We start from the raw sequence: 72,089 nt of genomic DNA, 5'->3' as shown, positions 1-72,089 counted from the left end.
ATTTCAGGCCAAAAGCGAATCTCTTGAGTTCATAGAGAAACCCTCTGAGGTAAATATAATATTCATGTTATTTAAGGAGGCAGTGTCTTGTTTCTTATGCTTTAAAGAGTATTAGGTGCATTGAATCTGTCGATATTCGTAGATTATCAATTCTGAATTCTCATGACTTCAAGACTTGGTTTTTCCATATCTTTAAATTCTTTCTTTTTCGAGAATCTATCTTATTTTTGGTTGGTTCTCTTTCCTTATTATCTTTGTCCTAGTTGCCAGCATGATTCTTAAAATATCTCTCAAACCACCCTCTTGACTTGTGATCCCATGATTGTGCCTGTTGATAGCATTAATGCAACTCAGCAGTTCTTTGTCATCAGCCACAATCTATCAGCCATAATCACAATGGCAATTACCATCGAAGTTGTAAGGTGTATGTACTGCAGCAGCCATTTGCTTTACATAGTAGGTCTAGACAGGATTCTCCAACGATGACCTTTCCTACACAATCCAAGTTCAACCTAAAGATAAGAAAGAAAGAAAACCGTAATTTGTAGGGTCAAACCCCTTACATCTTCGAAATTCTTCATGTTCTAGTAAAAGAAGAATATGCCAGAATTTAGGCCCAACCTATCTTTGGAGTTCCTGGAGAGAGAGAGAGAGAGAGAGAGAGAGAGAGAGAGAGAGAGAGAGAGAGAGAGAGAGAGAGAGAGAGAGGGGGGGGGGGGGGTGGACCTACCTGAGATTTGTTGATCGAGAGAGGGAGATGAGAAAGATATAGAACTTATTTTTCTAATGCATGGTAAAAGAAAAATTAAGAGAGATCGTTGAAGTTGAACAAGATCAACATCAACCTTCTTATGTTTCATTTTCTTTTGATACTCTCTCCATGATGGGGTTAACTTATGAATGATGCTCCCACGTGCAAAGCCTTACTCAACTCTACTCTGTAGCCTTTACGTTCACTTATGATGAGCTGTAACTCTTATACTTAACTGAATATAGGTTTATTTTCAGTGAATTTAGAGTCAAGGTAATTGGAAATAAAAAATCTTTGGCTACTTGACTCTTTAGTCTTATATTTGATATCCAACTCGTCTCATATTTCTTTTGATGTGGACAAAGATGTGTCGTTTGCATATTAAATCATCCTTCATCCACTTATGGTGAAGTTTGGACTTCTCTCGTTGTTGCGCTTGTTCCATCTTCTCTCTTTCCACTGGTAATGGTTCCTGTGGCATAGGTTCCGTGAGGACATACACCAATTTGAGCATGGTCAACAAGCATAGGAGCTTTTGTTGCCACCTCTGGAAGTTTGATCCATCAAAACGGTCTAAGTTCATAGCTTTAAAGGACTCCATCGTTTCACCCAAAATAGTGTCTTGATATATTGGAAATGGTGGGTAATACTAGGAAAAAGGATACATTGGAGTAGAGGATTGCTGATATTATCTTGCCAATACAAATTCACAGGTATTGTAAGATCTGGAGCATTGGAGTTGCCTTTATTCTAGAGAGAGAGTGAAGGACAGAAAACTTGGTAGGTAATTTTGTTATGTAAATGAAAGGAACATGTCCGTTTTTATAGAGAGATAAGGTGGCTTTTCACCTACTACACGTGATTGTAGAAGTACCCAAAAGTCAAGATTTGCCAGTCAAGATTTGCGTCTCATGAAATCTCCACCGTCAGAATGGTGCATATGCTGCAATTATGTGCAACAAGATATCCTACAGTTATGTGGTGATTCTTGGTTCTAGAAAGCTAACCGCTGCAATATCCACATGTGTGCCCACAATTACACAATGTCTAATGGGTTTCGGTAAAGTAATCATCAAGCACTATGTACGTGTCTTCACTGGTAGAACATAAGCACCAATCCACTGGAGTCGCTCATCTTCAGGAAAGGGGCATAATACTTCGGAGTGCAATATCCACCAGAACCATCCGTTGGGGCACAATTCACCAGAGTGCAACATTCCACCGGAACTAATTCAAGTTCAATAGAGAGGCACATTATTGGGACGCCATATAAGCTACTAGTGGTTTGTCAATTGCAGCAAAAAGATAGATGAGCCACGACCCCAACCCGTAAACGTGCTCGGGGGAGGGGCACCACACTTGCTCGGGCGAGGGGCGTCTCATGCGCCGATGCGAGCGTGCAAACAAAGTGCGCTATCAAGCTTCCTTGCGCCCTCGCACATGCACGTGCGCGTGCTCTGCATGGGCTTTCTCTCCCTTTAGTTCTTAGAATACAAGTGAAGAAGATGTCCACGTATTTAAACAAGGCTTCCCTCATCCACATCTTCAATGTGCGATAATTAACCCATCACTTCTCTCTCTAGATATAAAACAAAATACCATTTCCAAGGTTTTACACTTTCCAAAACACTATAAAACAAAAAGGGATATTATTTTAAAATAACATATGGGTTTTTTTCCAAAGTGAAATACAAGAAGTACCGATCATCGTTTTTGGCCCTGTCTGGATGATGCCATAATATCAGATTCAGGGCACCTATGATTGGCAGAATGGGAGCTTTAACAAATGTCACTAGAGAGTTGGTGCATAGGTACCTTGATCCTTATTAACAATCATGCTAAATACCATTGCCAAATAATAACTCCTAGAATATCATGATAAAATAATTTTTTCACAATAATTTAGGTTCTCTCATTATTATCATGATAAAAACATTTCTCCTTAATGGCATGTATGTGGGATGAAGACAAAATTAGCAATTTAAGTTTGAAAAGGGACATTTCATTTACCTAACAATAACTCTAAAAATCTCACTAAAGAAAATAGGGAGCAATTTGGAAGTAACTAATGATGGATATGTAATTAAAACTGTGAAGTTGGATAATGAGTTTTTATATTTTAATTTCGACTTACATTAGAAATTATTTTCGACTTTGTCATTTAGAAACTTCTTAACATACTTCTTTTGTTTATTATGTATAATTTGAATTCAGTTTCGTCCCATAACAATCGAAATAATTTCATACTAAATAGTATATTTACTTTAATATATTAAAGTCCAATAATTATTTGATATATTTCTGAGTAAAAAGACACAGGTAATTATATCTCAATAAAGCTCTCCACCAATAATTCTCCAATAGTGATAATTGTCACCAAGCCCTATTCATCCTCTTTGGTTGGCAGCTTGGAGAGGATCCATGTAGGCAATGCGATTCCACAAGTCACTTGATCGTGTTCCCATAATATGTAGGGAATGCCATCCACAAGTCCTGGGATCGTGTTCCCATTAGTGGAATAGTGTTCCTTTTATGTGACTTTTGAATTTCAAGGTCAGATAAATACTTGCTTAAAAGTATCACTTGGCTAAATAGATGGAGATTTGAATGTAGTGCCTATTAGATGGAATTTGAATATATTGCTGGAATAGAAGATTTTAATGCATTGCCTAAATATGAGGAGAGTATCACTTGCCTAAACAGAGAGTTTTTAATGTATTGGTGGGTGACTATGGCTGGAAATCTTGTTGTGTTATTGTCAGTGGTTTTTATTTTATATTAGGAATTTATTGGATTTTACTATTTTAAATTATTTTGTATATTATAAAGGCACATAAATTTCAATTACATAAAACAGTGTATAACAAAAGCGTATATTACTAAGAATATATACATTATATAGTATATATTTTGTACGATACTATATTATGTACGAATAATATATAGTATATACAATATATATTATATTATTGTATGTATTGCATATATAGTGTATATATACAATACGTACATTGTTTATAGTACGTACAACAAAGTATAATATAGTAAATTGTAGTACAATAAATATGCAATATTATATATATTGTATATAGCATACAATATTGTAAACAGTGCTGTATACAATATAGTATTGTATGTATACAATATATTAAGGGAAACGTTTATATACAGCTGAGGCTCTAAACAATCAAATTAGAGCCTACCTCAAAAATTTCATTAGAAGAGGTTGTTTTGATGCCCAAATATCCTCAAATTGATCATCTTGACATCGAGATGCATGGACAAGAGAAAAAAATAGATTTCAAGTTTTGGAAATAGGGTATTTTGTAACACATTTTTGGACCGTCAATTTTTAAGTTTTCATAGATCAGTCGATCTACAATATTTTTGAAGCTTTAAACTTTATAAATAAAGATGAAAATATATTTTAAGGTTGTCACAAAGGTTGTCATAGATCAGTCGATCTACACTATTTGAAAGTAGCTCTAATTTGATTGTTTAGAGCCTGGGCTCTATACAAACCGCACCCATATATAAAATGTAGTATATGTATTGTATATAATACATATATACACATTAATTTCAATTACATAAAACAGTGTTTAACAAAAGTATATGTTAGTAAGGATATGATGCCATGATATGTATGAAGATTACATTTTCTAATGTTTGCTTAGGAAATGGAAATGAAACGATACATCTCATGAAGCAAGCCTCTTAGTTCTCAATGCTAGTTTCATAGTTTTTTGGTTTCTATGGACGGCAAATAGTATATATATATATATATATATATATATATATATATATATATATATATATATACATCTCATGAAGCAAGCCTCTTAGTCCTCAATGCTAGTGTCATAGTTTTTTGGTTTCTATGGACGGAGCAAGCCTCTTAGTCCTCAATGCTAGTGTCATAGTTTTTTGGTTTCTATGGACGGCAAATAGTATATATATATATATATATATATATATATATATATATATATATGGAAAAATCTTCCCAACGCTTATAGGCGAAAATGAACAGTGATTTTGCCTACCTTCATCACCGTCCAAAGTTCATCGCACGGTCACGATTGTCCATTATAGTGGGGATTTTGGCCAAAATTTTGTCAAAACAACTTAGATCTTGCTAATTTCAGCAATTTTTATTGATTATTTGCCTAGGTTTGTGATTTCGGTGAACCCATGGAAAGAGGTCGTAGAATGGGGATTTTCGTAGATCCACTTTGTGATCCCTTAGATGACAGAATTGAGGAACTTGAAAGGCAAGTTCGCGAGCCTCAATAATGGGCAAGACAGATCTTTTAGCCCCAAAGGATCTCGAGTACAAGCCTTTTCATTTTCGCGCTCCGTGTGTGGAGTCTGGTGATGAGGATAGTGACAGAAGACCTAGATGTGGGAAACATCACTCTAGGGTTTTCGAATTGAAGGATAGTATTTTTTATTTTGAGACAAATTGCATGGAAAGTCAACATATACTCATATGAAGAACAAGATTTCTTAGGAGATCCGATCTATGATAGGGATCAAAATGAACCTGAAGATATTTTGGAAGAGGGGAAGAATATAGAGAGAAGGCAGGAGGAGGACTGATCAAAATTTCTATCTCCATCAGAAACCAAGTATATATTCAAACTTCATTGCAAACGCTTTCATTGCAATCTCAACATTACAAACTCAAAATTAAAAACAATCACTGCACCCCTTACCGAAACTCCTCTTATCGATAGCGCTGATTGGATACCCACCTTTGCTCCAACTTGGGAAGCAACAAGAAGAACCCCCAATTCATACAAATCACTCTCCAAGGGGGTGAGATGGTATATGAGAAGTGCCTGTAAAAGCTCCTACAAGGGTGTGCTCAAACTAAAAGAGATGGTGCTCAAGACTTTATAGAAACTAGTTCACAACTAGGACATAAGGGAGAGCTCAAGGGGGTTCACAATGGAAATTAACAAGCAACCAAGAGTGAATGAAATTTGGCAGGAAGAGGCTAGTTCTAGTCAAGAGAGGGTGTCGTGGATGTCCATTGAGCTGCATAAGCCAAACCTAAAGTGGGCAAGGAGTGACGATGTAGATGTTTAGTATGAAATAGATGAACCAAGGTTCAACAACACACCATACCATGACCTAGCTTGGAGAGGAAAAGTTCTCATGGGCATAATGTAGAGGCTGAAGTAATATTATTTCTCTATTTTGGCAGCATTATATTACAATAGAGAGGTCAAGACATGGTGTTCCCAGGGCCCCTATGTTTAGACGAATTGGGGTTTAGTGGAAGTCATGTTCTTGACTTGGAGCAATGCGACGCATTAATCATGGAGATCTTTGAAGTGAAGAGAGGTTTCATCCAAGCCTTCAACCCATGGTGAGCTTTCATCAAACAAGGGCTAAGATTCACATCGTATCCCCTAGCCATCCAAACCCTAATTTCTCTTTAGCGTAAACTTATACTCAACACTCCGGTTTAATTTCCATTCAACCATTAGAAATAACTTTTCAACCATTAAGATAGAATCTAGAATAACTACATTCGAGGGAACTTTGAGATGGCTTCAGTAGGCGATAAGATGATAGAAGTAGACTTAGGTGGTTTGGCCCTATGCCGTGTCGACCTAGAATACCATCAGTTAGGAGGGGCGATTTGGTTCAAATGGAAATCTCTAAAAGGGCAAGGGAAATGCCCAAAAGGACATGGTTGAAATTAGTGAGAAGAGATGTGGTGACATATGGTCTAGCTGGGGGTATAGCCGAGTATAATGGTGGAATAAGATTCATGTAGCCAACCCTAGGTAGTTGGAACGAGGATGATGTTGATGATGAACCATTAGAAATAACTTTCAACTCATTTTAATTCCAACCAAGTACACAAAATATGAGTGGCAAAATTTAGAGAGAGAGAGAGTGGCATGTCATCCAAGTTAGGCTTATCTCTCTCCTTTCACATGAGATATAAGAGATGGAATCTATTTTGGACTTCTATCTCTCTTACTTTAACCAACTCAACATGTGTCGTCCTTAGATATGTGACATGTGTCCCAATTAAATTTGCACATGGAGAGGGGATCTATCTCATGTATTCTTCTTTGGACTATTTACACAATCGCCCTTTAACGATTAGTACAAATGACCATGGTGTGCCCTGTCTACACACTCCATATGCACAATGACTAGTATTACACAAGTCCTCAACACAATTACAAGTATCCCAAAATGGTTGAAAGGATGACGTCATTACCATGGGGTGCATATGTGGGTCCCTATGGGCCCATGTGAGAGGCTCATTATCCATTTTGGGCCAATGGCCTCACATGTGCCAATGAATCACATGTTGTGTCCTTTAGAATTTCTAGAGGTCTTCTTTATTTTCACCATTCCTCCTTCTAAATTTTTCAAAAATTCCTTAAATCATTTTCAACCTTATTTATGAAAATGACTTGGTTTAGGCTTGCAAAACAAAACACTAACTGGAAATTAGGTGCCTTGGGTTCAGATCCACAAATCTAGGGCATCCAACTCAGTTTACCCCAAAACTCTCAACCACTTTCTCAAATCGACCCAATGAAATCCATGACCCACAGTCTTATGCAAGGATTCATGATTGGCCCATCAAAGCTGACCACTAGGCGATGAGTTCCAAAGTCTAGTGGACTATAGGTGCAACCTTAAGGACAAGTGCACCGGCACCACACAAGCAAGGGGTCCTCCCTTATACACATGCATGTCCTTCACTGGTTGCTTTCTCGGGAAGGCGGCTTCCCATAATCGCAATTCTCATATGCACATTCTGTGAAAAGGTCGTGTTGAGGATTTGACCCTTGTCCTCACAGGCCACATCCTTACGTGGAAGTACACTCCTACCTCCCAGCAGCTACCATGGGCATCCACCAACCTTGACTGGGGGAGATTACCCAAAAACCCTCACAATTCCGGGCTAACTGCCCCAAACGCCATGGTCAAAGGGTTTCGTGACTCTAAGACACCTCTTATGGGCCTCAGGCCTTCTAGGCCTGGTGACTGACTACAGGCAGGCAAGCCACTCGTATCGAATGAGCCGAAGCTTCATTCCATTCTGTCCCTATTGGAGCCAACAAATCATGATATGGATGTGAATTACATGGATGTCAAGGGCTTGAAAGGCCACATAAATCTAATAGGAAGCTGACCCCAAAGTTTCCTCATCATATCCTGGGTCCCTGACTATGGGCGGGCAAGCCATTCGTGTCAAATGAGCCGAAGTTCCATCCCATTCTGTCCCTATTGGAGCCAACAAATCATGATATGGGTGTGAATTACATGGATGTCAAGGGCTTGAAAGGCCACATAAATCTAATAGGTAGCTGACCCCAAAGTTTCCTCATCATATCCTAGGTCAAGCACTCACCAAGGAAGATCTCTTTTATTCTAGGATCAACCTACTACTCACTAGCATCATCTATGGCTTTCATTGCAATGGGATTCCTCTTGTCACGATCATAAAATGCTCCTTTATCCTCAGATTATATTATGAGGCAATGAGTTTCTCTTGCTTAAGGCTATTCCTTTTCTTCTTAGTAGGCGCTGGGGGAAAAATGCATGAGCTAGAATTTAAAGAACTAGAGTAATAATGCAATAGCCTACTTATAAAACTATAGATTCAAGTACAGTTATAAATAAGACATGAGTTTCATGAACTTATAAATTTATAATTATAATTTATAGCATATTTACCTTCTCAAATGAACTCAAATTGCTATCTCAACGAGATTAAATACATGTGACTTCATTTATGTAGATGGTCATCTTTTGTAAGTTGGGAGCACTACTTCTATTTTGGCTTCACCACCACCCCACAATTACGTTGTAAAATTGTTTAAATTTAAAATTGTAACTTATAAAGTTCTTAAGTTGTAACTAATAAAAATCAAGTATATATTCACTATATAACATATGGAATTATGCAAGTTTTAAGAAATTACTCAAATTGGATAGATTACCTCGATTGGGTTTAATCTTTTGTCTCACCACACTTTCTTGCCAAACGATCTTAGCGCACATTTATATAAGATCAACTTTTGAGCAGATATCTTACCCTTTTTGCCCTTACTAGGAATAAGCCTCTCAAATATTCATTGAAGCCATCCATAGCTGCATCCTTCCTCTTAATATCCAAGTTTGCATAAAAAGAAATTTGGATTCCAATGCTACCTAGCTGAATACAGCCGATGAACCTGCTTATCCCACTTTCTATCTACAGTCTCCCATATGAGGTCATACATGGTCTCATGTCACCATCATTTCTTAGTGCCTCAACTATCTCTCTATTAGCTTCCTTTATTGCATCATATATAAAGCCCATAGCAGGCTTAGCCTCATTATCGACCAAGTGCAAAAACATTGACCAAGGATAGGCATTCTGTAAGCACACTGCCCCACTTAGGGAAAATAATATCTTATAGTCTCTTACCTTGAGTGTGCTTGGACTAACTTGCATCTAGACTGATCCTCTAAGTCTGAGGTGAGCAACAATTGCAATTGGCTTCTCTTATTCACTATGCTTTGTAAACTTATGAAAGACGTGGCAAATCTCATGACCCCATGCTTCACTATATCCCTCTTTTCATTGAACTTTGCATCATGCTAAGGGTAAGGTTTGACTATAGATTTATATTTCATTGCATGTTCCCTCTTTGCATTGAACTTCGCGTCATGCTAAGGGTAAGGTGTGACTATAGTTTAATATTTCATGGCCTGAGCCTTTTAGGAGTCCCCTTAACCCTGGGCATTTTGCTTTTAGAGGCAATGTTATTGAGATCTATTGATGCACATGCTGATATCCATGTTGCAGAACGTATCTTTTCTTTGGTTGAAAAGTGCATTGAGGAGGTTGGAGAGGAGCATGTTATGTAGGAGTAGGAGTGTGAAGAATTAGATGGTGTCAAGTTTGAAACCCCATAATTCACCAATGCATCCCCGTTGGTCAAAGGGTATTCCTTTGTGAGTTGTACCTTCTTTTATGGCAATGGCTCCCTAAGCTCATAAGGAGTTGGGCCCTTCAACCCTGACCCATATTGACCTGTTACCTCCAACACTGTAAAACATCTTTTAGATGAGGAACATTGAAAGCCATGCCTACTTGATGTGTCCACCGAGCAATATATTCACATACTCAAGCTCAGTCTTCCTTCTTAAATCCATTTCAGTTCTAACTTGCTTCTTCCCTTTCTCTAAGTTTCCCTAGGGGTTGGCAGGGAAAGACATCCATGGGCCTCTTCATAAGAGGCTTCTTAACATTGATACCTTTCTTCGTACTTCAAGAGGCACACACTTGAGTGTCCTCTTCATCGTCATCACCAAATACAGTCACCCTAGCCTTCATCTCTGCCTTTGATTCCTCCTTTACTGCATTTTTTTTCTTTTTTTCAGCATCCAAATCTTCAATCATCTCCTTCTTAATATCTGTCAGGACATTCTTACATGAGAAATCATCTCACCAATACCCGCAAGTTGTTTTTTGAATCTAATAAGCCCCATATTCGTAGCTTGTTCACATTAATTTTGTTACTTTGTTTCAATATTTTTATCTGGGCAATAACTACTAAGTGGTTCCTCACTGCTACAAGAACTTGAAAAAGATAGTTTGAAAGAATATAGTATCTCAAATATAGAGAAGTTTGACTATCAAGCTCAATCCTCATTGTCTTGGATGAATATCGAACTCTAATCATGCAAAATATCCTCTTGTAACCTCTCTTGATAGTTCACAATGAATCCTATAAAAAAATAGGATTTGAGAATATTTCTTGAAGTTTCTTAGATTTTTTTTTCAATCTAAAAAAAATTCAATGATCTTCAAGATTTGTTGTTTTATTTTCAAAAAATATGCCTAAGAAGGATTTTTAGCGTTAGAATAATCCGCCTAGGTCCTGGCTGTCTAGGAGTGCTTCCTTGTCATGGATGACGCACCTAGGCACTATCCAGGCAGCGAGGGTCGCAGCGTTTTCCTGCAATCTCCTTAAGTGCCCCAATCCTACCACAAAACTCCTTGAACACATCGATGAGATCTTCTTGATGCACCCTCCAAACTTTTGATATTAAGATAGTTGAACCCGTTATTAACTTCATTCTATGATACGCATTGCTTCTACTAGTGCCTTGAAGGATGGACTTTAAAATATAGTGTCTCTTGCCTCCTGTAGATATTGTTTCATCTAGAGGTTAGAAACATGGACTCAGTTTTCTGTAGTGTCCTGATCCATGTCAATTAGGCAGTATAAGTTGGTTGAGTCTAAAAAGACTCAGCCATGTCTAATAAAAAATGTATGAAAATAGTGAAGTCATCCAAGTTCATAGATACTTGAGTGAGAGTCATTACCAAGGTGATTTGACTGAGGTGAGTCCTGAGTCCATTTAGCTACTTTTAAAATCCAGGTTTGATCTGCTCATCTGCAATGCTCCTAGTTGCTGCCTCAAGTTTTCATGGCGGTCTTAGGCTGGAACATATTAAACTGCTGTTAGAGAAGCTCGTGATCACTCCTTTGATGTTTTAATATTTGCTGAGGGGGCACCGTCCACCTTTAGAGAGAGTATGATAGTTCACAGTCAGTGAAATGAATCTATTATTCTCGTTTCTTCTTTGCAATTTTACCTCGATATTTTGCTAATCCCCTAGTGCCTTATAGCTTGAAGTTTATTACGTTGTTGCATATACTCTAATGGGACTACACATTCCTCTTTGGATCGATCCCACAATAATGTTTAATTCTATCCTTTGGTCATGTCAAACACTTTTTGGAGCTCCGCATTGTGTAGCAAGGTTCAAAAACAAAATTTGATTCCCAACTCAGACCATTCCAAAACTTAGTCAACTTGCTTACCAATATAGTCAACTTGGAAATTAGAGGACTACATATTCCTCTTTGGATCGAACCCACAATAATGCTTAATTCCATCCTTTGACGCCATCAAACACTTTTCGGAGCTCCTCATTACATAGCAATATTCAAAAACAAAACTTGATTCCCAACTCAGACCATTCCAAAACTTAGTCAACTTGCTGATCAATATAGTCGCCTTCCAAAAATACCCCTGTGAACAGTATGTGTGACTAGTAACTGTGAACAGTAAGCATGAACGGTAACTGTGAGCAGTTTCATGAATAGTACTTGTGAATAGTAAATAAAGACAATATAAGAAAACCCTAGAATTCTAAAGAAAAGCTTAAAATCTTAAGAATAAATCCTAAAACTAAAATGAAAATATACATCCTTTAAAATTGAATAAAAATTAAGAATAAGTATAATTTTGCCTTCCATCATTCTCCCTTGGTTGGAGAAAACTCGTCATCGATTTTTGAAATGTGTTAAAATGAATTCACATCCATCATTCTCCCTTGGTGGGAGAAAACTCGCCCTCGAGTTTTGAAATGTGCTAAGATGAATTCAGCATCAAAACTGCATTTTTTAACCTTTTTTTTCTTTGTTGACTCAAATACTATTTGTGGTTAGAATAATTTCTCAAGAAATGGATCACAATATCAAGGTTTCAAAAAACGCTAGGCGGCCTGCCTGGCGCCCAGCATCCAATGCCTAGGCGGGCGCCTAGAACCTCGGGTGCCCTGCGGTGCAAATTCTTAGTTTTTTTTATATATTTGCTATCCAAGTGCACATATATGCATATATTTGTATCAATTTTTGTAATTTATTCCATTTGAAATTGAAAATATCGCAAGTTCGCAACATATGTTTTTATATACAAACATATCACATGTATCAGCCTCTCAGATAATCAAGTTGAGAATAAATTTATTCAAAATTTCAAACCAAACAAAACATTTGAGTCTAATAGGCTATTGTAAGGTCTCCAACTCTCATATTCTCCATATTCCATATCCATAAAATAGACCATAATAACATCCAAGTCTGCAACTCTCCAAGTCATCAACAAACTGACTTCCAAAACCATAAAAAAAACCAGTAAACCACACAACGAAATAGTTCAAAAAGGCAAAAAAATTACAAACCACATAACTAAATAAAAATCGTTCAAACTCCAAATGTGTAAAGCCCAAACCAAGATGGTGCAATAAAATATATTAAAATTACTTCAAAAGAGGAGAGAAGACAATCAAGACATCAATAAGAATCAGAATCATCATCTTCATTGCTTTCATCTGCATCAAAATTGAGGCCGTCATCATCAGAATCATCACCCTCTTCAACATTTTCCTCTTCTTCTAGAGATTCTTCTAAATCTTCCTCCTCTTCCTCTATCCCCCTCCGTGAAGTACCAGCAGAAGAAGTTGCTCGAGTGGCCCTCCTTGGATTAAAAGCTTGCCCCAAAGCCTCCTCGACCATTTCCCATGTCAAACCCTCCCTAGGGCAGACCTCCTCAGTACAGGGTCACTAACTAGCCAATCTGAAGCATTCTCCATGTCTTTTGAAGAGATAGGGTCCTTCTTTGGCTGATTTTTCTTCTCCTTGAGCCTTTGATTCTCTTTAACAAAAACCAAGTCATGGAGCTTCCTTTGCTCAAACCTATTTCTTCTCTTTGTATGCACCTATAAGGAAAAATAATGCATAAGTAACTACTATGGGTCTATGATCTTCTTACCTTTTATGAATCTATATTACAAAATGAACTTATAAACAAAAAAAGCATGTAAAATTGTAAAATAGTAAATAGTAAAATAGTAAAATACCATCTCAAACGAACTCCAATTGCGCTCACAACCAGAAGAGGTAGTTGTCAAACTCAAGATCCGCATAGCCATCTTCTGGAAGTTTGGAGCGCTACTCTCATGTTGTCTCCACCATTGGGCTGCAATATTTGGGCAACCTTTATAATTAATTTAGGTATTTAACATTATTAGAACTTGAAAGAAAATTATAAATTTATATTTTATAAAACAAAATTTCTTATAAGTCAAAAGAATATTACCTGGTTAGTCTTTGTTTCTCTGCCTTAATGCCATATCTTTCCCAAATGACATCAAAGAACACTTGTACGAAATCAGCTCTTCAGTTGATATCTTATCTTGGATATTTGGATCACGAACTAATTTCTCAAGGCACTCATTAAAACCATCCATAATTCTCCCTTTTTGACTTGATATCTGCATCTGCATAAAAGAATTTGGGGTCAAGTAGTACCCCGCTGCATGCAATAGTCTATGGAGCTGTGTAACCCATTTGTCATTTATAATCTCCCAAATTGGAGCATACTTCGCTGCATCATTGCCCAAATTCTCTGCAATCTCATTCTTAGCCATTTCCATTGCATATATAAAGCTCATGGAGGGCTTATCAGCATCAACCAAGCGCAAGACCTTCACCAAGGGAAGAAATACCAATATCGTATGCTTCACCCCACGCTAAAAATATTTCGAAAGAATAATATCTCGTGTCTTCTTTCTCTTGGCATCTCTAGACCACTTACACCTACTCCACTCCTCTGAAGCAAACATAGACCTTAATTCGATCCTCCTCTTATACATGTTCTGTAGACTAAGGTAGGCAGTGGCAAATCTACTGATCCCAGGCCTCACTAGCTCTCTCTTTTTTGTAAACTTACGTATCATTCTAAGGGTAAGTATGTGACAGTATATGAAGATTGTAACCTCCTTAGCCTTAAAAATAATTCTTTTAATAGTAGGCAATTCACCAATTGCCTCAAGCAAAAGATCTACGCAATGTGCAACACAAGGAGTCCAAAATATGCGAGGCCTCTTTTGTCGAAGCAAGTGACCTGCAGCTAGATTGAGGGTAGCATTATCTGTGACCACATGAATTGCAAGTTCCTTCCCAACCTCCTCATTGCCCTTATCAATGAAAGAAATTATATAATGCGCATCATGAACATCATGGGAAGCATCGATTGAGCGCAAAACAATGTACCCATGGAACAATTTACTAATAAATTCATGTTACTCCTCCTCCTATCACTCCACATATCTGTCATGAAAGAAACCCCAAATTTAGCCCATCCCTCCTTATGAGTCTTAAGATGTTCGTTAGTGTACTCGACTTCTTTCTTCAGTAGTGGCTCTCCAATCTCATAAGGAGTTGGAGTTTTCAAACCTGGCTCAAATTGCCCAATTGCTTCCAACATTGTATGGAAGCTATTCAAGCGAGCAGTGTTAAAAGAAATGCCCGCATGGTAAAACCACCGAGCAATATATTGAATCGCTTTGGCTCTATCTTCCTTTTTAAACCTATTTTCAATTGTCATCTATTTTTTTCCCTTTCCCTTGCCTTTCTCAATTACTGTCTCGAGGCTAAGTGTAAAAAACTATCTATAGGCCTTCTCGTACGAGCCTTCTTAGACCCAAAAGCCCTCTTGGTCTTAGAGCTCTGAGTACTAACCTTCCCCTTCTTCATCATCCTCTTCTTCAGTTTCAATATTATCATGAAAAATATGAACCCCTGACTTTAATTCTACTATATCATTTTTTTTTGCAACTTTTTTACTCTTTTCAGCTACAATGTACTCCAAAATTTCTTTCTTTACAAGATCTGGGACTTTCTTACATAGGGTAACATCACCTCTAATACCGGTAAGATGTTTCTTAAATCTATTTATACCGGCATTAGAAACATGTCCACAGAAATTGCACATAATTTTATTTCTGTCATTCTTATCAAGGTTAACACAATATTTCCATCCCGGATCTCCACCCCTAGTAGACTCCACAGAAGACATCTCAAATTAAAAAAATAAAACTCAAATAAAGATTACAGACTGACTTTTTCTACCAAATCTCTTATCTTCGATGTTGGTTATCTCAATCGAGCTACGAATCAACTCAAAAGTCTTCTAATACCACCTATAGCACCTAAAAATAATTTCAATCAGAAAAACAAACTTTTTCAATCCACAAGAGGTACTTTTGATTCTCAGCAATTGCTTTAGATTCTCATAAATAAGTTTAAGATTGAGGGTTTCTCGTTTTTTTTCAGTTTGGGGTTGAAAATAAACCCCTAAACTTCTTTTATACAAACTTGGGAGTCAAAATAACCCCCTTTGTCCTTTTGGGCGAAGTTTAAAAAAAAAAAATGTAAACTGTGCTGGGCATCCACCTAGCCCGCCTGGGCGCCCGCCTAGGTACAGTCGTGCATGTTGGGGCGCCCAGGTCGAGGCGTGCGGAAATTTTTTCTGGACGCCTAGGCGTCGGGCGGACTGTTTTTGTAAACATTGCATAATATACATATTGAGGAATTAATGCAAATTTAGTAAATTCAGCTATTCTTGAGCTCCATTGAAAATCGTGTAAGAAACTTCAAACCCAATGTTTTTTACTTAAGAGGTTTTCTTGACATCTCATTACTCCCTAAAACCAGGGCCACAATTTGCAGATTCTGAGTGGACCATGGTTCCACTACACTACTCTGATTCCAATGCACTAAATCTCCTAAATGTTCTACCTCCTTGATATCCTTAAGATCCTCATCTTTTACTTCATCAAAGATCGGTTCACCCACGAAATCTTGATCATTATTATAGATTGAATCTCTTACAAGATCTTGTTCATCATCTAAGTATGTATCCAAAATTGGTGGCAAATCCCAATCTACAACCTGCAAATTTGTTATACGACTTATGCTAAAATCAACCTTGTTCTCCTTCAAATCATGTAGATCAACTAAATTACATGATCTATTCTCTCGAACTTGAGGCTCCCTGTCATGACCCCGCCCCCTACCGGCCCTGTATGGCCCACAAAGGCCAGCACCGAGCCCGCAGGGCATGGGATCAGACACGGAAGTCGAATCAAAGCTGGTATTGCAAAGAGGGCACACTTGATATCATACTCCCAATGCACAACACGTGCATAGAACGGGTGGTTGAAGGCAGCTTCATCATTCCGCTCCTACTCTGAGTCGGACTCTGATTCGTACCATTCTCCATAAAAACCCTCACGATTTGGATCTAGCCCTGTAGATTCCTCTTCATTTAGGGCATGTTGTTGCTGGCCCTTCTTGCGCAACAATAGCTCTGTAACCCTCTCCATCAAGTTGTTTTTTCTTGTGCTGTTGGATCAAATCAGCATCCCTATTGCTGAGACCTCCACAACAAGCCATCCCAATCTCCATTCGTTCTCAGACCATGCTCTGATACCACTTAATGCAGGAAGGAAAGGTGGGAAATTGAATCCACCCTTTTCCTGAACTTTAAACAAGTAAAATCAACAATAACGGAGAAATAACATGGCTGTAAATCAAGCCAAGAGAAGAAAACTTCATTCGTTTATAAAATAAAATTTATTCTAATAACATATGCCTCTCAAAGTATGACATCCAACCTTTTGTAAGCTTATGAAACCCAAATTTAACTTGAGATCCAAGAAAACATTTAACACTCTAAAATACCAAACAAATACTAAAATTTTAAAAGTATCCTTCTGAACAGTATGTGTGCACAGTAGGCGTGAATAGTACCATTAATGGTACTTGTGAATAGTACATAAAGAAAATATAAGAAAACCCTAGAATCCTAAATAAAACTTAAAATCCTAAAAATAAATCCTAAACGAATCAAAATACACATCCTTTAAAATTGAATGGAAATTAAGAATAAGTATAATTTTGCCCTCCATCATCTCCCCTTCTTCCCGAGGTCACCCGTGATTGTCCGCTCATCTTGAGCATCTAGGTTCAATTTTTTTAGTATATTTATTTATCTTCAAATAATCAATTCTATATTTTATTTCATTTTTCTTTTAAATGTTTTTGTCCTATGTTGAAGTTAGTTAAGCAAAATCATGATTATCTTGGTTGACCTTGATTCTTCCCCTTTTATGTAATGATTGTGATAGAAATGTTCATTTGAAAAGGACCTTATTTTTATGCAAAATAGTGGTAGCGTCAAACCTCATGGTAAAATGTTTGTATTTCATTATATTGATGTTCTTTTGATTAGAGTTTTTCTTCTTGTAGTCATGGGCAGTGATTACAAAGTTGACGGAGGAGAAAAAATCTGCTATTCAACAAACTCAGAAGTTGCAGCAAGAATTGGTATTGTGTTAAACTTTTTCATTCATTTTATTAATTTGTTTTTGTTGATGGTGGAATTAGTTTTAATTGATGAAATTTATTTATATGTGCTTTTGCATTGCTATTTTGGCGCTTAAATATTTCCTATATGCTCTATTACCCATTATTTATAAAAAAATATTTATTCATTATTATGACTTTGTAGTACAATTTTTATCGTTTCTTGCGTGCACTCGTTTCCTTTGCTTTTAGTTTACCTCATAAGTCCTATTGAGTTTCAAAGGATTTATTTCATTGTTGATGCCAATTCTGGCCTTGTGTAAGGTATTTATGTTCATCATGACTCACTATGTCCAGGTTGTGTTCTTTTCATGGCAGGTATGCGTTGTCTAGTAATGATGGTTGGAATTTTGCCCATTATTGCAAGTCCGTATGGTTGTTTATGAAGTCTTCTTCTTTAAGAAAAAAAAGAACTAGTAAAATATGTTACACCATGACAATGGAATGGTCGGCAAAGTAAAAGTTTCATTGAACCTACAACTCTCACACATAATTAGTTAGGTTATGTGCTGTCTAATACTGCGTCCTTGTAAGGCTTAGGCCTTTATATTCAATTACAAAACAGTTGCAAGCAAGTCATCTTGTGGCTCAACAAATCCTAAAGTTCACAAGACCCAATTTTGTTCGCCTACAATCTCCTACTAACAGGCTGTGTCGTCTCTAACAAAAATCCCGGTTCGATACTTAGACTGTTCGAGTTGAACGTGCATGAGTTGGAGTCTTTTCGATGTGCAAGAAGTTAAGGGGCGAATTAGTTGATCAATGAATTCGATAGATGCAGAATGGAAAATTCTTGCTAGTTTTTTAGGTAATAATCAATCTTTTGTAATTTCTTTGTTACCACCTATTTCTAGGATGGGAAACATATAAATAGGTGTTTTAGGGGTTCACTTATTTGTAGGAGGTGGTATTTTGAAGGGTTTTAATATCTGTGTTTCCCAGCAATTATCTTATTGTTGGGGATTTGGAGGTCTCTAGAAGTCGCTTAGAAATTAGAGTTAAGAAGGTTTTGTATGCATAACAATTCAGGTACAAATTTTTATTTCAGATTAACTACAAATATTATTTTGAGGAAATCATTTAGGAATAATCCATACATTGTTGCTTTATTTCTCTCTCTTCATATGTAGACTTCTTGTTTTTGATTTGTGCATTAGCGTGCGTCTATTGGTATTAGAACAAGCTTTTCCTAGGATCAGATCCTTGATGTTACAACTTCCAATATTTTGCTCTCTATAGATTTATTTTATGCTCTGTTGACATCCCAACCAATTTTAGTATAAGCTTGAGGTCTGGGACCAGACCATTGATATGGCAACTTACAATGTTTTGATTGTACATACCTCTTTTCATTAGGACGTGGTTTGTATGAGGTTGAGCCCCTAAACAATAAAAGTAAGCTGTAGCTCTAAATAGTGTCAAAAGATGATTTTTTAGTAGCAAAAATCTTTGTGATGGACTTAATATTTATTTTCATCTCTAATTATAAATTTTAAAGCTTCAAAAATAGTGTATATTGAGCAGATCAATTGACATTTGAAAAAATTGAAAATTGATGGCCCAGATAATCTATTGCAAGATGCACTACTTCCCATACTTGAAATCGATTTTTATGCACGTCTATTCATCTCAAGGCTGAGATGATCGATTTGAGGGTTTTCCAACATCAAAACAACCTCTTCCAATGAATTTTTAAGGTGCGCCTTAATTTGATTGTTTAGGGCCTCAACCATATATGAACATATTCTTTTTTTATTTATGTTTATTTTTATTTTTTTTATTTTTGGATAGGTTAGCATGGTTTTGAATACAGGATATTGTTTTGTGAATTTCAATATCCAGAGCTTGAGCGCCACACACACTCCTCTTCACTATTAGCCAATTTTGGTTTCCATTCCCACTGCCACCACCCCTCTAACACCGTCGAAAAAATTAACTCTTAAAACTATTTGACAAAATGGGTAGGGGTCCACAGGGTTATGGACATATTAGCCGTAATTTGTTACTAAGAAAGGCTACAAAAAGAACTCACATGTCAATAGTGGAGCAGCAAGCTGCGCCCTATCTTATTCTGAAATGGGTGGAGAAAAGAATGATGTGCTCTATTAAGTGGCTTTTCCAAAAGGGGGCCCACTGTCCATGTAACATGGTGTGCATGACATTTGTAACATCTTGAGCATTTGGAGATCTTGCCTTAGCCACCTAATTTGAAATAATGGAATTCATACGCTCGAGGAACACGGTTTATATTCCCAGACTTGATCCTTCTTGAGATCTCATTCTTGACCATTTGGGATCTTGATTCCATTTTGGCTGGGATCTTAATTCTCTATAACATGGGATCATGTTCCATAGTTATTAGATTATATGGTTAGATGATCTTTTCTTCTTTGTTTTTTCTGGAAATTGATATATGGTTAGACGAATTGTCAATTAAAAAAATGAAAATGACTATAATCACTAATCACTGTGCATTATTAGCGTGTGTGCTTGCTCGTGTATGCCTTATACTAATAGGTGATTGGAGATAAATCTCAAGGTTCATGAACAACATCAAAGGCAGGTGGTGCACATGTATATCATATTAAAAATGAATAATTTGTTTATTTAATATTTTTACAATTTCACATATATATATATATATATATATATATATATATATATATATATATATATATATATATATATATATATATATATATATATATAGATGGAAAAGTCTTTCCAACGCCTATAGGCGAAAATGAACAGTGATTTCGCCTACCCTCATCATCCAAAGTTCATCGCACGGTCACAATTGTCTGGTAGTATTTCATGTTTCATTTTTTATTTTTTTTCTACAAGTAGAAATGATCTGAAATTTGAAGCGTGTGTACATCTTAGTGAGGTGCACCTAATAAAAATATAAAAAAAATAATTCGTGAAAACAAATTGATCAAAATACCCCTGAAACTTTCTGGAGTATTTTGGTCAACGTTTTTCATTTAAAATATTTTTTTGATATTTTTTGCAGATTTGCGTATTTTTTATGAACACACACTCCAAATTTCAGGTCATTCTGATTTGTAGAAAAAAATGAAACACTACGGGACAATCGTGACCGTGTGATGAACTTTGAACAATGATGAGGGTAGGTGAAATCACTGTTCATTTTCGCCTATAGGCGTTTTGTAGTATCTTCCTATATATATATATATATATATATATGTGCTATGTGCTTTGAAGTGCATCACATAGGGGCGGATATGTGCTTTGGTGGGATGCGCCCGCATATGTACCGCATCCCGCTCCATATGCGCCGCATAGCTAGTGGGCGAAAATAGTGCACATGAGCATTTTTGGCATTTTCTCCCTTGTAAAGGGGGGATAGGCTTTTGGGGGGTAGTAATACCCTCAACATAGAAAACAGCCACAAATACAGCTGTTTTAGATCAAACAAAGAGGGGGGGAAAATGGTAGAAATTTTTTTGAAAAAAAATTGTCGATCTGCTCTATTGGGCGAAAATAGTGCCACGATCATGGATATTTTTGTCCCTTCCCCCCCTAAAAAGGGAGGGACAGAATTTTGGCGGGTCTTAAACCCCTCAAACACAAAAAACAGCCACAAATATTGTAGTTTTTAGATCAAATGAAGAGGGAAAAGAAACTGGTAGAAATGTTTTTTGAAACAATTTGCTGATTTGCTCTAGGTGTTGGTTGGGTTGTCAATTGAGAATAGCTTGGGCATTGCTTTGAAGAAGTTTGATAATATGATGTCTTGTAAGTTCTACTGTTTTCTATAAAGTTTGTTTCAAGTTTCGACTTTCTATTTTTAATTTCTTCTATACGGGAATTCAGAGTCTTCAATAGTTGATAATATTGGAGTTAATGAATGTACTAGATACCTACTGTCACATAAATCACCTCCATATTCTTTCCATGCATTAACCTATTTTTTGGTATTTTTTGAAAGAATTTTATATTTATTGACTGAATCGGGGTGATGCACCCTCATTTGGACCGCATCAAGCTGCTTCGCCACATCAGCCCCCCAACCGCATCGAGACAGCATCACACATTTAAAAACATTGGTACAAGGTGGTCACAATAAATCTTGACCATTGGCTGTGAAATTAGATGGCAGCATTTATTTTATTTGCCAAACTCAAAGTTCAAAGAAATTTTCTCGAACTTTGTAACACACATATGATATCAGATTTCACATCAGATGGTTGTAAGTAATTTTGACCTCTTTATATCAAAGGTAATGGTCTCATTGCATACAACCTATATATATATATATATATATATATATATATATATATATAGGATGGTTGTAAGACAAGCCATGCTTTATAGGATGGATGTGGGGCAATTAAAAAACAACATATCCATATAATGAGGGTAGCTGAGATGAGGATGTTGAGATGGATGACTGGCAAGACAAGAAAGCCGAGAGACCTTAGGGGTAGCTCCAATAGAGGATAAAATGAGGGAAAGTAGACTTAGGTGGTCTAGCCATGTAGAGCATTGATCTAGAACAGCTAAAAGGGCAAAAGGGAAGGCCCAAAAAGACGGTTGTAAAGCAGGCCATGTTTTATAGGACGGAATGTTGGGCGATTAAGAAAAAGCATATTCATAGAATGGCGGTAGCTGAGATGAGGATGTTGAGATGGATGAGTGGGAAGACAAGAAAGGATAGAATTCCGAATGAATGCATCTGAGAGACTTTAGCGGTAGCTCCAATAAGTGATAAGATGAGGCAAAGTAGACTTAGGTGGTCTAACCATGTAGAGTGTTGACCTAAAACAGCTTCATTTAGGAGGGATGATTTAGTTCAAGTAGAAGGCTCTAAAATGGCAAGGGGACAGCCTAAAAAGACATGTATGGAAGTAGAAAAAAGAGATATGGTGACTTATGGTCTGACTGAGGTTATGGCCCTTGATACACATGAAATATAATATTTGGAAAAAGGTTTTATTGACAAGTTAGGTATATTTTGCTAAATTTCCCAAAAAAGGAAAAAAAAAGCTTAAATCCCACTTGAAGCTTTTCTTCTTGTCCCAAAAGGTTCCGAGTTTTGATGCACTAATCATATAGTTTTCTTAAATTTCGGAGAATAGAAAGAAATGCTCCTCTCTTTTCCTTGTGGGTGCCTACTGTAGGAGCAGTCCACCAGAAAATAGAATGCCATGATGTATTATGCATCTTGAGTTCCTGATGCTTATTATCTAGTCGATAATTAAAGTCTTGTTTTTTTTGCAAATTGGATTTTTATTATATGCTTCTTCTTTGTTACAGGGATTGTTGAGGAGAGAAAAAGATAGAAGTGCAGGGTTCTCATTTTTTATTATGGCTCTGGTTGGTCTTTTGGGTGTCCTGGTTGGGTACCTCGTGAAGGCATAACTTGAAATAATCAGGGAGATATATTGCCTGCGTCCGAATATCCATATCGTCATTTGGTCGTGTTTTGGGAATCGAAATATCCATTTCATCCGATGGGCATGGTAATCTGCATTGGGCGCTTCATGTACTTCCATTCCTGTGCCACCTTATATCAACAGGTCTGAGATATATCCTAGCCAACCTGTAACGATCAATATCATTATTTCACCAGTCGCCTCTTGCAATTGTGGTTGGATGTTTGTGAGGTGCCTTAAGACGTATTTTGTCTTCATGTCGCAAACTCTCTCTTCTCGCATTTCAAATGAAAAAAACTCTCTTTTGTTTCTCTGCTCTGTATACGCAATGCTAAAAGAAAAAGGATATGCTCTGTATATGTAATGCTAAAAAAGAAAAAGGATTGTATAATGAGACCATTTATCTTTCATACATGGAGATCACAATTATTTATATATATCCGATGTGAAATCTAATCGTTTGGATGTGTTACAAAGTTCGAAAAAATTTCTTTTAGATTTTGAGTTTAGTCAATAAAATAATTGCAGCCACTTAATATCACATCCAGTGGTCAAGATTAATTGTGACCATTTTGTATTAAAGGTAAATGGTCTCATTATATGTTTTTTTTTTTTAAAAAAGATAAAGTAGTTACATGAAAATGACGGCTAAATGATCTCGTTATATACTTTTCCAAAAAAAAAAAAAAAGATAAAAGTATTTACATGAAAATGACGGCTGTTAAATGGGAGGAGGGAACATTCTTCTTGTCGCTGCTATTGCAGTGATATCGGGTCTCACAGCACATTTATCATATTTCACGGACATTGCACAAAGAAATCTAGAAAGAAAAGGAAAAAAAAAATTAATTAATCTCAATACCAGGACCATTCAACAAAAGATTAGGAAAAAATTTCGTCATATCCCTTCAAAACTCTCTCTCTCTCTCGTACTTTTCCAATCATCGGTCATCAAGAAACTACTTAAATCTCATCTAATCTCAAAAACCCAGCAAAACGTACTTTCCATTTTCTCTCTTTAAAAAGTTTAGCTCTGAAACGACATCAAACAGCTCAAAGAAGCTTAATTTCAACAACTCTGATTCAGTCTATGATGATGATGAAAAGAAGAAGTAAGAACATGGTGATAGGCATGATGATGATGATGATGAAAAAGTAAGAACCTCGTGATAGATAAGAGCATGCTCCCTCTCTTTATTGAGCAAAAAACCACTTGTTGAGAACCGAATGACCCAAAAGACCTTCAAGAGATTTTTTACAGGATGAAGACAGAGGAGTTGATTCCTAATGCCATTAAAAACGTTCGATGCTTTGTCAAAAGAAGGGTTAACCCATTAAGCCATGGAACTTTCCAGGGTGGTCAAAGATGAGGGCCAAATGCCTGACAATTGTTGCTCATACAGCGTTATCGAAGCTTATGCGAACACAGGTCAAAGAGGCCATGAAAGGTTATATGAGAATGTTGGTCTCCAATGTTAAGCCATATACTTTTTATAAAAGCTCTCGAGAGAGATGGGAAATTTAGCGATGCAAATAAGTTTTTATTGGAGATTATGAATATAATGAAATTAAACCAAACATTGCGGGATAGGGGCTAGGGTCACGGTGATAGCATTCCACACTTTAGTTACCACTTTGTAGTTTTCATTCTCACCACTAGCACCACTCCATTAATGACTTAAAAAAAAAAAAAAAAACTAATTCTTAATCTACTTGAAAAAACAAATAGGGGCGTGTCTTTCCCACTGAATTACCAAAAAAAAATCCGAATATTGGGACTCATACAACTTTCTTTGAGTTTTTATATAAGGAGGTGAAGATTGAAGAGACTGTGGAGTGTTTATGAATTTGCTTTTTGGTAAGTGATTTTGTTGTTAATAGGTTGTTAAATCATAAAAATCACTATTGAAAATGAAAAGTGTGATTGAGTTGGTCTAGGGAAATTACATAGCAATGTAGAGTAATATGATATTGGGCAGTGATTTTATGCAACGGTTGTATAGTAATATAATGTAACAATCTTCGAAAACCTTGTTAGAGTCATTTGTTTGATCCAAATTTTGAAATATAAACTCTTTTCATTCTAATGAACAATCGCAAAGAATAAAAAATTTGAAAATGGAACAAAAAAAATATTTTTTTATCCCAATTAACATAGGCCGTCCATTTTGATAAGATGCTTAGATCTAGGCTTCAAATGGATTTTTTCTTTTTCAATTTTGTTAGATGGCTTTATTATCATTAGATCAAAAATATTAAAAAACAAAAAAAAAAAAAGATTTTGAGTTTCTAAAGGCTAAGATCTTGAAATTCACCAAAATGAATGGTCTTAGATTTTTTGTTGAAGAGAACTTATTTTGACAATATCTAAGGTACAAATTGAACTTTTTCTTCTTTTTTTTGGATTGATTTTTGAGATAAAGAGAGTGTGTGTGTGTGAAATTTTGAGTCATACAAATACCACACATGGTTTTCTAAAAGTTAGGCCCAAAATTTATGGGATGTTGTCATTGTATACGATCCAGCATCACGAATATGATATTTTTTCTAGTTGGTAGCTGATTTCGCACCTACGGAATTTAGTCAACACATTGATCCACTCGGATACTAAAACAACACTTTGACACAACATATCTCACCCTTACAACACATTCATGGGATATGGCATTTGAGAGGTTACTCCTGTGTTCATATATTACATTGGATTCTCCTCCACATGCAGTGCCAACTTCTTTAGTATTCAACGAGCATTAAAAGTGGGCCGCAGTTTGAAACCTAAATTTTTTTAGGTTCATGTTTTGATCATGGAATCATTTTATTTGATCATATAAACTTACTCATTCCCCACTGACCAACCCCGAGCTGCTTGTTCATTAAGATACAACTCTTTTTGTACCTACAATAAATGAGAAAATGCCTACTCTATCGTTTTAATTTACTTTATTTTGCTAAAAAAATATTCAATATCTAGGTTAAATTATTAAGCCCAGTTAAGGGTGAATATGTCATAAGAATAAATAGGGCTCCTATGGTTAAAGAGAATGTAGAAGGAAAATATGAAGACAACATTAGGGAGATAGGGAGAAAAATTTAATGAGACAGAGATATTGAGAGAAAATTAAGGAGATATGAAGAGAAAATTAAATAAAATAGTAGTGTGCAGAGGGACGCCTTTTTCTCACGCCTTGTGAGGTTTGTATCGGGTTGCTCCTTATACTATAGAAGTAAGCATCTAAAAAACTGGAAACCTGTTAAAAAAATTTATTTTTATCACTGACTATAAAATTTATAATTTAAAACATACTACTACATAGTTCGTACACAAACGCAACAACAAAATACTTGAAAATCTTAGAAAATAAACGGTCGAGAAAAGTTGTTATAATCAACGATGAAATCACTCGCGTTCGGTAAAAGGCTTTTTGCCATTTTCCGCCGAGTTGTTACAAATTTTCGTGTCGAGAACGTCTGGAAATCCTCTGAATGCGCTTTGCCCCTCTCCTCTCTCTATCCCCCTTTTTCTCAGTCTAAAATCTTATACTCTTAATTCCTCTCTCTCTCTCTCCATCGTTATCTTCTATTTCTCACTCTAAAATCCTCTAAGCGTTACAGGTAAGCTTTTTCTCTCCCATCCTTTATTTCATTTCAATTTTTTGTTATTTATTGGAAGATCCATGGCGATTCCTATGTCATATTTGATGAATTCAATGATCAGAGCATTTAGCGATGGCCTTTTGCTTCTTTTATCAGAAACTTGTGAATTTTATGTACATATGGATTTATGATTTCTAGTTGTTGATTTTTTATTATATGTTCTGAATTGTGATTGAATTGATGGCGATTCAATGCGTGTTGCTGCTCGTTGATCCATTTAATGTATGAGAAAATAATTGTGTTCTGATTGGCAATTGGAAGGATTGATTGTTTAGGATCATTTGCGTTTTAAGCGTTTACTCTCTCTCTCTCTCTCTCCCCCCCTGAGTGAATTACCTTATCCATCTCTATAAGATGACACATGATCGCATTTCATCTCTTGCTTTGCCGGTATATTTCTCTCACATCGTTTTCTTCTCCATCTTATATTCTTGCTTTTCCATTTTACTTACGTATCCGATCATTTTGTACTTTATTTAATTTACGTTTTATGTTTATAGTATATTGTCTTACTCTTTTTTTTTAATGCTTTACAGTTAATCTAAATGGTTCTTAATTTTCAAGTTGTCTGCTTCCTGATTTTTCATTTTCTCTTGTACATAATTCACTCACTCAGTTTTTTATATCCCTTGTTTTTTTTTGCTATTGCGTTTAGTATAAGGTTGATGAATTTTGTCTTTTGTCTTTCTTATGTTATTTATGAATCATTTTCTCCACTTGTTTTATATTTTAGTATCTACTGTTGAAGTGTAATTGTTTACTTATTTTTCCTTTCTTGGAAGCTTTCTTTTTATGTAAACCCTTTCTTTTTTGCGATTGGTAAGTTCCTTCATGATTAGTATTGATATCAATTGGTTCCACAGTTTTTGCTATGTCCTCTTTGGAACCGGCAGCCGATGTCTCCTTCTTTATCTCTAGCTTTTTCCTCTAATATTTTCTCTCTCCTCCCTTGTCTTGTGGGTATGTCTTCTTTGATTATTCGCCCTTACTGTCGTTTTCTCATTTTCTTTCGATTACTTCTTCATTAAATATATGTTCTTTTCCATCTTCTATTTCATAGTTTTGTTATTTTCTCCCCTGTGCTTTGGGTATGTCTATTTTGATTATTTTCTTTCGTACTGTTGTTTTCTCAATTTTCTTCTCATTTTCTTCCTTCCTAAATAAATATATATTCTTTTCTATTTAGTAGTTCATAATTTTAGTTCATTTATTCATATATCTTCACGTCTATACCTTTTCTCTATTTGTTTGGGTTTTATTATATTTTTTAGGGTTTTTTTTTTTATTCAATGTTTCCTGTCTTCTTTTACATATTTTTGCTGCTTTTTCTTCCCATTTTAAAATAGGAAACATATCTTGGTGAATTCTTCTCTCTGTTTTTGTTTAAGGTATCTTTTGGGCTTGCAATTTTCTTTTTTATCATTTAAGCATTGTTATGACATGTATATTCCATATAGGTTTGTGCAATGTATTTGTGCATGTACCTTGGTTATCTATGTGATTATTTAAATATATGTTATCAACTACTAAAAGTTCATTTTTGTCATAATGCAAACTATGTCTACTTGTGGGGTGCACATATTTGTACATAAGGGGTTGAATTTCTCAATAACAAATAGGTTTTATTCTTTTTCCCAATTGAAGACGTGCTGACCATTTTGTTCAACTCTGTTTCACATATATTGGTAGAAGAGTTTGTCATTTGTTATAAAAAAATGTCCTGTATTGCCAAAAAGTTTCAATTTTCACATGCGAGTTGCAAAATGGTGCAATTTCAGTTATTGTTCGTACTTGTTCATGAACCATACGGATGTATGGGTTTTGATGGTCAATTATGTTACCACTTTGATTGCAGATTTTTTATTTTTGGGAAATTTATCAAAATACATATAATAAATAAAGAGTTTATATTTTATCCATACCTTTTGATTTAATTTCAAAATACGCATCAAATAACACATGAACATGAGTTGGAATCTTTGAAAAAGAGTAAACTGTTAAATTGTTGAAAAGTCAAGTGTATTTTGATAAGTTTCCCTTAATTATTTTTTGTTGAAAAGTTAGGTGCATTTTGATAAGTTCCCCTTAATTATTTTATTTTATTTTATTTTATTTTTGGAGATCCCAAGTTTTATAATGCTTAAATTGCTCTCAAGGCTTACCATTACTACTTTAAAGTGAGGATTCTTTCATGTTTTAAAGTCCAAGGGATCTCTACTTTATCATTTCCAGTGTCATCTCCATCTTGTTGATAAATGTATTCACCTTTCTAAAATATGTAAATTGCACTGAATTATCAGAAAGAAGAAGAAAATTTCTGAATAGTTTAGTCATGGTTAAGGTCCAAGAGTATCTTAATGATGACCATAAACCAGTTTATGAACTCACTATGTTTTGTAGTTTTCATATTTTTAACTTGCACTTAGGTCTACTTGTTCCTCTTGAATGCAGATTTTTTGCTTAAATAGCATGGTGTATAGTTCTCAGCTCTATATTCTGAATTTTATTCTATTTTATGCATAATTTGTGTTGTGATTGGTTAATGTGGAGTGTGGTCTTTCTTGTAGGGTTAGACTCTGATCATTTTACTTGCACAAAAATTGCACTTACACATCCCAGGGAGTCACTATTCAATGTTTTGAAGTACACTGGAATGGTTTTATCGATTTGAGCAATCATGGGTTATCTCAATTGTGTTTTCTCTTCAAGTGGGTCTCAATTTGATGAGGCCCCTGTCAGTGGTGGTGGCCTCAGGTACTACTTTTATCATGAGGATTTGGAATTATATTTTTTCCTTTGGCATGTAATGTGCATTCCTATGTATTGTTACCTATTATCATGATCGTTATGCTATGATCAGTTGATTTTGATCAACTAACTGCAACTACAGCATGATGAAATATCTTTTAGTAGGACACTTTAGTACAACACTTTGTGTGTATGTGCCTTCTGTACAAGTTTATAGCTGTATTATAAACATTTTTATGGTTGTATATTGAATTATTTTTTCTGTGTATATTTGGGTGCTGATGAAGTAATTAATTCACAGAAGGAAATACTTCTTTTCCATGTCACTATCTGTCAGAGAGAGAGAGAAAAACGGGGCCACTTATGTTAGGAAGTACTAGTAAGGGTGCAAACTTGTTGGGAAGTTTGTCACTTTGCCTCTTGAGCATGGTTATTCATTGTTTTATACTTTTACTAGTTTATTTTTCAGATCATGATGTTTTCACTAAATTATACTTTCAGGTCATTATGTTACTTGAAAGAGCCGCTTTTCTTCATAATACATACTGTACAATACCCTTTCAGGCCCTTGGAAACTGCAATCCTCATGGCTCTACCTGTTGTTTTGGTATTTTTCTCAGTTCATAGGACTTGGCCCTTTTATAAGTCAAGTCACACACACTTTTTGCCTGACCTGCCTTTTGTCTTTATTTTTTTTTTATATATATGTTATAGATGATTATTATTAATGATGGGCAACTAGTCCATGAGTAAATAACAATGATAAGGTTACAGGGGGCAAAATGCCCCAAACATCTAACCTTCCTAAGCAACAAAGTCATGCCTTGGAGTTTGCGTTACCATTCGTCTCTCTATGAAAATGAAGAAACGACATGCCCAATATGCAAATAATCTTTAAAATCTGTTAAGAATGTCTGCCTACCCAGCCTTCAAACCTTGTTTTTGCAATTCCCATTCAAAGTTCTTGAGGTCATATGCTTAAAGATTTGGTCTCTGCTTAGCAGTGCTACATGGGCACTGTTATGAGTGTCCATATCCAACACATATCTAGGATGTCTAGTACTACAGCTGAAAAGCCGATACGGCACAAGCATGTCACTACATTTACTTTTTAATGAAATAATTGTATAGTATACTTGAAATATATCCCTTATCATTGTTAACTTTCATCAAAAAAAAAAAAAATTCCTTATCATTAAATAAGCTAGCAGGTGGCATGGCAGTCAAGTATGGTTAGTGTAAAATAGGTCCACTATTTAAGTCAGTCATGAGCAACTTATTACTTTTTATTACCCACCATGGCAGTAGATATTTTGCTCAAAGCTGAAGTGTCAATAAAGATCTTTCCTCCTCTTCAACTGAGCCAACATCTTTCTTTTGCTCCACGCCAAGATCATCCTATATTGTCTCCTCTCTGTCTCTTGCTAAACTTGGATTACTAATTCCCATCACATTTGTAGGCTTTTCCATTGGAAAGTCCTCTATACCCATAAATCATTTGATTCACTATAACACTGCCCCTAATTGTCTTCTACACTCGCATCGATTTTTCCATGTATGCTCCTCTAGGTATTGGTGGTCTGCTGCCACAATGAATTTAGTTGTCGTTGGTAGGATATCGGCCACTCTTAAGTAAAAGGACTTAGGGTTTCAAACATACAAAAAAAGATATAGTATCAGAGTCTAAGAACCAAAACTTGGGTGTATTTAAAGATCCTTTGCCATCACATGAAGCAAAACAAGTGTCTTTGATGTTACAGTCATGTAACCAACTAGTAATCCACTTTCTCTCCCATAACCACCCGCATATCCACCCTCTCATCCCCCTAGTTAGTTATGCATGTGTCTTTACTCTCTTTTGTTATAACCAAGCACCTCCTAATTCAAAATTAGGGGCTTAAGTGGGCCAGGCCTGGGATGGGCCAAGGCTGACTTGAGCTAGGGCCCTGTGAAATCTCTCTCTCTCTCTCTCTCTCCAAATCCGATGGTTACATTTCTCCTTATGTGCATTTTATATTTATATATGGGTCATCTAGCAGTTAATCTAGTGGGTTAATGGAATTGTCAACCCCGTTGATCTTTTGTTGTTGATTTTTCTTCTCATTGATCAAGCCACTGAAGTGTGGATGGTATATTTTACTTTTTAATCTTCCAGTTGCTTGTTTCACTACTAATTGAAACTCAATGGCTAAGCTTTGGGGGTTGGGAAAGATTGTCGATCTTTTGAATCTATTTTACTTTGAGACCATGGTTTTGATCCAGGTGGTGTGAGAACCCTTTGCAATGATATATTCATTCTTATTCATTTGTTGTAATAGGATACCTCAATCTGGTGGTGCTTGGGTATGATTTGAGACATGGTCAATGTTCGAAAATTCGACCGCCCTACCGCCTAGGCGAAAAAAATTTAAAAACGCCTAGGCACAGTTTGGGCGGGGTCATTATGCACCCCTTGTCGCTGCACCCGCCTAGGCAGTCAAGGCACTGCCTAGACACTATTGTTTGGGCGCCCGCCTAGGCGCCGCCCCATGACAACTTGCAGGCGGGCAGAAAAAAATCCTCGGTGAGGATAAAAAATGGAATTTTTCCCCCCTAAAAAGGAGGGGAAAGGGTTGTAGGGTGTATTCTAAACCCCCAATAGAAAATCTGTGGCCTTTAGGGTGAGAAAACTCCCCAAAAACTACTCTTTTGTGATTTATCGAAAGATCGATAAATTTTTTATTTTTTGGATTTCTTCCCAAAACGAAGGCAGCAGTTCGTTGGTAGATTTAGAGCTTCTAGTAGTTGATTTTGAGAACTTTTAGCGACCCAATAGACGAGGTTTGCACTGATAACAATTTGATTTTGATATTTTTAAATTATTATCATATTTGAAAGAGGGTTTGGATTTTATTTTGCTACAACATATTATGTTATGAATCATGTATTTTTTCTTTTACTTTTTTTTTTTTTGTCTTTTACAATATATTTACATGTTTGTAGTTAAAAGATTGATTTTTTTGGTGATTAATTGAATATTTTCCTCACTTGGACAATGAAATTGAGCATATATCGTATTCTTTTTTGTACAATGTGTCTTATTTTGATATTCTATTTTTTTTTTTTAGTTTATTTGATAAATAATTGATTATGTGATATCTTAATGAGTTAAGTCTTATATGAAAATGAAACTAAGGTCTTAAAATGTCTTATATATTTAGTTATTGTAAAGTAATGGTCAGTGACTTAATTCTTTAATCTGATCCGTAAATATGTTATGTGATTCTACTCATTGTAGTATTGTATTGTTGTACTATTATGTTTTCGTCTATTTCATGATCACAAAGAGTTTGGGGCTCTAAAATTACCCTAAAAACTCCCTAAGCATGGATTGATCACCCAGGTTTGGGTCCATAAGTAGTGACAATTGCCCTATGAAGACTCGCTTTCGCTACGGCTCCGGTGGGTTCCCTTAACCAAGCCACTGCCTATGAGTCGCTGACTCATTCTTTAATAGGAACGCAATCAGATATTAAATTACTACCTATAAGTTGCTGGCTCATTCTTCAACAGGCACACGGTCGGAGAACAAATTCTCCTCCCACTGCTTCGGAGCTCACGGTTTCATGTTCTATTTCACTCTCCGATGGGGGTTCTTTTCACCTTTCCCTCACGTATTGCTTCGCCATCGGTCACCCAGGAGTATTTAGCCTTACAAGGTTGTCCTTATTGATTCACATGGGATTCCACGTTCCCCATGCTACTCGGGTCAGAGCGTAAGCCAGTGATGCTTTCGGCTATTGGACTCTCGCCATCTAGGGTGCAGTACTCAATCGCTTCGCCTAGCAATACGACACTTGTATTGCTCTCCCACAACCCCGTTTTCACGGTTTAGGCTGCTCCCATATCGCTCGCCGCTACTACGGGAATCGCTATTGCTTTCTTTTCCTCTGGTTACTAAGATGTTTCAGTTCGTTAGGTTGTCTCTTACCTGCCTATGGATTCAGCAACAATTCGAAAGGTTGACCCATTTGGGAATCTCTGGATCTGTATATATTTTCAACTCCCCGAAGCATTTTGTCGCTTGCTACACCCTTCCTCATCTCTAGGTGCCTGGGTATCCACCGTAAGCCTTTCCTTGTTTGAACCTCGCCGTTAATGTTAGGTCTATGCCATACTGACCTAAGGTGCTGCTAAATGGAAGGATCTTATCAACGTCCATGAATGATAAATCATAAATCGAACTGCTGAATTGAAAAAAATGGGTGCTATCATATACCTTTGTATCGGCTAAGATCACGAGCTAGAGATAAGCGGACTAGAACCGTTGACATCCGCCACAGGGTAAACCACCACCTCTCGGGCCTCCCCGACTAATTCTACCATGGAGGCCAACGATAGACAATAACTCCCCCCGAACATAGCTTACAACTTTCATTGTATTGTGCTCTCCAAAGAGCAACTCCTCTCAAAATCAATCAAAAGGTGTTTAGTTGGAATCCCATTTTAAGGATTCTTGTGGTTTCAGAGTATCCAGCTACAGGAGAACCAGGAACGGAGAGCTCTCCCCCTATTCCGCCCGACTATTTGGTCTTAAGAATGTTGTTTTAAGAATGAGTGATTGCCCTTCTCTGACCCTTACTACCCAACCGGAGAGCGGACAGCTAATGTGTTCCACTTAGTGAACAAGGTATATGGTCGGTCTGTGACCCTTGGATGCCAAAGGCGTCCTTGGGGTGATCTCGTAGTTCCTACAGGGTGTCGGCCCATGGTTTTTTCTTCCTTTTGTCCCATTTCGCTCAAATGGTTGAAGGGAGATAGCGCATCAAGCTGTTCGCAAGGGCCAACTTGATCCTCTTCCCCAGGGATCCCAGATGAGGTAAACTTAGGAGAGCCGTCAACTCCAACTATCGTCCATGTACGATCCATACTAGATTTGACCAACTGCCCATCCTACCTCCTCTATGTTCTTGACAGCCCATCTTTGTCTCAGTAGTGTCTTTCAGTGGCATTCTTCGGTCCTCTTTCCCATTATTTAGAAAAAAGTGAGCCACCGGTTCACATACAAGATACTATCATTATCTCATGGACAATTAGACATCCAATCCGTAATCACAACGACCCAATTGCAAGAGCGGAGCTCTACCAACTGCGCTGTATCCCCCGGGCCAAATGGAGCATGCATGAATGAGTCAGATGCTTCTTCTATTCCATGGCGCAGCTGGGTCATCTTGGATTTGAACCAAAGACCTCACCAGTGAAGTAAATCATTGCACCTACGATCCAACCAATTGGGAGAGAATCAATAGATTCTTTTTCGGGAGTGATTCATCCTTCTCGAACGAAGCATACAACTCTCTATTGTACTGCGCTTTCCAAGTGTGCTTGTTCCCACCTTCTTCCTTACCAATGAATGGCAAGTCTTTGTGAAATAACTCCGATGACAAGAAAAAAGAAGGTGTTAGTTATTAGTTAAGAGACCCTCCTGATCCGACCCTAGACACACTAAGATCCTTTTTCAGACCTACTCCCATCTCAAGTCAACAGATAGATAAATAGACACATCTCATTGCACTGATCAGGGGGCGTTCGTAGTGGCTGAGGGGGTCGAAGACCAAGAAATGAGTTATAGTTATGTATATTATACTTATATCAAGCATTCTTCTCTTCTTATGGCTAGATCCAATCTCCTAGTCCTTACGAAAAGGAAAAAGAATTTCACGTTCTTCCTTTTGGGAAGGGAAGATTAGGGAAATCCTATTGATTGCTGCTTTCTCCATACCTCTGAGAAAAGCATGAAAAAAAAAGGCTCGAATGGTACGATACTCCGTCACCCCATAATGAAAAGGGTGATCTCGTAGTTCTTGGTCTGTGAAGATGCGTTGTTAGGTGCTCCATTTTCCCCATTGAGGCCGAACCTCAACCTGTGCTCGAGAGATAGCTGCCCATACACTGATACGGGATGTATGGATTCTCGCCGTGGTGGTCACCCCGGACCGCTTGGATCCCACGAGTGAATAGAAAGTTGGATCTACATTGGATCTCACTTGAATCACCCCATCTATCCTCCTGAGGAGAAGTTTGGTTTCAAACTCCTGCTCGAACAGTAGGAGTACGCCATGCTAATGGCCTTGGATTATCCACATATCCGGGTCAGGCACTGATGAGCACATTGAACTATCTATGTGGCTGAGAGCCTTCATAGCCCAGGCACAACGGCGCAATTATCAGGGGCGCGCTCTACCATTGAGCTAATAGCCCGTCATGCGGGCTAGGCCTCCCCACTGGCCAAAAGCGAGAGAACGCCCATCCCTCTCTTTCCTTTTTGCTCCCCCATGTTGCCACCCAGGCCTGGTAGACATGGGGACGTAAAAAAGAGGATCCTATCAACTTGTTCCGACCTAGGATAATAAGTTCATGGACTTGGTCTTACTTCACCGTCGAGAGACAAAAGAAGACTTCCATCTCCAAGCTTAGCTCAGACGTGGCTTGCTTTTTTTTTGGGTGTGAAGCGGTGTCAAACCAAAATACCCAACAAGCATTAGCTCTCCCTGAAAAGGAGATGATTCAGTCGCACCTTCCAGTACGGCTACCTTGATATGACTTCACTCCAGTCACTAGCCCCGCCTTCGGCATCCCCCTCCTTGCAGTTAAGGCAACGACTTCGGGCATGGCCAACTCCCATAGTGTGATAGGCAGTGTGTACAAGGCCCAGGAGCAAATTCACCGCTGTATGGCTGACCGGCGATTACTAGCGATTCCGGCTTCATGCAGACAAGTTGTAGTCTGCAATCCTAGCTGAGGATGGGTTTTTGGAGTTAGCTCACCTTCGCAGGATCACAACCCTTTGTCCTAACCATTGTAGCATGTGTGTCGCCCAGGGTATAAGGGGCATGATGACTTGACATCATCCTCACCTTCCTCCAGCTTATCACCGGCAGTCTGTTCAAGGTTCCAAACTCAATGGTGGCAACTAAACACAAGGGTTGCACTTGTTGCGGGACTTGACCTAACACCTTACGGCACGAGCTGACGACAGCCATGCACCACATGTGTCTGTGTTCCCGAAGCACCCCTCTCTTTCAAGAGAATTCGCGACATGTCAAGCCTTGGTAAGGTTCTTCGCTTTGCATCGAATTAAACCACATGCTCCACCGCTTGTGCGGGCCCCAGTCAATTCCTTTGGGTTTCATTCTTGCGAATGTACTCCCCAGGCAGGATACTTAAAGCATTAGCTACAACACTGCACGGGTCGATACGCACAATGCCTAGTATCCATCGTTTACAACTGGGACTACTGGGGTACCTAATCCCATTCGCTCCTCTAGCTTTCATCTCTCAATGCCAGTGTCGGCCCAGCAGAGTGCTTTCGCCGTTGGTTTTCTTTCTGATCTCTACGCATTTCACCGCTCCACTGGAAATTACCTCTGTCCCTACCATACTCTAGCTTGGTAGTTTCCAACACCTGTCCAGGGTTGAGCCCTGGGATTTGACGGCGGACTTGAAAAGCCACCTATAGACGCTTTACACCCAATCATTCCGAATAACGCTTGCATCTTCTGTCTTACCGCGGCTGCTTGCACAGAGTTAGTCGGTGCGTATTCCTCGGATCCCGTCATTGCTTCTTCTCTGAGAAAAGAAGTTCATGACCCGTAGGCCTTTTACCTCCACGCGGCATTGCTCCGTCAAGCTTTCCCCCATTGCGGAAAATTCCCCACTGCTGCCTCCCGTAGGAGTCTGGGCCATGTCTCAATCCCAGTGTGGCTGATCATCCTCTCGGGCCAGCTACTGATCATCGTCGTGGTAAGCTATTGCCTCACCAACTAGCTAAGCAGACGTGAGCCCCTCCTTGGGCGGATTCTTGAGCCAGGATCGAACTCTCCATGAAATTCATAGGTGCATTACTTATAGCTTCCTTCTTTGTGGACAAAGCTAATTCGAAATTGTCTTTCATCCCAAGGCATAACTTGTATTTATATGCTTCATATTAGCTTGGAGTTTGCTCCCAGCAATATAGCCATCCCTACCCTCTCATGTCAATCCCATGAGCCTCTTTTCCATTCTCATTCGATCACCGCAAGGGAGCAAGTCAAAATAAAAAGCCCCACATTGGGTTTAGGGATAATCAGGCTCGAACTGATGACTTCCACTATGTCAAGGTGACACTCTATCGTTGAGTTATATCCCTTCCCTGCACCTATCGAGAGATAGAACTTACTAATCCTAAGTCAAAGGGTGGTCGTACTAATCCTAAGTCAAAGGGTGGTCGAGAAACTCAACGCCACTATTCCACTATTCCTAAACAACTCGGAGCCGGGCCTTCTTTTCTCACTATTACGGATACGGAAATAATGGGAAAAATTGGATTCAATTATCAACTGTGTATATCCTATTGGAAATAGGATTGACTACGGATTCGAGCCATAACACATGGTTTTATAAAATCTGCACGATTTTCCCGATCTAAATCAAGTAGATTTTACATGAAGAAAATTTTATTCAGCATGTTTGGTAGGAGAAGAACCCAACTCGGTATTGTTAAAAAAGAAGAAGAGAGGAAGCAGAACCCATTCAAGATGATACGGATCAACCCATTCTTCTTGTGCCAAAGATCTTATCATTTTCGAAGGAACTTGAGCGACATCTCCTCTCTATTTCCATTCAAGAGTTCTTATGTGTTTCCACACCCTTTTGAGACCTCGAAAAATGGACTCATTCCTTTTCTTAGGAACACATACAAGATTCGTCACTACAAAAAGGATGATGGTAACCCCACCGTTAACTACTTAATATAATAGAAATACATGTCCTACCGAGATAGAATTTGTAACTTGCTATTCTCTTGCCTAGCAGACAAAGATTTACCTCTGTGGTTCGTGGAAAGACTGATTCATTCGGATCGACATGAGAGTCCAACTACATTGCATTGCCAGAATCCATGTTGTATATTTGAATCAGGTTGACCTTCTTGTTCTCTCATGGTACATTCCTCTTCCCGATGAGCGGGCCCCCCCTTTTCTCCTCGGCTCACAGAGACAAAATGTAGGACTGGTGCTAATAGTTCATCACTGAAGAAAGGACTCACCGAGCCGCTAATATAAGAGTATAATAAATATAATAGAAAAGAACTCTCTTCCCTAGACTTTCCCGGCTCCGTTGCTACCACGTGCCTTACGCAATCGATCGGATCATATAGATATCCCTTCAACATAGATCATCGAAAGGATCGCGGACGACCCACCAAAGCACGAAAGCCAAGATCTTTCAGAAAATTGATTCATGTTCGAAGAGTGCATAACCGAATGGATAAGCTCACACTAACCTGTCAATTTGGGATTCAATTCGGGATTTTCCTTGGGAGATATTGGGAAGGAATTGGAATGTAATAATATCGATTCATACAGAAGAAAAAGTTATCTATTAATTCAAACGTTGTAACTATGGGATAGGGATAGAGGAATAAGAAAAAACCGAAGATTTCACACACAACACTCACTATAGTACTTTTGTTTTGATCGAAAAAGAAATCTGATTGATTTTGTGCCCTTCGCTCGATGAGAAAATGGATCAGATTCTACAGGATCAAACCTATGGGACTTGAGGAATAATGGAAGGAAATAAAAGAGAAAAAGAGGAGAGAAAATAGAAATAAAGAATTGATCGCGAAAGATCTTTTGTTCTTATTAGAATATAAGATCGTGATTGGATCCGCATCTGTTTGGTAAAAAGAAGAATATTCTCCTTTGATCATAATCAAAAATAGAAAGTGTTCAATTGGAACATGAAAACGCGACTGAATTGGTCCTAGTTACTCCTCGGGACGAAGTGGAAGAAGGGAGGAGATTCTCAAGCGAGGAAAAGGATCCAATTACTTCGAAAGAATTGAACGAGGAGCCATATGAGTTGAAAATCTCATGTACGGTTCTGTAGAGTGACAGTAAGGGTGATTTATTTGTCAACTTTTCCACTATCACCCCCAAAAACCAAACTCTGCCTTACATAAAGTTGCCAAAGTACGATTAACCTCTGGATTTGAAATCACTACTTATATACTTGGTATTGGCCAGAATTCACAAGAACATTATGTAGTATTAAGAAGAGAAGAGGGTTAAGGATTTACCCGGTGTGAGATATCACATTGTTCGAGGAACCCTAGATGCTGTCAAAGTAAAGGATCGTCAACAAGGGCATTCTAGTGCGTTGTAGATTCTTATCCAAGACTTGTATCATTTGATGATGCCATGTGAATCGCTAGAAACATGTGAAGTACATGGCCAACCCAATAACGAAAGTTTCATAAGGGGACTGGAGCAGGCTACCATGAGACAAAAGTCTTCCTTCTAAAGAGATTCAGAACTATTATATGTCCAAGGTCCAATATTGAAATCATTTCAGAGGTTTTCCTTGACTTTGTCCGTGTCAACAAATGATTTGAAATACCTCGACTTTTTCAGAACAGAACAGATCCAAGTCAAATAGCAATGATTCGAAGCACTTCTTTTTACACTCTTTCGGAAACCCAAGGACTCGATCGTATTCGATATGTAAAATACAGGATTTTCAATCATAGGAGGAAAAGGAGGGAAACGGATACTCAATCTAAAGTGAGTACAGAGAATTCCATACTCAATCCCATAGATACATATGGAATTTTGTGGAAAGCCGTATTTGATGAAAGTCGTATATACGGCTTGGTGAGGGCACCCTATTTGAAAGCCGTATTTGATTTTGGTGAGGGCACCCTATCTGTGGGAGCCCGCCTAGGCGGCCACTCGACCGCCTTGGCGGTTAGACACCCAAACCACCTTGGCACTCGAATTTGTCTTTTTGAACATTGGCTATGGTAATAGAAAACCTTCCAATATAGGACTTTCCCATTTGTCTCTTTCCCAATTTCTTTTGAAAGTGCAAAACTTCGGTAGTGTTCCCAGAAAAGTTGAAATGTCTCCTTTTTTTTTTTTGAGGAATTAAATGTCTCCTTTTTACTCTGAACATTGATCACTGACTCTATGGAACATGACATACCTCCCATCATCTACTGGCATTTATCTGCATAAACCTTCCTATGTGGTTCTCCTTGACCTCTAGTGACATACATACACAATTTATTTCAGAACACAAAGATTCAAGACTCAAGACACTGACATACTTTAGTTTCCTTGCAGTCTTGCATAACACTTGCATCTTCTCAAGGCATTTAAAGAATCAAATGTTTTTTTCACTATTTGCTTTGAGTTGTAAGCACTAGAACCCCAGACATTGGATCAGTGTGTATCTTTCTATTAGAATCGAGGTTCCACATTCCTAATTGTTCTTATCAGGAGGGTAAATTGATGGCCTTGCCATTGCTATTGGTTTTACCAGTTAAAATTATTCTTCTCTGTGAGAGGTTCTTATTTTTGTATGTATTCCTTGTGCACCATTCAAGCAATGCCGTTCTTCTAAATAACCTTTTTTTTATAGATTAATGTCTGCTGAATGTGATTGCTGTTATAAGGGATAAATGTGTTTTGGAAAAGGGAGCAGATCTATGCTTTATTCAGTTAGTGCTTGATTAATAGCGCAAGTAATATCTTGTTTAGAAGTTCCATTAACAATTTTTTGAGATTGAAATAAATATGGAGTACTTAAGCAGCTGTCTCTTGTGGCAGTCAAAATAAGAGGTTCAGCTATGGATATGCAAGCTCGCCTGGGAAAAGGTCTTCTATGGAAGACTTCTATGAAACCCAAATTTGTAGTGTTGATGGGCAAATTGTGGGCCTTTTTGGAGTATTTGACGGTACACATTGCATGCTTACTAGACTGGATTTGCCATTGGAATATTCTGTGAAACCTATTTTATATCTTCAGTCCAATGTTGCTTGCCCTCCCAACCCACACCTTACCCCACCCCCCCACACCCCCCCCCCCCCCTCCCCCCGCCCCCCGCCCGTGCCCTCTCTTGGCCATCACTTCGCCATTACACGTGAGGAGGAACTTTTTTATGTTAAATGGTGGATGAGTGAAATTTTCTGAGTGTATTATCTATCCTCAGGTCATGGAGGTGTTAGAGCTGCAGAGTATGTGAAACAAAATCTTTTCAATAATTTGATATCACATCCAAAGTTCTTCACTGACACCAAGTTAGCTATAGGTGATCCTTATCATTCTCATTTCACCATTAAGTGCTTCTTCCTAATTGATGGCAGCCATTCATATCTTGGACAGGTTACCATAAATCATTTTTCTTCTTGTGCAGCTGATGCATACAATCACACCGATTCAGAATTCCTGAAGTCTGAAAATAATCAGCACAGAGATGCGGGTTCTACTGCATCCACTGCTGTCATTGTAGGAGACTGTCTACTGGTTGCAAATGTTGGGGACTCTCGAGTTATTATTTGCAGGGATGGAAATGGTAATCTTCAATCTCTCTCCGGGGGCTCGAACTGTTATTAAGGGATGAAAATTGTAATGTACAAGCTCCACACCCCCCCCCTTCCATCTCTCTCTCTCTCTCATACATATTTTACCATTCGATCAATTGATGAATTATGAGTAGTTATGTGATTGGACTTGAGAGAAAAATCTAAATTATCCCCTGTTTCTCTTTTCTGTTATTGCATTTCCTTTTCTATGAGCTAGCAATCGCTGTGTCACGTGATCACAAGCCAGATCAAAGTGATGAGAGGCAGCGCATTGAAGATGCTGGAGGATTTGTGATGTGGGCTGGTAATATTTTCTAGTCCATAATGCAATCAATCTTTTGAAGTTCAAGTTGGATTACTGGTACATTTAGCACAAGAAATTGGTATGTTTTGCATGAGATTTTATAGTCCCTGATGCTATTATTTCTTTGAAGTTCAGATTCCTGGTATATTTAGAATAAAAAACTTGGTATATCTTCCATAAGAGCAAAACATGTTCTTTCACCAGTAGTTACTTCGTCAGTGTGAACATGTCATACTTCATAGATTTGACGTAGCTTCTGGATTATACCATATTCCTAAGTTGTGATAAATAGGATTTGTACTAATTTCTTTTCAAACCAAACACCCTCATTAGTCAACTGTCCCATAAAATTGTGCAAAACCCCCCTTGTTTCTCTTGTCGTGCTCAAATTCGAAATATTGTGTTACTCTCACCAAAAACGTTTCGTCAACTGTGGCCCCTTCTTTAAAACAAATTACTCTTCATTCTATTATTACTTTCAGGCACTTGGCGAGTCGGTGGGGTTCTTGCTGTCTCACGTGCTTTTGGAGACAAGCTTCTGAAGCAGTATGTGGTTGCAGATCCGGAGATTGAGGTACGAGTGTATTACAATCGCAAGCTTTCTGTGTGTTTGTTTTGTTTTGGGGGTGGGGGCAAGAGAGAGAGAGAGGTGTAGCCCCATTAGCCCAAATGGCATAGAGCATTCTGCCACAAACTTTTGGCTGCAGGTTCCTTTAGCGCCTTTAGTTCACTTGCTTAACAATGTGCAATCTCTCTCTCCCCCTCTCTCTCTCTCACATGCATATAGCTGAATTAGCCTGAAATGCTTAGAAATGGTTAAAATGCTTCCATCTCCGTCGTTTTATCAAATTAGCTAAAGTACTTTCTTTGCAATTTGCTGCTTTAATATATGCAACAGTTCCTCTCATTTTTTTCTGGCAGTTGGTTCTAAAATTTATATGGTAGATTGTGGCGACACGCTAAAGCCCGCATCATGCACAGCATTTTCTTTCATTGATAAATTTTGGATTTGGGAATTCTTGGGACCTTCCCATTAGGTGTAAATTCATGAGGAACCTTTAGCAAAGTCAAATCATTTTCCTGTCCCATTTGATCTTTTTACATGTGGATTGTACCATCTGTCTCGTTATCTTGGTGTACTCTGAAATCTTTTTTTTTTTTTTTTTCAATAAATCAGATACACGAAGGGATACATGTTTGAATGTTGCCAATATCTAAATTAAGTAATGTCAATTGTTAGCCTTGTCAACTAGAAGCAATATTGAATAGGGATCATACATTATGAGACCATGTATCATTGTTATAAGGAGGTCAGGATCGTTCCTAATCATTAGATGTCAAATTGAAAAGCTTGGGGTGAGTCACCTTTAATGATTTTTTTCTTTTGAACTTTGAGTCTAGTCAATGACACATTTACAACTGCACGATTTAAAATCTGACGGACAAGAGTGATTCTAACCTCCCTGTACAAAAAGTAAATAGTCACTTTATCTACTTTTCCTATCAAATAACTTTCGGAAATGTATACAATGAGATCATTTACTTTTGATACAAGGAAGTCACAATCATTATTGACCGTTGGATGTGAAATCGAATGGTTGAAGGTTTGTTATTGATTTAGCACAATGTTCAAAATAAATTTTCTCGAATGTTATTATGCATTTCAATATGTTAGAAGTCACATCTAATATTTAAAAAATAATTGTGATCTCTATGTACCAAATGTAAATGGCTTCATAGTATACAATCTCATAACTCCTTATTAGCTATAACTTACGATCCATATGGGGCTGAGTATTTAATTTGGGCAAGCTTTCTATGCTTCTCCTACAACATAAAACTTATGTACTCCTTTTTATCCAACCCTCCATTCTGAATGGAGGGTTAAGATTGCCCCAAGCACAATGTCACGTTTCTACACTATTTTATTTAAAAAAAATTTTATATAAACTGGTTGACACCAAATTTTGTACGTCCACTCCTCTAATAAACTCGCACTAGCAAAAAATATAAAAAATATATTTTCAATAAAATAAAATAATCAAAATACCTTTGAAAGTTTCAAGGGGTATTTTTGTTACGATATTTTATCAAAAAATTATTTTTAATAGTTTTTATATGTACACCCCAATGAGAAGATGGCACGTACTAAATTTCATATTCATACTGTAGGGGAAGTATATAAACCTTTCCCATTTAATTTTCAGAAATTTTTTCTCCAAACTTTCAAATTCCTCGGAACTGCCTGAGCAGGATTGCGAAAAAAAATTGAAAATAAAGTGTGTATAATGTGCTCCTGCAGGACCATATTGTACACTTATCCCTCGGAACAAAAACTAACTTGGGAGATTTGTAGATTTGAAATTTTGAAAATCACCTAAAATCACAATGATGATTATATTTAAAAATAAATTGAATTTTAAGTTTTCTAAAAATTAGGTCTTACCATTCACAAAAAATTGGATGGTTTACATTTCATCTTGAGGCCATTATTTTTTGAGTTCATTGAGAAGGCGATTTTGAAAATCTTTTTAATTGAGTATAACATAATGGTTTGAAGAGGTTACATCCCCAAAAAATTTGAGGGGTTATAAGTACTCCTTTTGCATGAGGGAGTAAATGTGCTCGGGAGCATGAAATCTCTTGGAAATACTTAATATTTCCCCCCCCCCCCCCCCCCCCCCCCCCCCCCCCACGAACACGGGTTATGTGCAAACTTTTTGAACAATGTAAGAAATACTTATTGTTTATTTTTTAAATGTAACATGAGAAAGACAATTGGCACATATGGTACGTGTGAAAATAATTCTATGAATGTATTTTCATGTGAAAAAAACTTTCTTGAATTAGGTGAGTTTTTTCACATTAATTGGCTGTCACTTAGTGCGAAAAAAAATGTATTAGGATTAATTGGCATGAAAAAACTCTTACATGTGAGAGAGGTTTTTCACATGAAAATATTTTCAAGGACATGTTTGGTACACATGAAATTACTTTTGTAAAAGTATTTTCATGTCGAAGAATTTACCCATGTGATTAGGTAAGAGTTTTTCATACCAATTAAGTTATAGTTTATTTCTTCACATCAATTGGTAGCTAATTGATGTGAAAAAACTCTTGTACCTAATCACATGGGAGTTTTTCATGTGAAAATACTTTTACAGAAGTATAAAAGTACTTTCATGCATACCAAATATACGTATTTTTGCTGAAATATTTTTTTCACACTATTTAGCACCAGCATTCAAGTTTCCTTAATTGATTGGATTTGCTTTTGGCGTAATGAGATTGTAGGAAGAAGTGATCAACGGCTCTTTGCAATTTCTCATTCTTGCCAGTGACGGTCTGTGGGACGTCATCAGCAATGAGGTATCCAGCGCGCTCACACTCTATGAATGAGCATATTTTATTCTTCCTCCCGGCAAGCACAAGTTAATATTGTGGATTGTCGGTGCTTTTTTTTGTTCTTTCTCTGAACGTTTAGGGGTGTCTGGATCCTAGGGTATCTAAGATTATATTTTGTATACCCAGGGTATTTTGCACAAAACAAAATATGTTGGGCAACTTTACCCATAATGAGGTTTTCGATAAGTAAGAAAGAGGGCAAAAAAAACATGGGTACACAGTCAAAAAAAAAAAATTGGCTTGTCCAAAACTTGACTTTATGTTAGCATCAGAGTGTACAATATAATACAACTGATGATAATACAATGATATTATTAATATTGATTACTTATAGTAATATAGGAATAACAAATATTGATATTATTATAATATCATGCATAATAGTATTATATTAATATATAGTAATTATTATTATTATTATTATTACTACTACTATTAAGCCATCTACAAGTATAATTAATTATATTAAATCACCCCCGCAAATTAGAGAGGCTATTTCAAATTTTAAGTATTAGAGAGAGAGTATCTTAAAATTTTAGAGAGAAATTATATCAAACTTTCAAGAGAAAGTAGTTAAAAAATTTTAGAGATAAACTATCTCAAAATGATTTAGAGAGAAACTATCTCAAGTTTTAAATTTTAGATATCAAATTTTAAAGAACTAGTTAAAATTTTTAGTTTTAGATATCATTGTCATCATCATAGCCTTTTTCCAATTAATTGGTGTCAGTTACACGATTCTTGGTCTGTCATTCTATTATATTAAAGGTCATACTTTAAGTGAGGTTATAAGTTCTCATATCTTTTCGATCTACTTCAAACCACATCCTTTTGGGCCAACCTCTTGTCCTTTTTAGTCATTTTACTTGAATTAACTTGCACCTCCTAACAAGTATATTTTACTTGGTCAATGCCATGCATGGTCCGTCCACATAAGTCTACTCTTGTTCATCTGATTGCGTATTAGTGCCACACCTAAATTCTAATGAATGCATTCATTTCTAATTCTATCTCTTCTTGCCTTGTCATTTATCCATCTCAACATCTTCATCTCCGCTACACTCATTCTATCGGTATATTATTTTTTGTCCATCCAACATTGTCCTATAAATCACAACTGGTCTTACAGTTGTCCTATAGAACTTGTCCTTTAGCTTCATTGATATGCAGCGATCACATAAAATTTCAGTTGCACATCTTCATTTTGCCCATCCAGCTCTAATTAAGACATCTTCCTCAATATCTTTATTTTTCTATATTATCGACCCAATATATCAAAAGTGATGTCTTTTTTGTTCTTATTGGCCGTCAATCTTAACTATTTTCTTGTCTCTAATCCTATTAGTATTAAATTTGCATTTTATATACTGTCTTAGTCCGGTTAATATTAAGACATTTGGATTCTAGAGCATCACTTCAAAGTTTTAACTTTGTGTTGACGTTGTTTGGGGTCTCATCGATCAAAACTATGTTATCTGCGAACATGTACCATGGTACCTCATCCTATAGGAGCCTAATTGAGTCGTACTTAACTAAGACAACGAGGTACGGGCTCAATACTAACCGTTGATGTAGACCTATTGTCACTGAAAACATACTCGTCTCTCAACTAGTTGTTTGTACACTAGTTAATGCTCCATCATACATATCTCTCACCAAGTCGATGTAGTGTCTGGAGAATCATTTTTTTTCCAGCACCCGCCAAATTAAATCTTGAGTTATTCTATCATAAGCTTTCTCTAGATCAATAAAGACCATATAAAGGTCTTTTCCCTTCGCCCTAAACTTCTCAATCAGTTGCCTAAGTAGAAAAAAAGCCTCCGTTGTGGACTTTCTTGGCATAAAACCAAATTGATTTTTAGATACACTCGTTTCATACTTTAGTTGTTACCCAATCACTCTCTCCCAAAGCTTCATAGCTTGATCCCTCAATATTTTGCACAATTCTGTATGTCTCATTTATTCTTGTAAATAGATGCCACAATACGTTTCCTTCATTCGTCTGCCATTTTGTTTGTTCTTAACACCTATTGAACAGCTTCGTCAGCCAGTCAATGCCAATCACCCCCATGCATTTTCAAACTTTTATCGAGATGCCATCTGGTCCTAAAGCATTTCCTATCTTCATCCTTTTTCAAAACTTATTTCACTTTTGACATCCTAGTCCTACAAATGTATCTATGGCCTCCACGCCCATTTGTAGCACCAGTTCCTTCTACCACTATGTTCCCATAATGTTTGTCATTTAATAATTTTTTAAAATAAACTCCCCACTTTTCGTTGACCTCGTCATCCTTAACCATGACTCTTTGATCCTCACTCTTAATGCATTTCATACAGTTTAGATCCCTACACCTTTTTTCTCTCTTATTTTTGCTAATTTAAAGACATCTTTTTCACCTTCTGTTGTTCCCAATTTATTGTATAGATTATCATATGTTTTGAGTTTAGCTCTACTTTTTATTTGTTTAACGTTTTTTTTAACATTTTTATATTTTTTTAAGTTTTGATTGTTTCTATCACTGTAAAGTTTTTAACATGATTGTTTTTCGTTAATGGCATTTTGAACTTCATCACTCCGCCACTAAGTTTCCTTATTGAAGTTTATTCTCTCTCTAAATTCGTTTGAAACTTCTTTTGCCACTTTTTTGATACAGTCAACCATCTTATTCCATATTATGAAGCTCAGAGTTCAATTTTCCTTCTTCAACTAAATTATCCCTAAATAAGTCTATTTTTTTATTTTTTTAAATTCCACCACTTAGTTTTTGGACAAGATCTTAAATTTTTAAAGAGAAATTATCTTAAAATTCTAGAGAAACTATGTCAACTTTTAGAGAGAGAAACTACCTAAAACAATTTAGACCGAGAAACTCTCAAAAATTTTAGAGAGAGAAATTGTCATAAAATTTAATTTTAAAAGACTATCTTATAATTTTAGAGAGAAATTACATCAAATTTCAAAGAGAAACTACCTCAAATTTTGGAGAAACTCTTAAATTTTTAAGTTTTAGAGAGAGAAAGTGCCTTAAAGTTTTAAAGAAAAACTATATCAAATGTTAGAGATAGAAACCACTTGAAAAATTTTAGAGAAAAACTATCTCAAAATTTTTAAAGAGATAACCTATCTTAAATTGTAAGATTTAGAAAGAGAAACTATCATCTTAAAATTTTAAAGAGAGAAACTATATCAAATTTTAGGGAGATATTACCTAAAATATTTTAGAGAGAAACTATCTCAAATTTTAAGTTTTAGGAAGTAAGTATCTTAATTTTTTAGAAAGAAACTATCTAAAATTTTTAGAGAGCGAGAAACTATCTCAAATTTTTTAAAGATAAACTCGCTAAAAATTTTAGAGGGAGAAATCATCTAATTTTTTTTGTTTTAGAAAGAGTGGATCTTGAAATTTTAGAAAGAAACTATATCAAATTTTAGAGAGAAACTATCTGAAATTTTTTAGAGATAAAACTATCTCAAAGAAAAATTAGAACGAAATTATTTTAAATTTTATTTTTAGAGAGAAATTATCTTAAAAAAATTTAAAAAGAGAAACTATATTAAATTTGAGAAAAACTACCTAAAACTTTCTAGAGGGAGACCAATATCAAAATTTTCAAAGAGAGAAGTTGTATCAAAATTTTAAATTTTAGAGAGAAAGTATCTTAAAATTTTAGAGAGGGTAATTATATCAAATTTTATAGAGAGACTCTTGGAAATTTTAGAGACAGAAACTCTCTCAAAATTTGTGGAGAAACTATCTTAATTTTAAGTTTTAGAGACAAAAAGTATCTTAAAGAGAGAAACTATCTAAATTTTTTAGTTTTAGAAAGAGTGTATATTAAAATTTTAGAAAGAAATTATATCAAATTTTAGAGAGAAACTACCTGAAAAATTTAGAGAGAAACTATCTCAAAAAAATTTAGAAATAAATTATTTTAAATTTTATGTTTAGAGAAATTATCTTTAAAAAAATTTAAAGAGAAACTATATCAAATTTGAGAAAAACTACCTAAAAATATCTAGAGAGACTATCTAAAAAATTTTAGAGAGAGAAGTCTCAAATTTTAAGTTTTAGAGAGAAAGTATCTTGAAATTTTAGAGAATAATTATATCAAATTTTATAGAGAGATTATTGGAAATTTTTAGAGATAGACACTATCTCAAAATTTATGGAGAAACTATCTTAATTTTTAAGTTTTGGAGACAAAAGTATCATAAAGTTTTAGAGAGATAAAGTATATCAAATTTTAGAGAGAGAAACGACCTAAAAAATTTTAGAGAGAAACTTGTCTCAATCTTTCTAAATAGTTACCATATCAAAGTTTTCGGAGAGAAGCTATTTCAAATTTTAAATTTTAGAAAAAACTTATATTTCAAAATTTTCAGAGAGAGTATATCAAATTTTGAATTTTAGAGTGTGGAAAACTATTTTAGAATTTTTAGAGATAAACTATTTTAAAATTTCAAGTTTGATGTGCTCTCTTTTTCTCTCTTTGTTTCCACCTGTGCTTACCAAACATGGAAAAAACAACATGCTTGAGTAATTTTAACCTGTAAACTGTTTGCATATGTAAATATTTTTCCTATTGAACTTTGATGCCTTCCAAACCCCCCCCCCTCCCATAATAATATTTTTCCTGTTGAGCTTTGATGCCTTCCAAACCCCCCTAATAATAAATTAGGTTATATAAAAAGTTTCATGCCTTCCAAACGACCCCTAATAATAAATTAGGTTATAAAAAGGTGATCCATGAGCCATCCAAACACTCAAGGTTTGACGTAATAAGATTTTAATTCAAAACCCGGGTTTGTTGACTCATGGAGCCATAAACGCTTTCTTTTTCTTAAATATGATCCTTCTTAAATACAAAAAGTTGTGGTTGGAGTAATGTTCTCTCTCCCTCGCTCTATTTTTTGTGTTTTGATCTCTCAATGAGAGCGCACAAAAGAATCCAATGTTTTCGCTCTCTTCCCCTCACCGTCTCTTTCAAACTCACCAAGAATAGGAGCTAATGTTTTGGATTAAAGTTCTCTTTTCCTCTCTCATTGTCTGGATGGTTTGTTGCGCATGTCCTTTTGTTTTTCCCATCTAAATCAGGAAGATTTTGTTTTTCCTATCTAAATCAGGAAGCTGTTTCCTTGGTGCAACCAATCGAGGATGCGGTAGCTGCAGCCAAGAGGCTAACTCAGGAAGCTTTTGATCGAGGCAGTGGCGACAATATAACTTGCATTGTTGTCCGTTTTCACCATGACAACCCCAAGCCCACTTAGCAAACTGATTTCTGTGCTATCTACTTCATCGGATTCTATTTTTAGCGAAACTCATTCTCTATGTGGTTTCAGGAAAAAAAAAAAAAAATGCAACTGTAATTCTAGCTGTAAATATTCTCAACCGAAGTACGAGTAGCCACTTTCTACAAAAATTAGAGCAAGATACAATTCTGATGAAATAATTATCGCTACTCACTGACCATTCTCACTAGAAATAGCAATGATATCAATTCATCCTTCTGATAAGTTCATTGATATGATCTTCACGATTCCCCGCTTCCCCTCCTTCTGAAAATAATTTCTTCTTATTTTCCAAGGCAACCATTGGAGCATTAAGCTTGAATGGGTAAAGGAAGCGGATGACTTCTTTGAAACGAGGTCCCACTGTAGTGATCTCATGAACTATGTCCTCCAAACATATGATGCCATATTTATGTAGGGCCTGTGCATCATGAAAGCAAAAATAAGAGGGAAGCATGAAATTAATAATATTAAAATGTATATAATAAAAATTCACCCAAAAAAATATGAGTAATGATTCTATTAGATCTTCCCATACCTATGTGCATAAAACCCCCAAATGATCACCATTAAATTTGACTCAGATCTTTAGAAAAATTATCACGTGTGGGACTTAACATTTCTAAATCCTTTGAAGTTTTACACACATGGGTGTAAAAAGGTCTCACACGGTCATTTCCCAAAATATATATGTATACAGTGACATTATTTAGCTTTGGCACAAGGAAGTTATAATGATTATCTACCATTAGATATGAAATCGCGTGGTTAGGGATGTATTCTTCACTAGGCAAGAGATCCAAAATAAAATTTCTTGAACCACATGACACTTTGAACCATCAAATTTCACATCCGATGGTCAAGGATAATTGTAACCTTCTTGTACCAAAATACATGGTCTCATGGCATACAATCCCTTAACGATAATAACAACAATAATTAGCAATGGCCATCATAATTTGGATGAACTTTTCTCAAGTAGAAATTATATTGAATACAAATCGGTAAACCTCAACATGTTGGGAATCCAAGACCCAAATTCACGCATGCACGCAAACGCAAGCATCATGCAGAGTTTGATCTACCACCCATGACTAGGGCGCATAATCTAATACCCATGACTCATGGGCAGGACCTTAGCCGATAGTTGAATTGACGGACAGGTGGGCAACATTGGCTACTACTTCGATGATGGAACATAAGGGCTGCCCACCATTTCCACTGCCCCTTACTCGGATGATTATTACACATGCTTTCTTTCTTTCCATTTAATTTTGCATGGTATTAGTTTACTAGCGGTCATCTCATGTTCATAAAAGAAGCGGAACATGATGGGGGCACAAAAGCCTCACATCCAAACCCCTGCAAAGTGGCATATCATTGGTCCAAGGATGCATTAGTGAATGAGATTTATCCAGATGATGGTGGAAGTAATGGTTAAATGGGTAATCTTTACATGTTGCAATAGGCTCGAAACCTCTCATTACAAGCACCAAATATCACCTTTGCACAGGGTCTCGGGCCAGAGCTTTTGTACCCAATATGCTCCTACTAACAAGCGAATGCATGAACACTGACTGCCAAAAGTTTGGCATTGAGATGCCAGCAACAAAGCAAGTCCTGTGATCACAGTAAAAGACTAGAAGATAGTTGATACCTTTTCAATGATGACGTTATCGGTGAGAGGGACCTTCTCCTTGCGAACTCTCCCAAAACCTTTCTTGTAAACCAGTTCTTGCACACTTTTCATGTTAGGATATCTGCACAATATAAAGAATGCAAAATAAAAGATGTTAACATATATATATATATATATATATATATATATATATATGAGAGAGAAGGGAAATATGTATATATAAAAGAGAGGAAATATATATATATATATATATGACGCGAGGGGTGGGGGTTAGGGGGGATAAAGCTACCAATAAGCTGTCACCTAAAATATATAGTAATTTAGGTTATAATCCCAGCCATCAGAACTTGATTGGATGGTTCTGAATGCATGTTACTATTTATTTGGGCTTGACGTAGTGGCGCTACATCTCTTGTTCAATTCCTACTACTAAACTACTCAAAAAATTTACTAGTTGAATTTTAATATCTTTTCTGCAAATCGAGTCGACATAAACTTTATGTGAAAAACATAAGCAGGCGCATAAAAAAAATATATAAAACAAATATTTCCCAAAACTTAAAATGGCCAAAAAAACCCTTGGTATATGGTGGGGGTAATTTGGTCATTTCAAACTTTTGATAATTTTATTTATTTATTTTTCTATGGTGCATGATGGTGTTAAGACTAAAATTCAAATAATAATATACATTTTTTAACCATCAAATCAAGACCTGCCAATTGGGAATATTAACCTAAACCACTATTTATTTTAAGTGACAACCTATTGATAGCTTTTTTTCAAAGATATATATAGACGCACATCATATCGAAATATATATGATATCAAAAGCAATTGCGTCAAAGACGAAAAAGGATTGATTCCACTCTACCCATATGTGATGTAGGGCTCAACCATCTTTAACATTTTCATCATGGCATCGTTCACCTTGATGAAGACCCCATCAAAGATATTACTCAGCTTCAACAGATAAAGGATCTTTTTAGTCTTGGGATGCATGTCATTGGTGCTGAACAAGAGAGTGATCCAAAACATGGTTAAGCAATGCATCTATGAATCACTTTAACTAAAAATATATATATATAGAAAAGTAAAACAAGACAGAAAGGGAAAATATGGAATAAGGGAAAGAGGAAGAGCAAGCTTCAATTAAGTAGGGAGAAAGCATAGACCTGTTTTTTAGTGAATTCACTCCCCATAGAAGAAGATTAAGTGACTAAGTATAGCACCAAATATATATTATATAATATCATATAATATTTGTGTATTGTTTAGCTACCCAGGTACGTTTCGTGGGATATAATCCAGAACTGTAACGTACCCACTGATTCGGATTACAAAGAGCAGTTGAGCATCTGGGTTGACAGAAAATGACCTTCGCAACTTTTTCGTCACCCGTTTCATACGAATCAGATCCAGCTCCTGAAATTTAAGAAATTGCGAAAAACCAGAATGCTATCAATAGTGAAAAAGAAGAAAAGGAGAAATCTCAGGAGAGAAAAACAAAGCAGGTCAATGGATAACACATAACAGAATAATGTCCATTTCTCTTGCGGGTTATTATATTGGGGTCAATTTCTCTGCATACTCATAAAAGAAAGACATACCAAAATAATATTTTAAGCAACAAGATAAATGGGCATTATATTGAATAGATGATAAATGAATTTATACCTTGTTTCTGTGTTCCTGGATGAAATTTTCAGCCTTTTTGAAGACAAGGGCACGATTCTCCTTCGTTCTTTGTTTCCGAGATTCCAATTGTGCCCTCTTTCTTATGGCCCATTCGCTGCTTTGCTTCCTCTTCTTCAGCACAGTTTCTGGAACGAAAGCAAGTGGCTTTGACTCTTCATCCGCCATTGTGGTCATGAATATGACCTCCTTTCACTTTGGTAACTGCATCATACCATGAACCAATTACATATTCATATGTATTTAGAGAACCACTATTTCTCTTTTTTTTTCCCTTTATTCTTGTCTTGAAACAACTTAAAACACTTTTCATAAATAAGGACTGAATTTTGGGAACCATGCCTGGCACAATCATCACCAGATGCTTCAGATGCACAGTTATAGACAAGTTCCAATGTTTCAAAAGTATTTCAGAAATTTATTGAAGAGTAGACTATAGTACCAAGTTATTATCAGTCTGCTATATGAGCACAATGCACAAGAAACAAAAGAACATTCTAAAATCGTCAACCAAATGCAGTGATCATGCATCGTAGTATGCATTGTATGGTGGAATTACCGATTGACATAAATGTAGTCCACGAGTAATGAGATATCATTTCTGCTCAGATTACCTAATTTGCAATCCTTGAAAACTGATGTTCAAGGAAGAAATCCAGATCCAAGAAGCATAAATAAATCCCAAAAAACACAAGAAATACTCTTGAGAATAAAATACACCAATAAAATTGGCAATGCTAATACATCATATAAAACCTTCACGTTGCACAATGTGGGTCAATACATCTAAAAGCAGGTCTGAGACATCCTAATATTCCATTTATATGCTCAAAAGAACAAAGAATCCAGGTTTTCATCTTGGTATTATACTTGCAAGGCAAAAGAGCAAGAAGGCAAAAGAGGAAGGCACGGGAGAGCATTAATACTTGCTCATACTCTCTAAATTCCAATTTTTCAGCCTTCAGAACTGTTTAGATTCCGGATGTCGTGAATGACAAAGCCACAAATAACCTTTTTATGACAACAGACAGGAGAGTGAATAACTTTAAAAAGTAGGAAATTAGAAAAAAAACCAGATTAACCCTTTGTTTTCCTTCAGCAACGGAATTACTTGAAATGCAATTCAAATAGACAGATTGGCTTTGGCATTTAACTCATAAGTGAGGCATTCATTACTAATTATGTTGTGGAGAAGGAAGATCCTTGAGCTGCCGATGAGATGGTAATGATGTGCGGTTGACTGGTTGGATGAAGAAGAGGAATATATTGGGGATGGGATACTTATTCATTGATTCAGAAGGAATCCTCAATATTGCAATAGATTTCAGGCTTGCTCTACTTGGGTGGTGGTGCAGTGTGGTGATGGGTGGTGCAGTAGTGGTGGCTAGGCAGTGCTAGCGTTGAAGGTGACGGCAGCAGCAATGGTGATGGTAGTAGTTTTTTTTTCTTTTTTCCCCTTCCAAAGAAATTGAATTTTTTACAAAACAACTTGGAATGGTTCTGCAAAAATTCAATTTGGGGGCCCAATGGCGTTTACAAATCACTTCAAATTTGGAATCAAACAACCACTGCAGCCAAATTACAAGATATAAACATCAAGTAGGCCCAGCTTGCAATTTGGCCTGAGAATCAAACAGTGCCTATGAAATCATCATAACAACTCAACCTGCCTTCTCCCACCCACCCATTTCATGGTCTTTCCTAGTGTTTTAAAACTCTGCAAGTCCAACTCATACTCGTCTGAATCACTTGGATCTCGCCATTAAAGAAACCTAGGGAAACCGGCTGAGTCTCACGAGTTCTTGAGGTTATAGAATAGTTTTCCACAGACTTAAATGAGTCATGTAGAGATTTGTCTGAGTGAAACTGGCTGACTTGGACTTGGACCCGCCTAGTTCCATGCAAAAGTCAGTATTTTCAATCACTGGCTCTTCCCATCCATCAAAGTTTTGATACCTCGTCACTGGATGTACCAACTTACTCCTTTCAATATTTGAGTTTCTTTAACCAACTACACTTGTAAATATTATCCGAACCCTTCTTAGCACAATTTTGTGTTTTGGACTACGATGTAAATTTTTTTCTGAAAACTCCATACAAAGCCTTCTTGGCATAAAAACCCACTCATAATTGTAACTACCAGAAATTATAATCGCACAATGACAAAGGGTTCCATAGAAACCCTCCTAACCCCTCTGGCTTCTAGGGCGAGTTTGATAACTGGAAGGTAAATATTCCCTAGAAATTGGAAGTTCTTCTTTGCCGGGAAGAAAGACGTTACTGTAAAAAGTTCTGGGTTTATGTGTTTGATAACCTGCTGGAATGTTAAAGAAGTTCGGGGTTTCAACGTTTGATAACTTGTTGGAATGTTAAAGAAGTTATGGGTCTCTATCTTTGATAACCTGCTGGATTATAAGGAAGTTCTAAGTTACATAACAGGCCTTACGCAATAGTCTACACACACACACACAAAATACTCTTTAATCAGTTACATAACAGGTGCTCTGTAGTCAACACACACAGACAGAACAACCATATTATTATTATTATTATTATTATTATTATTATTATTATGTGTTCATCAAACATCATTAGAAAAGACCAAAGGAGAGAATTAAACATCTAAAGCTATGTTACTATGGATATATTCATTCGTGAGGTCCAATACAGCTATATGAAGAGCCAGTTTTCAACTGATAACATACTATAAACGGTATAACAGTGAGCAGAATTAACATCATAATGGTGAGCAACATTGGCATTCTTTTTTGGATGGTTCAGTCATATGAAAGAGTTATACAAACTTTAGAGGCAATACACCTTTAAATATTTCAAAATTACCCCATTCACCATCATAACTAAAATTCACCTCAATCATCAAAGATAATCAATTTTCTCTACTTCAAACTTCATGGCAATGATTTGTTCTGTTTTGCCTAGAAAAACTATTCTTTACATCAAATAGTCAGGATTAATTAAATTGAATATTGGATTCTTCAACCATTTCCTGAACTAAAATTCCACAACAAACTCAACAAATTTCCTGCTGATTTCCTTGAGAAATGTTGTTCTTTGCAAAAAATTCCAGTCAATCTATAACAAGTTGTATTTTTTTGTTCGCTGATTCTATAACTACATTCTCAATGGTCAGATAAAACCCTATGCTTGATATTGAAAAATAAAAGTAAGCTTAATCTAAACCTATGGCAAAAAGGAAAGCAATACTGCAAACTTTTTTCTTTCTTTTTTTAACGACCAACAAAGAACTATCAATGAAGAAAAAAATAAGCTAATCATGAATCAATTTTAAGCAATCTCACTGATTATCTCATTTTCAGATGATAGCAGTCACAAAAAATAAAAAAGGGACACCAAATGGTTATGAATGTCACCTGTGTAGTAGAAGAAACCAGATGAAAAGAAGAATTGGAAAATGAGAGAACTGTGGAATTCAGCTGGAGTGGAGAGAGGAAGGATTGAAGGGAGGTATGAGTAGCAAGGTTTCTACAAAGAACAGTTTACCAAAAAAAAAAAAGCGAAATTATTAATTTCCTACAGAGAACAATATACCACAAAACAATATTCAGAGAAAACCCTTGATCCATTTTCACCATGTTCGGAACCTAATAAAACCCTATATTCCATCCGTTTCTCCTATATTGCATCCGTTTCTCAGCTGGAACAAAATGCACATCTTCAAACCCACATACATCTTCAAACCCACAATCATGGGAGAGAGAAAAAACCAGAGAGAGAGAGAGAAAAAAAAACCATGGGAGAGAAAAAATCAGAGTGAAAAAACCATGGCATAGAGAAAAAATCGAGAAATCCAGGGGAGAGAGAAAAAACTGAGTTGTACCTTTGTAAGGAGAGTTGTAGGGGCAAAGTGAAGACGCGAGATGGCCTCTGCTTTGTGGTTAGGGCAGTCGTTGGGGACAAGCAAAGGAAAAGGTTCTATCCTTCCCCTACTACTTTCCTTACGAACCAGCGGTTTTAATACGTTTTCCACTCACCTTTTGATTCTAGGTTCAACGTAGCATAACATGAATTTTGATGTAAAAAAATTCTTAGGATTATATTAAACGAAAAATATTATATAAGATGCAACTTTATAATGTAGAACTACGGATGCACCTCAAAAATCCATCGAAAAAAATAGTTTTAAAGTTGAAAAACCTTTTGATTGTTCATACCGTCATCGAGATATATAAAAATGAAAAATAAAAAGATTTTTAAGTCTCAAAAATAGTGTATTTTACAACATATTATCTATACAGTCCATTTTCAAGATTTTCATATGTTTATAGATCTATTTGATTTTAACCATCTTTGAATTTAAAATTTTAGAAATAGATATAAATATAGATTTTGAGATAATCCTAAAAATATTTTACATCAAAATTATATACCATGATAAAATTTGAAGGTGCACCTTACCTCTACAGCTACGGATGCATCCGTATGCTAACTACACCCTTATTTTAAAACCTATTTTCATATCTAATTTGAAACTTTTTAACTTCAAAAATCGTTAAAATCAAAGAGATCTATAAACATATGAAAATCTTGAAAATAGATGGCCTAGATAATGTGTTGCAAGATACACTATTTCTGAGACTCAAAAACTTTTTTTTTTTATATTCGTACATCTCGATGTCAAGATGATCAAATAGAGGGTTTTTTAACATTAAAACAACCTTTTCGATAGATTTTTGAGGTGCATCTGTAATTCTACATTTTAAGGTTGCAACCTTATATAAACTTTTCCCATTTTTTTAATACAAATGAATATGAAATTTGGCTCGTGCTAACTTTTTATTGGGGCCCACCTATAAAAAATATTAAAAATAATTTTTTGGTAAGATATAATGATCAAAATACCGTTGAAATTTTTAGATGTATTTTGGTTATTTTATTTTATTAGGAATATTATTTTTTTATATTTTTTTACGAGTGAGAGTTTAATAGAAGATTAGAAGCCCAAAATTTGATGTCAGAATATTTTATATAAAAAAATTACAACTAAAATAATGTAGAGACGTGACATTGTGATCAATCTTAGCCCGCCATTCAAAATTGACGGTTGGATAAGGGGAAGTATATAAGTTTAATGTTGTAGGGTAAGCATAGAAAGCTTTCTATGCTTCCCCTACAGCATAAAACTTATATACTTCCCCTTATCGAACCGTCCATTCTAAATGGAGGGCTAAGATTGCCCCAATCGCAATGTCAAGTCTCAACACTATTTTATTTTTAATTTTTTTCTATAAAATATTTTTAATAGAGGATTTTGGACGTCTATTCCTCTATTAACCTTGCACTAACGAAAAATATTAAAAAACTCTTTTCGATAAAATAAAATAACCAAAATACCCTTGAAAATTTTAAGGGGTATTTTGATCATTATATTTTATTGAAAAATAATTTTTAATATTTTTTATAGGTGTGCCCCACAAATTTCATATTCATGCAATTTATATAAAAGGGACTAAAAATTAAATACTTTAAGAGGTCAAATCTAAGATCAAATGGTGAGCGGCTCTCTTGATCAAAATTAGACGGTTGGTGGTAGGGTAAGCATAGATCTTCTATGTTGTAGAAAAAGTATAAAAACCTTTCCCAAACAAATTTGCATATGTTGTTGTCTTCACACTTCATTGGGTACAGGAGGGAAAAAATTTTCATGCTAGTGGGGGTTATTTGCTTTTTGTATGGAAGCATAAAAGCAAATCAGGAAGAGAAATCACATGCCAAGTCCCTAACCATCAGGGAGAGTCTTTTGTTATGACTAGTTTAATCTTTAACCTCTTATGAAGAGTGACATTAGGGACATGTTTGATAACTAGAAGATACTTACCCGAAGATGGAACTTATTTGTTTTTGTAACAGTTTCATGTTTGACAAAAACAAGTGGGAACTGTTTCTATACTTTTCTTATTGTTTCCCTACCAACCATTCGTCCAATTTTGATAAGTGAGACACTTACCGTTTGATCCTAGATATGAAGCCCCATAGTATTTTATTTTTAATGTTTTTAATACAAATTGTATGAATATGAAATTTGATACATGCCATCTTCTCATTAGGGCGCACCTATAAAAAAATATTAAAAATAAATTTTCAATAAAATATAATGACCAAAATACCTTTTAAAACTTTCATGGGTATTTTGATTATTTTATTTTATTTTATTGGAAATATTATTTTTATATTTTTTTTACAAGTTTAATAGAGCATTGGATGCCCAAATTTTGGTGTCCAAATATTTTATATAAAAAATTTAAAAATAAAATAGTGTAGAGACATGATATTGTGATTGGGGCAATCTTAGCCCTTCATTCAGAATGGACGGTTGGATAAGGGGAAGCATATAAGTTTTATGTTGTAGGAGAAGCACAGAAAGCTTGCCCTTTTATTTTTATTATTATCGGTAATACTTAAGCAATTTCAAGTGTAAGCTAGCAAAACCTGCAGTCATAAGTTTTCATAAGCGTTAGTGAGTTACCGTGGATACTAATCTTCAGCACCCTTTTTTGCAATTTACCGTATTGGGCCCTTTTTTTAATTACTCGACAGGTCCTAGATCTAGATTGTAGAAGTTTATTTTCAATACTCATCTTCAGTGCTTGAATTAGTTCGTCATTTCCGAAATAGTGGAATTCATCCACACTCAAAACCACATCATTAGCATGAATATAATTTCTTCAACTTCAAATTCTCGAGGAAACTCTAACGGGCAAATTTCCATAGCATTTCCTGCTTAGGAAATGAACAATGTATTATGAGATGGACAAAGCCCGGTGGTAAGTCATAAAGGAACATAATCTTGAAAACTCTCATATATCATCTGTAAAACATATAAAGGATTCCCCATTATAAAATTGAACTGAAGAGCGTAACAGATGAAATGGGCCTTGATCATCAAATTTGGGCCCTAGAGTGCATTTGATGTCAAAGGTACTGCCCTTGCCTTAATTATAAACTGAAAATCGCAGGAATAGGGAAAACACTTTCCATTTCTATCCATGAATCGGAAAATAATATAGACTCACCAAGTCCCTGGAGAATCAGTTAAGACTCATGTAATAATGTTGAGTCTCTTTTATCTTTTTTATTCTCATTTTTTGGTTGATGGATCTAGGATTAGACGGAACAGAGTCAACTCAGGCAACTGCAGAACCCGACTTTTAAATATCGGAACCAATGCTCTATTCAAGTGTCCCACCAACCTTGGTATCACCCAATACATTTCAAATAGGCCTATGTTTATAACTACTCGCTGTCTCTTTCAGCAATCTACACGTATAAATGAAGCTGGGTTGACGGTTGAATGTTGTGATCTAGAGGTGATCCAGTTTTGTGATCTGATCCAGCCCATGAAACCATTTTTTTTTTTTTTTTTTTTTTTTGTGTGTTCCTTGTATCTTCTCTAAGATAGCTAAACAGTTAAAGTTGTGGGCACAAAATGAAATACGAAAACTAATCCACAAAACTCATCTTCCAGATCCTCTTGCTAAGACCTTTTTGTACCATATAAGTGAAAGAAAGACTAATGTGATCTTGCCAGTGAATATATATATATATATATATATTTTTTCTTCTTTTCACCCTTTCATTCTTTTTTTTTTCCTTTTTTTTTTAGCAAATATCACTTATAAGTAGTAGTCTTATTACAATAACTCTTGCTTCAAAGAAAATAAAACTAACAAATCTAGAATTTTAAAAACTTTGATGCCATTAAACCAATTTTCTTTAAACAAAGAAAATATCCACAATTCTTATGCTTGATAATATAAACACAATATAATTAAATATGATAAGAAACAAAAAGAGAGTTGCTAGAGATTACCTCAATCATTAGCTTGATCTTTTGAGAGATGAGAGATAGATCACAGAAAGAGGGAGAGATCTACTAACAAGAGGATCATCCCTTTTACTACCCAAAAATCAAATCACCACAAGCTAACTTTAGCTTGGGTGTGTCATCTAGAAACAACGAGAGAAAGATGATTTGGGTGTACCCTCTTAGAAAAAACTTGAGAGAGATAGAAGATAAAACTTGGGATGTGTCTCCCCTTTAGTAATCCAGAGGGTAGGGAGAGAGAATTCCTAAAGAGAGATAAGAGAATATGTATCTCATTTTATGAAGGGAGAGACCTCATTTTATAGATTTTCTATGCCTTGGGTTTACCTCTATCCGTAGGGTTAAATCTTAACTGTCGATCTAATGAAACTTGTGGGGTGAGAGATTTGAGCCATCCATCTGTTTGATCCACCATCAAGATTCAAAAAAATGAGCTAGAGCCTTATCCTCCCTTTCCTAGATCTATTCCCATTAAATCTTTAAATAAAAAAAGTATATATCCAATCTTTATTTATTGGATCAAGCAATCTTGATTCAAAGATTTATTAAATATTTCAAATATTCAATAAGTTGGCTATCCCCAAAAGATAAGCCAACAAATAAGGGATAAACATCCTTCCAAAAAAGAATACGTGAATGGGTGGGGCGTGCCACCCTTTTGGTGGCCATGTGTGGCCCCACATAATCTACATGATTTTAAATTTTGGGCCCCATATTTATGGATGTCCCATATATTTTTAGAAATTATTTTATTTCATATTTAGAATTTTTAAATCTTATATTTTATTTAAAATATTGAAAATTTAATTTATCTTAATTTATATATCCAAATGACAAAAATAAAATATCAAAAGATTCACAAAAATTCAAATAAACATTCTAAAAATTATATATCATAACATTAATTAAAACTAATTAATTTTTTTATGGGAATCAGATCCGTTAGATCTAGGAGTTTATCAATATACGAGAGCACCCCACCTTCAACTGCAGACAACGATCCACCTAGCTTTTTCAAACGGACCTAGCAGTTATCATGACCCACAGTCCACTGCAGGAGCTTATGAATAGACCATCAAAGTCAACCAATAAACTAGAGGACGCAATCCCAATTTATGAATTTCAGGTTCTCCTCTAAAGACAAAAAATCATGGTTCTCTAGACGATGATGCAACCATGACTCTATGGTGCATAGGGGTAATCTCTCGCACATATATACGTTTCACCCTCATTAGCGAATATTAAAACGGCTATCTATATACATGTTGTGTGATGATATAACGATGAGGTTTTAGCCTTGTCTCTAAAGATTATTCATCACACGCAAGGGCCACACAATCCCTTGGCTCTCATCTGGACATACTCCGACCTCATCAAGGGCTAACCAGTAAACCCTTCTCGGTAGATCCCTATGCCCAAGTACCTTGGGTTTTTCTAAACTCGGCTGGCCTAGTAAATCGAGCCTAGTCCGAGTATTGGCAAATCGCATTTGCCTAGCACAGTCCACAAGAGGACCACACTTCTACTGAGTTTATGTTTCACTATATAAATTGCTCATACAAGCTCTCATAAGGCCTTTAACTGCAATATAAACCTAACAAGAAGAACATTAACATAAACCTAACAGTAAGAACAGTAGTAAGCACGTCAATGAGTGCTCCAATCCATCTTTTCCCGAAACTCATGTTTCTATTAAACATTTAATACCAAAGCACCCTATGAAGCTTCACATCATGCATCTACAACCCATTGTTGTAGCTCAAGTCTTGTTGCAAATTACAGTTAATGGCTCCAAAAATCGTTCAAATTATCTAGATTGTCCATCTTCAAGTGTCTGCAAATCTGCCAAGTCTATACCATTTCTTGAGTTTCATATTTCATAACCATGATTGAAAATAGATTTTCAGGACATCATAAGGCTTTTCCTTGTCAGAACTGCATTTTCTGGTAAGGTTTCAAGGTGTATCTTTACTGTAAATCGTAAAGACGCTAACGCAAACAAAACAAAATTCATATATCTTTCCCGCACCAAACATTGAACCAAAAACAAACTCAACTCTTGCTACCCACTTTAAACCCGATAATACTTCTTTTCATTACGCCTTGATATAGCAAATCCATCTCTAAATAACGAAAGCATTAGTGTATATTTTCCTAAATTTGATAACAAAAATAATATTAATAATAACAATGACAACAACAACAACAACAACAACAATAATTATTATGATTATGATTATAATCATTATTAAGCGAAAATATCTCCATACCCTCTATTTTTAGGTTTTATTTCACAATAGACCCAAAGTTTTAAAAGATATCTTGGGGTATAAAATTGTATATTTTATTTCTTCTAACCCCCTAAGCTAATTAAAACTTGTTTTTTTAGGCCAAACAAATCTAAAAAGACATGCCTTTTCTAAAAACCATCATCTCAAACTTCTAGAGAGAGAAGGGCGTCATGGAGGTGAGAGATTATTGGGAGGAGAGAAATAGTGTTTGGAGAAACATGGGAGGAGAGAGAGAGCAAGAGATTCAAGAAGAGAGAGAAAGAGAGAAGTTTTGGATATATAAGTGACGAGAGATAAATGATTGGGTTTAGAAAGAGCATGTCTTTCTCACATTTGTTTAGGTTAAAAAATAGGTTTAAAGTGGCTAGGGGCTTAGAAGATATCTTTTGAAACCTTGAGTTATGAATAAATGAAACCTAAAAATAGGGGGTATGGAGATATTTTCCCTATTATTATTATTACTATAAGTTATATATGATGGAGCTTTAACTAATGTACGAACAACTAGTGGAGAGACGAGTGAGTTTTTAATGACAATAGATCTACATCAAGGGTCAGTATTGAGCCCGTACCTCTTTGTTTTAGTTATGAAAGGTTTAACTAAGCGCCTACGACATGAGGTACCATGGTGCATGTTGTTTGTAGATGACATAGTTTTAATCAACGAGACCAAAATGACGTCAATATAAAGTTAGAATTTTGGAGGGATGCTCTAGAATCCAAAGGTTTTAAAGTTAGCCGGACTAAGACTAAGTATATGGAATGCAAGTTTAGTAATAATAGGAGTAGAAACAAGGAAGTAGTTAAGATTGACAGCCAAGAAGTGCAAAAAATACCACACTTTCGATATCTTGGGTCGATAATCCAGAAAAATTGAGCGATTGAAGGAGATGTCGCGCATAGAATTAGAAATGGGTGGGTGGCGAATTGGAGATGTGCAACTGGAATTTTATGTGATCGTCGCATACTTACGAAGCTGAAGAGTGAGTTATATAGGACAGTTGTGAGACCAGCTTTGCTCTATGGGGCAAAATGTTGGGTGGACAAGAAACAATATACCCATAGAATGAGTATAGCGGAGATAAGGATATTGAGATGGAAGAGTGGCAAGACGAAAAAGGCTAAAATTCGAAATGAATTCATATGGGAGAATTTAGATATGGCACCAATAGGTAATAAGATGTGAGAGAGTAGACTTAGGTGCGTTGGCCATATGTGGCATTGACCAAGTACAACACCTTTTAAGAGGTACAAGTTAGTTCAAGTGGAAAGACTGAAAAGGGTAAGGGATAGACCCAAAAGGACGTGGTTAGAAGTAGTTCAAAAAGATATTGGGACTCATGACATCACTAATGGTATGACCTTTAATAGAGCAGAATGGCGGCCAGGATTCATGTAGCTGACCCCAATTAATTTGAAAAAGGTTATGATGATGATGATGATTACTATTATTGTTTGTGTCTCCCTAAACTAGCCCCATCTCTATATCATGGTTGCATTTAGTTACTTACACAAACATAAAAGGTTTAGAACATAGGGTCCCAATCTATTCTCTGAAATATCAAAGAAACTTCCGCTAATTACATATCAAGGCTTTGTTCATCAACCTTATATATCATTTGCCAAAACCACTCTATGTAATGGGCTCACACCCTTCATTACTAGACCACATGATACCTACATCACAATCATTTCCATCACTGCATATTGTATCCCTACCATACTAAATTCCTTTTAAGTTTCTCATGGGCATCCACCCTTCCCAGTGGGATAGAACATGGACATGTGGCACATTAAATATTAAAAAGAGTAGCTTGGATAAGGGTCGCTTCCCATCAACTAGATTTCCAAAAACACCCTAGTTATATAAAAAATCAATGTATCTAAACTTCATAAAAATCATGAAATTGAGAGAATGCATGAACTATAAACAAATAACAACAAAATTAAACTCGCAAAAAGGCATCAGATTTTTATTTTTGGTAGAGAGAGAAAAAGCAGAATGGGGGGAGAGAGAGAGAGAGAGAGAAGCACGATAGAGAGGGGGACAGAGGGACTATGAAGAAATAGACAGAGGAAAAGAAAGAGAATAGAGAAAGAAGGAGAATAGAGGAATAGAAGAAAGGGCGGATGAGAGAGAGAGAGAGAGAGAGAGAGAGAGAGAGAGAGAGATGCACGATAGAGAAGGAGAGAGCAGGACTTTGAAGAAGAACTAGACAAAGAAAGAGAGGGAGAACATATGAAAGAGAGTCGAGGAAGAGGGAGAGAGGGCGGATGAGAGAGCAAATGACAGAGGAGGCTTGGGCTGTGGGGATTCAGAAGAGAGAGAGAGAGTGGAGAGGAGATTTGGGGGTTTGAGGAGAGATAGAGAGAGAGATCAAAGTGAGAGAGGGAAAGAGAGAGTAGAGAGAGGAGATGGGGAGTACTTGGTTGCAGAGCGAGAGAGAAGGTGAGCAGTGAAGCGAGAGCGGTGCAAGAGGCTAAGTTTGCAATCTTGAAATCTCTAAAAACAAAAAGGAAATTGTTTCATACGAGTTGGACCACATTTCTACATATGCAGTCCAAAAAGTGTAAAGCATCCCTCTTAAAGATGGAAGCAAGTAAGTGCTCCATCTAAAAACAATAGAAACTAACAGTCTAAATGTTTTCTTACTAAAATTATTATTTCTAGTTTTTAAAATTTATTTATTTTTCATATTCATGATCTCCATGTTAGAGATTACATATCGTTAAAAATTAACATATCCTTAAAAATTAAGTTTTAAACTACATCTCAAAAATATATTTATTAAGAGGCCCGCATTTCTTCATATGTGGGCTTGGCCACATAAAAATCGGGTCAAAAAAAAGGGGCAAGCTTTCTATGCTTTGCTTAGAACATAAAACTTGTATAATTCCCCTTGTCCAACAGTCCATTCTAAATGGATGGCTAAGATGACCCAAATCACATTGTCACGTCTATATATTATTTTATTTTTAATTATTTTCATATAAAATATTTTGACACCAAATTTTTGGCATCCAATCCTCTATTAAACTCACACTTTTAACAAATATATAAACAAAATATTTTCAATAAAATAAAATGACCAAATACCCCTAAAAAATTCAAGGGGTATTTTGATCATTATATTTTATTCAAAATTTATTTTTAATATTTTTTAAAGGTGCGCCCTAATGAGAAGATGACATGTACCAAATTTCATATTCATACAATTTGTATATAAAAAATTAAAAATAAAATGCTCTAAGGTGTCGGATCAACAATCAAACAGTGAGTGGCTCACTTGATCAAAATTGGATGGCTGGATGGTAGGGCAAACATAGATCTTCTATACTGTAGGGGAAGTATAGAAACCTTTCCTAATATATATATATATATATATATATGTATGTGTGTGTGTGTCATACCAAGTAGGTAGAAGCAATGGCAATGAGCGTTAGGGCAAGATGGATCTTCCACTCTTAATGGTCGTTTTATCATAATAGCGAAAACTATCATTTGCCACGTATAATCATAGGAACTCATGGCAGTATATTTTCTATGATCACACAAACTATATTACACGCTCCATAATTTGAAAGGGGAATAGCATTGAATGATCTGTGTTTGTTCATGCATATGGCCTGAAACACATCTCTATACATCATCAATCATTTTAGATTTATTTGTTGAATTTTGCATTGAAAAATTATGTGTGATACTTTTAAAAGGTGTGGTTGGCATAAGGTTACAACCTTAAACAATCAAAGTAAGGTGTGCATGTCCAAATTTTGTCATGAGATGTAATTTTGGTGTTGAAAATTCTTGGGATGGCAAGAGAATCTTTTTTATCTCTAGTTAAAAAATTTTGAACTCCAAAAGTGGTTCAAATCAAGCAAATCTATAAACGCATAAAAATCTTGGAAATGGACATTGCAGATAATGGGTTGTAAGAGGTACTAAGTTTAGGATTTGAAATCTCTTTTTTCTGTATATCTATATATATCTCCATATCGAGATGATCAAAACATAAAAAATAATACTTTTGAATGATTAAAGATTCATCTTAACTTTACATTTTAAGGTGTCCACCTTATATAAACTTTTTTATATTTCAAAATAATATATTTTTTGTACTATAGTGTTTTGTCTTATTTGTAAAGAGAGAAGTTATGAATTATTTCTCCCATATTAAAGAATAGGGAAGGAAAATCATAGTTAAATATGTGGATACCCTGTTTAATTGTGCACAAAGACTCAAGCCGAGAGAAGGCCTATGTGGAGCACGCAAAGAGTGTGAATGCACATGTGCAAGTGTGATGACACTTGATGATGCACTTCGCAGGCTCACAATGGCGCCTTTCGCCTAGAGCTTCCCATTAATGTACTAGCTATGCGATGACAAAAAAATGTGAAAGACCCCAATTTTGTCTTAGGTAATTGTTGTATGTATTTTGAGAATTTTCTCTCTCTACAAACAGAGGTGAGCAATGTGTTGCATCTGTATTGGCGACATAGTTTTTCTCAATCATCTGCTTCTTTGTATGCTAACTACAATTTTTTTTAGAGAACTTATGCATATTGATTCATATCAGTAAGTAGCAAATATTGTCTTGGAAAAGCGATTTATTTGTGCTTAAAAATGGAGGGATCGAATTTCTTAATTGTGTTCATAATAAAAAGCTTTATATTTTGCCTAGTTTCACCCACAGTTTCCAACAGTACAAGACAATAACTCATTTGAAACATGGAGTTTTATCAAGATCATGAACATCGACCACTTTGATGAGTCAAACTTCAACAGATAACAACATAAGCTCTTGTTCTTGTTGACCACATTAAAAGTGGCCTACATATTATTACTGATGTTGCACTGGAAGTGCTACCTCAAGTAGAAGGAGAGGCTGAAGATCAAACTCCTACGCTAAAAGGAGAAGTCAAAACTTTGTTGAAAGTGGATGGATGATGACTTCATATGTAAATGGCACATTCAATCTCACAAACCCCATCAATGACATGTATGAGTCATTGTCAACAATGAAGGATATATGAAATGAATTAGAGATCAAAAGCAAAACAAAAAAATTAGTTAACTAAAGGTTCTTGATTCTAACTATCACAACTTTAAATTCACCAAAAATAAGCCTAGTCTCAATCAAATATAAGTTGCAACTTATTGTAAATGAACTTAAAGGGTGAAGAGTAGAGTTACGTGAAGCTTTCCAAGTGAGAACTATATTCATCAGTTATTCCCATGTGAAAAGAGCACCAAAAGAAAAGGAAATATCAAAAGGTTGATTTTGATCTTCTTCAACTTCAACAGTCTTTTCATATTGAGGATGAGAATAAGCTTCAGGAATTTAAAGATATAGCTAAGAAAACTTAGTTGGCAAGGAACTTTCAATCCAAGGCAAACCTTGTAGAGCACAAGTCTCAAAACAATAAGTCTTTCTTTCTCAAGCAACAAGAAGATATGTCTAAAGACAAAAAATCTTAAAAGAAAGAAAAGTGTTAAATTTATAGTCCCAAACCTAGACTAGGATGCTTAGTGAATGTGTTGTAGACCAATTTAGTTCAAGTAAGGTTCTCACTACAGAATATGTGCTCTGTATGTCGAAAAGGAGGAGGAAACTAATATCTAGCTATTTGCTAAATAAGAATAATTTCTAGATGGTCATAGTATTTGATAAAGTCCTTTTGACTAAGAGAGGTGTATGTATTGGAGAAAAGTACTCTTATAAAGGGATGTTTGAATTTAACTTGTGCAATGAAATAATGAACTATTTCGCATATCTGACGAGTACTTGTAATCTTGGGTATGACTAAGGGTGGCAACCAGATAGTCTTGAGTCCGGGTACGGGTCTTGCTATACACGACTCGGAGGGTACTTAGACCCAAATTTTTAGTTTACGCAAAGACCAAAGCCCCAACCCTAAACTCATTGCAATAATTTTTGTCTTCCCCTAGTTCTCCAAATGACCTAACCCTATCACCATCCTCCCTCTCTGCAATTCTCCCTCTCTCAGCTTCTTGGAGACATAGCTCTCTCTTTGAATCTCGAATGTCTCTCTCTCTAATCTCCTACCCCTCAAAAATTAGTTCTCTGCTATTTACCATTGTAGGCTACAAAAAAGAAAGCCCATAGTGAGGGTGACAATGGACCCGACCAGACCTGGGATCTGACGGGTACGGGTATGGGTCCATCTTTTGGACCCGACGGATCGGGGTCCAAGTCCAAAACCTGGACTCGAATACATTCGGGTCTAGGTCCCGGTCTAAGTCCAGCCAGACCAGACCTATACCCGACACATTCCCACCCCTAGGTATGACAGATTAGATTAGATCATTCAAATCCATGGTTAACTTAGGCCGAATCCCTAAATGTGATGGTACATGAGATGAGAACTTGAAACATGTCCATAAGAAAAAATAACAATCAAGCATTTCTTTTTAGTGGAGAGAGAAAAAATATTTTTTTCTTCCTTTCAAAGACAAAAAATGAGTAATTCATGAAACGGGAAAAGTAACTAATAGATATGAAATAAAATTAATTAAAATTTTAAAACAATTTGAGTTATGGATCCATTTTCATGTACTAGCAAAATCAATCTATTGATTTCTTAACATTTGAAATTAACAAATCATCATATTCAAAAAGATATAGAACAAAGCCTTCAAGATAGTCATTGTACAAAGTAACACAAAGATGAGACCCAGAGACTAACAAGTTGGAGCCTGAGCAAGAGAGACTAGAGAGAGAAAGAGAGAGAGAGAGGAGCTTGCGTTAGAGAAAGAGAGAGCATACAAAGTCAGTAGAAGTGATGGCAGTGGGCGCTAGGGCAAGATGCATATTCTCCTCTTAATGGTCGTTTTATCAGAGGAGCGATAACTATCATTTGCCCTGTACAACCATAGGAAAAATGGTAATTACTATCATCACCGTCCATTCAAGAAAAAAAGATAATAGACGTCTTTGGTTGACTATCTCTTTATTGTCGTCCATTGGTCGACAAAACAATAATGACATTCATGGCGATATATTTTCTATGATCACACATACTATATTACATGCTCTATAATTTGAAAAGGGAATACAATTGGATGACAGGTCTGTTCATGCGTATCTCTATACATCCTCAATTATTTTATACTTATTTGTTGTAGTTTGCATTGGAAAATAATTTGTGTTATATTTAAAAGATGTGGTTGGCATAAGGTTACAACCTGAAAAAATCAAAGTAAGGTCTGCACATTCAAAGTTTGTTATGAGATGTAATTTTGGTATTGAAGATTCTTTAAAACAACTAATATGCTCTATTTGATAATAATATAATGAGGTAAAACCCTATAAAATGAAAAGAAAATGAGTTTCTTATTGTATTATTGTTGGAAATGATAATTCTAGTTTGCTATCCTTCTCATAAGAATATGTACTCTTATGTTTTGAGCTCACCGACTCAGTGCCCTCTTGCACAAATGCGGGTACGCGTAGCGAAACCAGAAAATGTGGGAAACACAATTATGCCAAAGTCTACACTTGTATGTGTGAGTGGCAAAACAGACAATAAGGCATATAAAAAAATAAATCTTATTGGCATCAAATTTACGTTGTTCATCTTTTCAGGCTACATCAACGAGA

At 36.0% G+C, this 72,089-nt stretch overlaps 3 protein-coding genes across 16 annotated transcripts in view; 2 read left to right on the top strand and 1 right to left on the bottom strand.

The window, feature by feature from the left end:
• Positions 1-23,500, top strand: part of LOC18430967 (vesicle-associated protein 1-3) — a 26,532-nt gene extending 3,032 nt beyond the window's left edge. The window contains exons 6-8 of the mRNA XM_011623837.3: positions 8-49; positions 17,674-17,751; positions 23,071-23,500. Coding sequence (XP_011622139.1) covers positions 8-49; positions 17,674-17,751; positions 23,071-23,175 — 225 coding nt within the window. The 3' untranslated portion in view covers positions 23,176-23,500. The remainder of the gene's footprint in view (positions 1-7; positions 50-17,673; positions 17,752-23,070) is intronic.
• Positions 23,501-26,620: 3,120 nt separating this feature from the next.
• On the top strand, positions 26,621-51,110 carry LOC18430969 (putative protein phosphatase 2C 59). Of its 10 annotated transcripts, none has more exons than XM_006841108.4 (9): positions 26,621-26,801; positions 29,463-29,597; positions 41,222-41,349; positions 41,605-41,703; positions 41,809-41,967; positions 42,195-42,281; positions 42,764-42,855; positions 45,576-45,650; positions 50,815-51,110. In XM_006841108.4, the coding sequence occupies exons 2-9, from the start codon at positions 29,521-29,523 to the stop codon at positions 50,956-50,958; spliced, it is 861 nt and encodes a 286-aa protein (XP_006841171.1). In that variant the 5' UTR covers positions 26,621-26,801; positions 29,463-29,520; the 3' UTR covers positions 50,959-51,110. The 10 variants fall into 10 exon arrangements, with proteins under 10 accessions (XP_006841171.1, XP_088709563.1, XP_011622140.1 ...); XM_088853437.1 differs by having other exon boundaries at positions 45,569-45,650; XM_011623838.3 differs by having other exon boundaries at positions 29,411-29,597.
• On the bottom strand, positions 51,047-58,242 carry LOC18430970 (large ribosomal subunit protein uL30y). Of its 5 annotated transcripts, none has more exons than XM_020665234.2 (7): positions 58,171-58,242; positions 57,704-57,815; positions 54,294-54,515; positions 53,941-54,041; positions 53,491-53,628; positions 52,637-52,739; positions 51,047-51,400 (listed from the first exon to the last, which is right to left on the bottom strand). In XM_020665234.2, exons 3-7 carry the CDS (start codon positions 54,486-54,488, stop codon positions 51,185-51,187), a joined length of 753 nt encoding a protein of 250 aa, XP_020520893.1. In that variant the 5' UTR covers positions 54,489-54,515; positions 57,704-57,815; positions 58,171-58,242; the 3' UTR covers positions 51,047-51,184. The 5 variants fall into 5 exon arrangements, with proteins under 5 accessions (XP_020520893.1, XP_006841172.2, XP_088709569.1 ...); XM_088853443.1 differs by lacking the exons at positions 51,047-51,400; positions 57,704-57,815 and adding exons at positions 51,810-52,341; positions 52,436-52,556; XM_020665236.2 differs by lacking the exons at positions 51,047-51,400; positions 57,704-57,815 and adding exons at positions 51,919-52,341; positions 52,483-52,556.
• Positions 58,243-72,089: the final 13,847 nt, after the last annotated feature.

Source organism: Amborella trichopoda, chromosome 12 (genome assembly GCF_054954075.1).
Source record: "Amborella trichopoda isolate Santa Cruz 75 chromosome 12, AtrichopodaSantaCruz75HAP2 v2.0, whole genome shotgun sequence".
Classification (NCBI taxonomy): Eukaryota; Viridiplantae; Streptophyta; class Magnoliopsida; order Amborellales; family Amborellaceae; genus Amborella; species Amborella trichopoda.
The sequence above is the reverse complement of the archived record's forward strand: the minus strand, read 5'-3'. Positions and strand labels throughout refer to the sequence as shown.

What these genes read in the sequence shown, in the direction of transcription:
- LOC18430970 (XM_020665234.2), bottom strand. Translation starts at nt 54,488, where the DNA reads ATGACCACAATGGCGGATGAAGAGTCAAAGCCACTTGCTTTCGTTCCA. An exon ending in GAGCCCTACATCACATATGG is followed by an intron (nt 52,740 to 53,490) that starts GTAGAGTGGAAT and finishes TATATTGTGCAG; the next exon opens with ATATCCTAACATGAAAAGTG. An exon ending in ATAACGTCATCATTGAAAAG is followed by an intron (nt 51,401 to 52,636) that starts GTATCAACTATC and finishes CATGATGCACAG; the next exon opens with GCCCTACATAAATATGGCAT.
- LOC18430969 (XM_006841108.4), top strand. Translation starts at nt 29,521, where the DNA reads ATGGGTTATCTCAATTGTGTTTTCTCTTCAAGTGGGTCTCAATTTGAT. An exon ending in CCTTTTTGGAGTATTTGACG is followed by an intron (nt 41,350 to 41,604) that starts GTACACATTGCA and finishes ATCTATCCTCAG; the next exon opens with GTCATGGAGGTGTTAGAGCT. An exon ending in GGGACGTCATCAGCAATGAG is followed by an intron (nt 45,651 to 50,814) that starts GTATCCAGCGCG and finishes TATCTAAATCAG; the next exon opens with GAAGCTGTTTCCTTGGTGCA.